The sequence below is a fragment of the Lactuca virosa genome, chromosome 9 (genome assembly GCF_052849685.1).
Source record: "Lactuca virosa cultivar CGN04683 chromosome 9, Lactuca_virosa_CGN04683_v6, whole genome shotgun sequence".
Classification (NCBI taxonomy): Eukaryota; Viridiplantae; Streptophyta; class Magnoliopsida; order Asterales; family Asteraceae; genus Lactuca; species Lactuca virosa.
The window spans coordinates 107571851-107643939 of NC_136434.1; the positions used below are offsets into that span (position 1 = coordinate 107571851).

The following is a 72089-nucleotide window of genomic DNA, read 5'->3' on the forward strand; positions in this document are numbered from 1 at the left end:
AGACCATGGTGAAACTTGATGATGATGAGAGGGATAAGGGAAGTGAGTTCCATTACACACCTGCAAACCCATAGATGAATCTGCTTTTCTGTTTTAATGGTGGATTTTGATTTCACAACACCGACCTTCAACCTCAATTCAAGAGCTACTTGGAGCAGTTATCTATATTTTCTACCCTTCATCATCGTCTTCTTCTCCGGTGGTCCAACAAAATTGGAACTTTTTACAGAAATTTGCATTAACGACATTAGACACACTTGAAGATGGATTGAAATCAAGAGAAAGGTTATAGGCTTTGCCAAAAACAACATACCAAAATCTTCAAATAGTTGGAAATTTCAATCCGATACCAGTACCAGAACATCATGTACGCCACTCGTCGACTTGCAATTATGGAAGTATGAAACACAAATTCAAAAATCAGACCATCATCGATGTGGTAACCTAATCATGACGCCTCTGGTTCCTTCATGCTCTCACTCAAATTTTCTTTCTGCAGATGTCGGCGATGCTCCGACCACCCAACGCAACCAACTGTGGATCTGGTTAGTGAGTGATTGCATAGCCGCCGTCAACTATTTTTTTTTCCGGCGAGACCATTGGGGGGATGGGAGTAGGAAAGGGATAAGGGCTAGGGTTCGGCTACCTGGTAAAGATGTATTAATTTTAACTCCGACGATGGGTAGGGTGGTGGTGCAGGACACCGGCGATGGTTTTTAGGGAGGAGGGAACATAGATATGGAAAAGATAAAAAGGAGGGTATGGGGGTGGTGTCTAATTAGGGGTGGGTAAGTTTGTCTAATGTTTTTTATGTTATATAATAATTAAATTTGAATTTTTAATAAATTAAAAAATATCATTAACGTAAAATAGTCATTTTAAGTTAGAGACCAAACGCGAAACAAAAACAAAAGATAAGGATAGTCCGAGTTAAAAAAAAGCTTTTAGGGACCAAAAATACAGATTACACTAACCACAAGGACCATTCTTGTAATTTACCCTTTATTATTTCTCAAACCACGTCATGCATATAATATTATATTAGGTTTTCCAACTATAATTTTATTTTTAAATAGGGAATTCTCACTTTTTGTAGTTTATCATTAATTATATACTATGACTTTTATATATTATTTTTATTAATATTAACTAACAAAAATCCATTATATATATATATATATATATATATATATATATTAAATCACAAGGAGCTTATGAACAGTAAATTTTCAGGTATAAGAATTTGGCCACCAAAGTTTTTGGGTTTCATTGTTAGCCACAATACTTTGAAGGATTTGCAATTTAGGTCCCGTTTGATAGTTTCTGTCTGGGAAAGTGCTGTCTGTTAAAGTGCTGTCTGGGAAAATTTTCTGATTGGGAAAGAAACCATGTTGTTTGATTGTACATCTGATTGACTGTGAGGAATGATAAAAAAAAAAGTAATAATTCAATAAAAAATATAATTAAAAAAAGTTATTTAAAAAAATTAATAATCCAATAAAGAAAAAAAGAGGCGGGATTTGGTGTATAATTGTCTTTCCAGCCCATTCAGCCAGAAAGATATGATTTTGGGGCTTTCTGGGAAAGACATATCTTACCGGGAAAGACCCCTTCTTTTGTGCAAATCAAACAGTCTTTCCGGTCCATTCAGCTATAAAGATCTGTTTGGACCTGGAAAGATGCGTATCAAACTGGGCCTTAGTCTAATGTCTTTGACTCCACCGCCTTTGCCTGCTTTGAAAGTTTGAGAGCACATTCTCGATTCTTCTTCACTTCTTCTGGCCGTACCCTCTGTGATAAACATCCACATTTTCTTCCCTCTTTTATCTAAACCTTCTCATATTTTGGGGGTATTGTTGCTCTGTGAGAGTCCTCCTCAAATTCTTGTCGGTGTGGAGAAATAATCCTCTTTCCTTCCCTGTTTTCAATCCATCAGAAGGAAGACGAGTCGGAGGCCGCTTCCTCGCCGCCGATTATGTCTGCGTACCCTACTAGGATGCTACGGCTCCAACTGCTCTCTCTTTTGCTTTCTTCCTTCCCCTTCTACTTCTACAGGTAAAAAACAAGCCTTCTTTCTTTTTTAAGTTTCTGTATGATTCGGGTAAAAAAAACAAGCCCTCTTTAAGTTTCAGTATTGCTTGGCTCGACAATTGTATTTTACATCCTCGCTGTCTTCATTGTCGTAATCACTTTCACCCGTCTCAGTTTTTTTATTCTTTCTGGACCAACACAAAAAGGCTACGTAACACATATAATAATGCAAGAGCATATGGCTTTGTTGTAAATATAAAGTTATTTCACAACGCCTGCCAGGTGTTCGATGAATTGCTTAAACGGAACTTAGATCACAAAAAATGAACTAACGATCTATTTTCTCTTTTCACCTTTCTAATGTATATGTATTTCATTGAAATTCACTAATGGGGACTTGAATAAAAAATAAATTTTATATAAAAATAATTCCAAACGGTGAGCGTCTCCTCCGAACATCACGAACAAGGTTGCTGTGTTTTTAGGTTAATTGAGAAATCTACATTTATAGAATTGTAGAAATTGCAGTGGGGGAGAGGGGACACAATTGGGGTTTTAATGGTCGGAATATGGATGATATACTGTTTATATAATGCCATGTTCATAGACCTAAATTGCAGATATTGTGTTAAATTTTCTTGTACTCACGAGGAAAAAAGATTGCTTTTTTAAATCTTATTTCAAACTTATGTTAGAATTAATGCCTTCATTAAGGTTTAACATGGTTATGAAACTCCTTATCAAGAAGATTTAGAATAGTATTCTGACCAACTGTATAGTTTATGTCATGAATGGATGATGAAAGCATTGTTCATGTTGCTTGATCCCTATACTATGAGTCTATGAAAATCTAATTCTAAGGATCCTTTATGCTTGCAGGTAGTTTCTGCAAAAGTCATATATAACAAGCATTTTGGTCAATTTGAGGGTTATGGTTTCATTGAGTTTGTAAACTAAGCTGGTGCTGAAAGGCATCTACAACTTTTCAGATGTAAGATGCGGATTGTGGTATCTGGTGTTCAGATTATTTGCATACATTCTGCAATGAGGTATATATATGTGTGTATCTAAATTCATTAAAAAAAATAATAAAAAAAAAATAAAAACTCATATCTTTACAATTTTTGATTTTAGGTTTTCACTGTTTTTCTTGTCTCCTGGAGGGCACAATATTGTTTATAATTTATTAAATTTGGTTTGACAATACATTCATGGGATGAGTTTTTTACATTGTTAAGTTGTTACCCCTCTAATTAAATCATAAGTATGTACAGGAAGATGAAACGGAAGATTGAGTCACAAAGATAAGTGGAAGAGAAGAAAAGGCAGTAGCATTATGTGATCCACTTGCACAAGTCAGAAGTTGTATCTGGTGTTGGCAGTTTTGATAATGACAATTGTACTTCTGCAAGAGAATGTTGCCACCGGATCAGCAACAACCGAATTTGATGGGAAGTGCAGCTTCTGTAAATTTTACAAGTTCCTGATGAGCATGTGAGTTTTGTTTCTTTCTCTTTTTCTTTTTAGGGAGAGAAATAGCAACATGCTTTTATTGAAATGTCTATTATAGCAGCCTACTTTCAATTTGTAATGGCTAACAAATATAATTAGATATTTGTCATCTATTATCAACAAATTATATATTTTTTTTCTTTGCTTGCCAATAACTTATATTTACACCATAAACAAACTTCAAATTGGAAATTTACACCATAATTTTTTTTTATTTTCTTTGCTTGCTAATAACTTATTTTCTTTGCTTGCCAATAACTTATATTTACACCATGAACAAACGCATTACGATCTAAAAAAAATAACTTCTACGACATAGTCCAAAAGCGGCGGAGCCGCGCACCCTTTTCTAGTTTTTATTGTTTCTCAAAGCGACATCATGCCTTACGTATATTATATGGTTGATATCGATTTTGCAACTGTCATCCATCAAGATTCAACCTCGACCAACGGTTGAAGTCTCACTCACTTAGTTCCTCTGATTTTGTTTCTTTAAATCCTTTGCGCCAATCACCAGTAATCGCTCAAACCCCAGTGAGTAGTTATTCAAGTTCTCGGGTGAGTTTTCTTACGAGATTTTTCTTCGGTTCTTCCATTCTCAGTAATGAATACAAGACAACAATTCAAGGGGTTAAGGTATATTTGACTTTTCACTTGGTTTCTTTCTCATTTATATGGTTGGCAGCTTAATTATGGGTTGATTAATTGGTTAGTTTTTGATTTAAGTAATTAGTGTTATAGCAGTTATTTCTGTTCTACACATTATTTTCTTGTTTGAAAAAATGATAGATTGAATGTTTGTTTTCTCAAAATGATCATCCCCTTCGCTACAAGTAGGTTGTTTTCTCTTAAAAACCTATAGTCTTCACTATTAGGATACTTTATTATTAATTAACTGTTTCGGGTACTCTACATATTATAATAATGGTATTATTATAATATTAACTGTATCTTGTTTATACTACTTCCGTGGTTAATGACATGTTTTTTTCAAGGGTCATAGTGAACTTGAAACTGAGTCTGAATCTCCTAGAACTTCTCTTATGCATTTTTGGGATTATGAAAGTAGTATAAAGTCATTTCGGGTGCCTAGAATTATTATAAAGTTTGATGAGTTTATGTTAGAAGGGAAGTATAAGTACGGTATTGAAAAGGTTGTAACCTATTCTTTGTTGGAATTTTTTTCTAATAGTTTTGTGTCTAACCGGAAGAAAAGAGTTGAACCCAACATTTATAATGAAGCTTGCTTCAATCCTAATTAGATTCGAGAAATGAATGAAGAAATGGAAGTCTTATATATAAATCAAACTTAGGTGTTAACTACACTCTATGTTGGTCGCAAACCAATAGGGTATTGTTAGGTATACGAGATAAAATATACGACTAATGGTGAGGTTGATAGGGAGAAGGCTAGGTTAATAGCTAAATGGTACAATCACCAAAGTTTGTAAGTTATTGATAGGGTGCTGCTATTAAGACACCATATAACATAGAGCGTCTTTTTAGCCGACCCTTATTAATATCATAATTGTATCATCTTAAACAGACTCCACGAATGGAATGAGAAATTAATCTCTTTTTAATTATTTATGGTTTTCAACAAAGCATGAATAATTATTCTTTATATACCTTGTTATAAAATGAGTCTTTTACTACTTTGCTTGAGAAGATATAATCTTGACTGCTAATTCTTTGTTAGAAATAAAAAAGTTATATATATTATCTAAATACAAAAGGTTTTATTTAGGAATTTGAGTGTGTTAGAGTTTTTTCTTAGTATTGAAATATTAATTAATATTCCTAGAATTGTATGTTAATGCACCTTTAGGGCCTGTTTGATATTCGTCTGACCCAGTCGGGTCAGACATTTTTGGCTGACTCGGTAAGCTAAAGCTGTTTGGTAAATCAATTTTTGCCATCCGACTCGGAAAGAAAAGGTCGGACTCGGTAAGAAGAAAACAACGGACTGACTGAGAAAGGGAGAAACGTTTCCGGTTGTGCCCTTCCCTACGTTCCTCTTTCACGCCTCTGCCCCTACCGATCGAACTCCTCTCCTCTTCTCATCAGGTACGCCTTCTCCTATTCTCCTCATGAAATTGATTTCATGCCTCTGCACTATGCTTCTTCTTGTCGGGGATTTCTTCCGTCGTCTTCATTCTTCTTCTTTAATCGATTCATGAAATCGTTTTTGAAATTGATTCATGAATCCGTTTTTGAAATTGGTTGATATCAAACCATCTCCTACAGGTTCACCATCTCGTCTTCATGTTCATCCTTGAAATCGATTCTTGAAATTAATTCTTTGATTCGATGGACATGAGTTTCCATCACAAAACGCCTCCTGCTGCTCTCTTAAATACTTGATACCTCTCATCTTGTCGTTGCTCTGCGTTGGAGTCTAGAAGTCTAGACTTTCAGCCGACCACAATCTCAAGGTTTTTCTTTTCTATTTCATCTTTGTTGCCTGTGGTTGAGATAGTATATGAGCTATTTCAAAAGTTCTTGTTTTCCTTTTTTTCTGAAAAAGCATTGTTTCCCTTGGGGCATGAATGAGCTTACTGAAAAAGCTTTGAGCTTGTGATGCTCAAGTTAGCTTTTTTGCTTTTAGTACTGTATATGGGTGAAAGTTGTCTTTATAACTTGATTGCTTTTAAACTCATTTTTGCTCCATAGGAATTAGTTGATCTATACCAGTTCATTCATTTTTATGTCTTTGTTGTTTTGTTTATTTCATACTTCACATAAACAAAATGTAGTTCATTCATTTTTATGTCTTTGTTGTTTTGTTTATTTCATACTTCACATAAACAAAATGTTTTTCTGTTTTTAGACTTGTAGTTTACTGACATATGATTTTGCTTTATTTGGTTGATTAGTTCTATTGCTACTCATCCACTTCAGCCTAGTCTGTTTGTTAGGGGTAAAAATGGAAAATAGTTAATTAAATTGAGCTAAATATAGTTGGAAAATCTTTGGTAGTGGAAGGGTATTTTGGGTAATTTAGGTTTTATCTATGTTAAAAGGTTTAGCCTAATGAGGGGGGTATCATCTTTTTTTTTGAAATCTGCACTTGTACCTTGTGAATAAGAACAATATTGTTGCTATATATTATTGATAAGTATATATTATGTTTGTTGGACATTTGTTGCTCTATTGTATTTTTCTTTATGTGTTTGGATTGAAATCAAATGTCCGAGTGTGATCAGATGTACAATTAAGAAGCAGGGTAAAATGGTCATTTTTGATCAGTCAGCACATTCAGTCAGATGTACAATCAAACAGAATGGTTTCTTACCCAGTCAGGAATTCTTACCCAGACAGACCTTTTTCAATCAGCTCTTTCTCAGTCAACAACTATCAAACGGGACCTTAGACTTGTTTACCGTTGTTAATGGAGAAGGTGTTAACTCTAATGATGTGTAACTAATAATTTATACTAATTATCAAAAAATCATTGGAATACTTACAGAGTTAACTATAACTTGTCCTAATATTTCGTTTATAATTCACATATTGAGTCACTTTATGCATTATGCTAGAAAATCACATTTAAACTTAGCTATAAGAACTCTAAGATACTAAAGAAGCAAACAAGTAAGGGAATTACATTGAGTAAATCGTTGAATTCTAAGATGGTTGCTCATGTGGATGCTGATAGGAGAAAAAGTATTATTACTATAAAATTTGTTCTTTTGCTAAAAACTATCTTTAATTTCTTGGAAAAGTACAAAACAACAAACAGTTTTTGAATCTCCAACAAAATTTGAGTGTAGAGCCTTGGCTTTTATTACTTGTGAAGTTATGTTGTTTATTAAATTGTTGAAAAAATTGAATATAAAGTGTGATTCCGAATTGAAATATCATGTCGTGACAGTTCTGTCGTTCAATTATAACTTAACCATGTTTTCCTGAAAAAATAAAACACAATGAAATGGCTATGCATTTTGTTTGAAAAAGGTTTTAGATTGAATAATAAAATTAGTCAAAACATCTTCTCAAGAATGAGTGACACATTTTCACAAAATCTTTAAATGAAGTTCAAACATACTTCTTAGTGTAAAAAACTATTATAAACAAATCTTTTCAAAGTTAAGATTGAAGGAGGTATAAAAAGATATTGATATGTCACAATCTTAAGTTATGAAAATAATAGAATACAATTTTATTTTATGCAAGGGTCTAATATGAAAAGTTGCTAGAAGTTGAGGATTGTATAACTAGAAGAACTTAGGGACTATAACAGACAGAAGATATAACCAATATGTTGAGGAAAACTACTCGGAGTATTTATTGAAGACATAGAGACGAAAGCGGGTAATTCATTCAGTTCTTCATCTCTCTTCGTCTGTCACACACTCTCATCCTCTCGACACGCAATATAAATTAGGGTTCATAAGCTAGGGTTTCATCTCAATTCAATAGACGTGTTAATCTTTCAATTAGTTTAGTTCTTTTAGTTGGTGTATCTTTAAAGTTGTTACTAGGTTTGTTGTTGGGATATATACAGTAAAGTCTCAATATTTTCATCGATTTGACAAGAAAGTCCTAAACTTTATTTTTTTTGACAGTAAAGTCTAAATTACCAGCAGTTTTTGACACTTTTACCCTTTTTTCTCGGTTAGCCGGTAATTAGGACTTTTTTGTCAAAAAAAATAAAGTTTAGGACTTTTTTGTCAAATCGTTAAAAATATTTGGACTTTAGTATATATATATATTTTTTTTGGTTAGAAATTTAATGGTATGATACTCTTTAAGCATAAGAGTTATTGAAACCTTCTCTAATCAGCTAGATCATATTGAAATCCTTAACGTTTGCTTCTTGTTAAATCGTTTTTTTAATCTTAACAAACCGACATTGAAAAAAATTGAGATAATCAAGAAAGAAAGAAAGAAAGAACCAGGGTTGTTTGGCTTTTTGCAGTCCAAAAAATGGAGAAATAAGAAACCGAAAAAAACGAAATTGCTCTTCTTTCCCTTCTCTACATTCACACCCTTTTGACTAGACATGTGTTGTTTGTGTTTGTATAAAGCCAGGGCAATTTCATTTTTTTCGGTTTCTTATTTCTCCATTTTTGGGACTGCAAAAAGCCAACACAACCCTGGTTCTTTCTTTCTTTCTTGATTATCTCCATTTTTTTCAATGTCGGTTTGTTGAGATTAAAAAAACGATTTAACAAGAAGCAAATATTAAAGATTTCAATAGGATCTAGCTGACTAGAGAAGGTTTTAATAACTCTTATGCTTAAAAAGTATCATACCATTAAATTTCTAACAAAAAAAATGAGATATACACTAAAGTCTTAATATTTTCAACGATTTAACAAGAAAGTCCTCAACTTCATTTTTTTGACAATAAAGTCCTAATTGACGATTTGACAAGAAAGTCCTAAACTTATTTTGTTTTGACAAAAAAGTCCTAATTACCGGTTAACCGAGAAAAAATGGTAAAAGTGTCAAAAACTGCCGGTAATTTGGATTTTACTGTCAAAAAAATAAAGTTTAGGACTTTCTTGTCAAGTCGATGAAAATATTGGGACTTTACTGTATATATCCCTTTGTTGTTTGTAAAAATTTGAAGAATTAAAATGTTTTTTTATTTATATTTTGTTTTCGTAAAACTGAACACAATTATTAACATATTTGAAACTGGTTTTACTTTTCCTACAAGTATAAAAAAGTTATGGAAGAAGTATTTTATTTCGTATCTAATTAATTCGAATTGATGTATTTTACAACGCAAGTGTTGCATATTACGTATCCATTGGCCTGTCTACAAAAAAGATTAAGCCATAAATGAAAAAACAGAATCGACCTATACATGGTCATTGTAAACAAATTTTTGGTCCGGTGCCAAGTGGAAATAAAAATGACCCTTAAAGCGACATTTTTCTACCTTTTAAAAAAAAAAAATTTAAAGTCATTAATAATATTACCAAATACACAAATATAGTCAAACCGTTTATAAAAATTCATTTAAAGAAAAATATTTTTTTTATATATTTTTAGATACAAAGTCATTAATAATAATATTAAGTCATTAATAATAATATTAAGATCAATATTATCTATATACCTTTATATATTTTTAGATACAAAGTTATTAATAATAATATCATTAAGATCAATATTGTCAAACTCTTTAATTTCATCTACCATCGATGATTTTATGTAATTTTTTAATATCTTCAACTTTGAATTTTTTTTATTTACTGATGCTATAATAAAAAAAAATTAATAAGATTGTATATGCAATTAGATTTTAACCATAAAGACTTAGGAGTTGATATTACCTAAAGAACTTAATCTATTTTATCATTACTTGATTGCGGCATAATTTATTGGTTTTCTAATTTGTCGATATATCGTCTAGTTATTGTTTCACCTACTCATCTTTTCTACGGAAAACAATAATTATATTTATGATGTTTCTTCCCGACCCTAGTAATGTATCAAATTTGGGCATTTGAATTTCGCAATTCCGAGTTTCTGTAATTTTTTATTTTTAATTCAACTATTGATTATAGGGTGACAACTCTTGACCCAACCCGTAACACGACACTGACCGAACCTGAAAATAAATGAGTTTTGGTTGAGATTTTTGACCTGCCAACCTGTAAATCCGTTTATTTCATGGGTTGTGTTGGGTTACCCGTTTGGGTTTATGGGTCAACCCGTCAACCCGCCTATCTTTATATATATATATATATATATATATATATATATATATATATATATATATATATATATATATATATATATATATACACATTACATTTTAAAAATAGATATATTTAATTATTAATAAAATCTGATTACATTTCGTATTCTTAATATTTCGTATCATTGTATTCCAACATACTACAAGAAACGGGACCTATAGGGACGAAAAATGTCGTCTCTATAGGTTAGAAAGTTGTCCCTATAGGTTGCTGTGACGACAAGTCGTTCCTATAGCCTTTGTCGCTATAGCCCCGTCGCAACAGATCGTTTTTGGCGTCGCAATAGATATCGTCGCCATAGGTACCTTTTAGGGACGACATATCGTTGTTGTTGGTCCTTGGTTGTCGTCTCCATTGCAAGATCTACAGGGACTACATGTCGTCCCCATAGGTAGATCTATAGAAACAAAATTTCGTCTCCATAGATATTGTACAAAATTTACATTTAGCTGCTATTTTTTGTTTATTTTTCCAGTTTTCTCAAACACAAAAGAGCAAAAACAGTATATTTAACTAAAAAAAACGTTAAAATATCATAAAATAATATCAAAACATTTGAATATCTTATACAATTGTTTACCAAAACATACAACATAATTTGAAATTGTTTAAAAGTTTCATACAATTTGATAAGTGCACTAGTCTCTTAAAGTATCCAAAGGGTGTGGTGTGTTCAAGAAAACTAAATTGCATCACCACATTCACACCTGAAACATACAAAGCATAATAAACTATTTCTATCAGATTATACTTTCTAATGACCATGAAATGTAAACCAAGTACACATGTATAGAAAAATGATTTATGAAACTGAAACTCCAAGTTTCAAACAACAAATAGGCGACATGATGTATACAAACATGATTCATTTAGTTTGGTAGTTTACCTTGCTGAACCTGTTAATTACATACATGCTCTTTTATTATGTTTGTTGTCCACATGCTTCACAAGTAGACCCAAATACCCTCTCAACCTGTGTTGCACGCACATGACATGAATGTTAAAATTCCTTTCTTGTAAATAGAATACAATGAGTTATCTGCAATTTACCTCTTTTATTAGAGTATTAGTGTAAAGTTAACTTAATATTGTCTAGGCCTTTCTTTCCATTGCCATTCTGTGATGGTGGAAAATCTTTTCTTGCTGCTGTTGCTGCTTGATTTTTGGGCAACCCTCCACCTCCACCTGGACCATTATCACATCCAACAGGTCTACTCATTCCATTATCCTCTGGTGATATCTGCATCAAGTATCAATTATCTCTGTAAGATTAACCCACTCCCATGTCTCATTTGTTGTACTAATATCATAAACTAGTGCATGTCGACCCTGAAAGCCATATCAAGATTGTTTTTTTAGCATAAAATTTGGAGGTGGAGTTGCAAGCAAGATCAAATTACCTCAACGGGGTTGTAATCTGTTATAACATCTTCATAAAAATTGTTCCAATCAATGGGGAGAATGATGATGTTTCAGCAGACTCATTTGCAAGTGGCCCAGAATGTGAAAAAGTTGTTTGCAAAAGAAAGGAACAGATGAAAAAAAAATCTGAGTCCATACCTTCATGTGAAAAGCAACAGTTTGTTCCACAAATTCTGTCAAATCATCTACTGATGCCTCCTCATTTTGAATTGCACAAAAAAAGTCGAAATCAAGATTAGCGAAACAATTACACTTTGGAGTGGCATGCTTATCAACTGATATGAGAAGGTACTCGATTTATGCTATTTAATAGTGCTTTCTAATGATCAAAACATAAAAAAAAATATGAAGATAATGATGAATTATACCACTCTTTTCGCATACTCTTGCAAGCAATTTCCCAGTTAAATTCATACAAAGATGAAAGCAGGGTCATTGGACATCTGTTTTCATGCTTATGGATGTACCTTTTGGTACATGAACACCCTAGCCCTACCTCCCTGCAGACAAAATAAAAAGCATCCAAAATTTTCTATAAGCAAACACGAACAGAATGCTCAATTAAAAATTTCTTGTGCTAAATTCATCCGGCTTAACTTTCTCTTCTAGTGAAGATGTAACTTATCATAAGTTCTACATACAATAAATCCACATGAATTCAGCTCAATTTGTTTAGATCACAGAGTCATTGAAATAAGCCATTTGAAAATACAATAACCTTGCTTCCGCCAAAGAAAACGTACAGAGCAATATTGAAAACAAATCTGCATTGAATTTGAGTTTGTTCGTTGTCATCATCGTTTACCTATATCCCAATTCCAGTTTCAAACACAAAATTGCTAACATACACCTCAATTACAATTTCAAACAGAGACTTACTAACCTGGTAGCCGGATTAGGGCTTGTATTCGATAGAATTTGTAACCGGATGTGAAAAGGAAGCCGATAGTCAGAATCGGTTGAAACTAATCGTAGTTATTGATCCCGACGGTGGTGTTCGACAATTAGCATGAGAATCTACGGAGAGAGGATGAAGATTCGCAGGGAGTGGGAGGTGAGGAAGTTGCCAGAGGAGAAGATCATGGTCGAAATTAGGGAGGGGAGAATCTCCGATCTAGAGTGAGAGAGAGATATATATATACTGATAATTGAGTGTGTGTGAATGAAACGAAGGAGATTGTCTGATGATTTAAGGCATATAAAGCTATGGGGACGACAAGTCGTCCCTATACCCTTCCCTAAAACGCGCCTTTTTTTACCCGCTTTACATGTTGAGACCGATGTAGTAGCAAACGACAAAAAAAAATTCTAAAACTCTATGGAGACGACATGTCGTCTCTTTAGGGTGTCTATAACGACGACATTTGTCGTCCCTATAGATCTCGTCTCTATAGTTCCCTATTCTTGTAGTGATACTTTAAGTTATCATTTGATGAGTTCTTTTTGGTACAAATAGCAGAAGGCACAAAATTACTTATGTAGCTTTTAATAGATCATAAATTTAATTTTATATATTGTTTCTATTTGAAGGTTATCATGAAGAAGTTAGTGTTGGAGGAAGAAATATGAATTCTAACAATGAATTATCGAATTGGTTGTTGGATGATTTTAAACAATTGTATTTTGTATGAATGTATTTATTTTTCAATTTTATTTGGATGTTAATGACTTTATGACTTTATGTTGAAAACCTTTTTTTTCTATGTTAATAACTTTAATCACTTTATGATTTTATATTGAAAAAACATAATTTTTTTTAAATGTGTTGTATTTATTAGATGTGTTATAAAGGTTGGGTTCCACCCACTAACCTGTGAACCCGTATATATATATATATATATATATATATATATATATATATATATATATATATATATATATATATATATAGACACACACACTTAAACGAGTTATATAAGTTGGGTTGGATTTAGGTTTCCAATCCGCCAACTCATATATTACATGGGTTGAATTGAGTTTATGTTGTTTAACCCGTCAACCCAAAACCCGTCAATCTGAAACCAACCCAATTCTCTAATTGAATATATATTAACATTATATTTTTTTTTAAACGACAAATATACTAAACTACTCCTAAATCATTTCACCTATGTCCATTGCGGGATTTGAACCCTCGACTTCAAGAAGGAAGAGGAATACCGGATACCGCTGGGTAGAAGTCCATTATATATTAACATTACATAACCAATGAAAATTTTAATTAGGCCCTTATGGGATGGGCCCCAAAGGTACGATGGGCAATGAAAGTTCGCCTCTATCGCATCTTATTCATTAAGAAGGATATGTAAATTGTAAATCACAGACTCTAAAAACTCCATAAAGACCCATCAGCACAAAAGTCCATGTTATCTCCATAGTTGCCATACCCCATCGTGTGAGGAGGTGGTACCATCAGTCCCTCGGCCATGCTGGCAAAAAAACCGGAACTCTCAAAAATCTCCTCTTCATCCACGTAAGACTGAACTTCCGGCAACTCATTTGTTTCCACATTCTCCACTGCATCCTCCGTGTCCATGTATCTAAAAGCCTCCGCCGCTTCTGCTGCCGCCTTTTGTATATCCTCTATTTTGTTAGACTTCGGGACAGGCAGCCGCCACACAGAGTCAGCAAAATTCAAACACGCCGATCGCCCCCTGAAGGCCAAAGCAGCCACGTCATGTGCCCTAGCTGCCATTACAGCAGTGGGATGCGTCCCTAGCCACACCCTAAACTTCGTGTTGGGCTCTCTCACCTCACAAACCCACTTCCCGTTATCCCTCATTCTCACTCCCCGGTACACCGGATGTCGAGTTTCCCTAAACTTCTTCCTTCCGGCTTTCTTCTTCGGAGTTTGTGAAGCCAGCTTCACTTCTGTGTCAGCAACCGCATCCCCACCGGTGCTTCTGGTGTTGTTTGAGTTTGAAGAGGATGCTAGCGGAGGATTTTCAGATGAGAGAGCTGGAAATGAGTTTTGGTATTCAGTGAAGGCTTCCATACGTTGCTTGTTCTTATAGTCTTTGCAAGTAAAGAGTGACGTTATGGTCAAGTTATCAGTGAAGTTATGGACTGTTGGTGGGCTTTTTAAAAAAAAATGAGCGACGTTAAGTGAGTGATATGCAAATCGAGATGTATATATACCGATTTGGGGGCGTGTGGATTAGTCGGTTGGAGAAAGTAAAAAAAAACAGCTGGGGCTTTGTGTGGAGGAGGAAGGAAGGAGCCTGAACCAGTTATTTTATTTCTTAACCGCGTGATATTTAGTATTTTACAAATTTGGTCCTTATAGTAATCCATGATATAAGTATTTGGTCCAATATTTATTTGTTGCAAATGAAGTAGAATAAAACCATTTCCTAGTTTATAGAGGCTATTAGGTTATAGCACGTGGAACAACGAATACAAAATTAATTAAAATTTATAATAAAAACTCTTATTATTAATCAATTATTTTTAATAAATTATTAATTAAAACATTTATGTTTTTTTAATTATATAAAATTATAATCGTTGATTTACGATTAATTAATAAAAATATTAAATAGGAATATAAAAACTAAAAAAAATAGAAAATGAGGAAGATAGCATCATGGTTGGTCCTCTTTACCGTTACTGAATTGTACTTAATTATTACCTCTAATAGCAAAGTATATATAATAAAATTTAACTTTATCCTAAGAAAATTGAGAAAACAAACTTTAATTATATATAAAAGATGGAAATGTTATTGTCACTGTAGCCCAATACTATTTAGTATATTGTTTTAAAAGGTCATTCACGATTTTTTTATAATTTTTGTCATGAACTCACGTTACGTTTTTTTAATAGGTAAGGGGTAAATGAAATCCCAAAAAATTAAAAACCCCGCCTTATTCTATCTCCCATTTTACCTTATGGAAGCAACCCCTCAACCCACTACCAAGGTGTTTAGTCTTCCCCCACCTCCAACCCTCAGAAACCTTAAAAAAACATCATCAGATGTTTCACAAATCATTCCACACGAGCTCCACCCTAATGCTTTGCATCGTTGGTAACCTAAGACTCATAAACACTCTCAAGTTACCGTCACCGACGATTAAGGGTTCTGCAAATTTGATGTCAGTGATTGAGGGTTCCAAATCTCTCTCCACCACCCGTCTACCCTATTTTGAAGTAAACTATCACTAGTCTACCTTCCAGTTAGAAATTTGAGCCGATGATTTAGATTTCTTAAATCTGACCCTAATTTTTTTCTTCTCCCTTCTATTTGCTTTCTTGCGAATCTAATCGTTCTCTCGATACCAAAGCATGGAGAAGTAGACAAAATATCTATATTTTATGTTCATGTTCTTCTACTTTCTGTTCAATCCACCTTCAAGTATGCTCTCATTTCTATTTTTTTTTCAACTTCATTATATACCAAATCTAAACAAAACCCGTGTGCATATGTTCATATTTAACCACAATGGTAGATAAAGATGCCGCTTCTTGTTCCTAGGCTTTGTGATCTTGCCTTTTCTGATAATATACAATATACTTTATGCATTATATATAAATTTATATTGATTAGTTATGGTGGTGAATGAGTGAATGAATAATCTTTGATTGTAGGATGTCAAGTTAAGAGGAAAATTCTGGAGGATTGTCTGAAGGTCTTTGGAGACGAGCAAGATCTGTAAGGGCATTTAGTGCTACGGAGAAGAGGGCTTTTGGAATAGCAGATGATATGTAACACTCTACTACCTTAAAATAATTTAAGCATCTTAATGTTACTTTTGGTTTTGATTTCATACCTATTCCATCCATCATTGTACTTTTACAGTTATGGAGTCGGTCTTTTTTTTGCGTACTTGGCTTTTATTCCATTTTTTGAAGTTGGGATCATGGATAACCTTTCACTACAATTAAGTTTCATTTTATTCAAAACCTTTCTAGGGATAATTTTAATGATGAGGTTGTGGAGGGCATTCACGTCCTTTCACAAACGAGAAGTTGCAATTTTCGCGATCTTGCCTTTTCTAATGATATACAATATGCTTTATGCTTTTTATATAAATTTATATTGATTATTTATGGTGGTGAATGATTGAATGAATAATATTTGATTGTAGGATGTCAAGTTAAGAGGAAATTCTGTAGGATTGTCTGAAGGTCTTTGGAGACGAGCAAGATTTGAAGGGGCATTTAGTCCTATGGAGAAAAGGGCTTTTGGAATAACAGATGATATGTAACACTCTACTACCTTAAAATAATCTAGTCATCTTAATCTTACATTTGGTCTTGATTTTATACATATTCCATCCATTATTGTACTTTTTACAGTTATGGAGTCGGTCTTCTTTTTGCCTACTTGGCTTTTATTCCATTTGTGAAGCCGGGATCATGGATAGCCTTTCACTACAAGTAAGTTTCATTCTGTTCAAAACCTTTCTAGGGATAATTTTAATGATGAGGTTGTGGAGGGCATTCATGTCCTTTCACAAACGAGAAGTTGCAATTTCCATCCTATTCACATCAGTCGGGCTTTGTAGTTCTTGAGCCTTGAAGCTTTCATGTTTTTTCCTAAATTTGTATATCTTTAATCCTATTTTAGCATTAAATTTTAATAATATAAAAATGTTTTGAACTTGTAGAGACTTCTAGAGAGTACTTTCATACTTGATCTTGGAGCTGCTAGAGAGTAAAAATCCTTTCTTTGTTGTATTATTTCACAATTTTATTAAACCTAGTCAGCTACTACATTTTGGTTATGTTTTGAGTTTTGATAGGTATTGCTTATCAAATGATCGGGTTTTTGGAGGTTGTTAAGTTTTTGGATGTGGGTGATGGTGTTGGCTGGGAACTAGTGCATGTTAGGTTACTACTGTTATATATTTATATGTTTCTTTAATAAAATCAAAATGTATGATAATCTTTTTGTATTAGCTGTTAGATATATGCTATTTTTAATAAAATGAAATGTATGATAATGCTCTACTTTATAGTTTAAATGCATGCAATGCTAAATCCCGACTTCAAGAATAGGCCAATTGCTGAAGTTGTAGTGAACCACAAGTTCTTGACGGGTGCTCTGCTATAGCTTTTAAAACACATATAATATGATTGTGATGAGTTAGTATGAATTATAAAATGACAATAATAATAGTTATGTAGTTATTACAGGAGCTATGATTTTGTATACAAGTATTCTTCTATATGTTAGAATAACTTTTACTTTTTTTTTTTATCAATTTATATGGATTAATGTTATTAAATTTAAAATGAAGGATAGAAATTTGGGAAAATAACACAAAAGTCACTAAGTTGATTAGTAACTTATTTTTATATGTTTTTACTTAAGATTGTCATATAATGTTTCATTTTGGGGCTAATTGTATTTGCCGAAATTAGCGAACGAGATTGGTTGAATGTAGTTACATGTCATATGGATACTCCATATGCATATCTTTCAAGGCTACAAAATTTTGTTCTTGGTGAGCATATCCTGACACCTACCACATATATTCAAGCTCCAGTGAAGGTAATTATTCTATGCCACTTGTCATTATCATTATTTTATTTACTACACTAATCTACAACAATATATTTTAACTTAATGTATTGTTAGTAAAATAGTCTTGAGCCATATTATATCTTAATGTTTCTTTTTTCATTAGCAGGCTTGCATCAAGTGATTATGAAATTATGTTACTATAAGTGTTCCTGAGTTATCCTTGTCTGCTTTTTCAAATATAGCTGATATATCCTCTTGATTATTAAGTATCACATCAACTTCTTTTTTTAATGAATAATTCAAGCGTATAGTGGACACTTCACCAGTTTTAATTACTTTTGTTGAAATTTCTTTTTCTAAGACTTTTGTAACCATTTCCACTGTTTTCATTACTTCGGTTCAGGCTCAACCAAAAATGGCAAGTCACAAGTGAGCCACCTCTATTGTTATGTTTTCACGAAAATTTCAATTCCTATTTTCTTTTCAACTCCCTTGCTAGATAAATACTTTAATCATACATTTGATTTGAATTCTTGTAGTCTTGAGTCTCACTTGAGCATTACACTTCATTACAAGTTACAAAAAAGTTTTTGGCCATCAATAAGTAGAATTTTATCCTTCCAGATTTGTTATGTTGACCATATAAGTCTAGGATGGTTTCTATTTAACTATACTAAAAAAACTATACTCATTTAAGCTTCTTTTACCACAAATAAGTTGAAGTAAGTTGTTATTTCATGCATTTAGTTTTTTTTGGTTAAATTTCGAGAAATGGCAGCATACTTTAATTGATTTGACTTGAAAAAAAGCATAATTTACTCTTTTTACTATACAAGTCATTGTATGTCCCCAAGTGTAGGAAATAGCAATGTACTTTGCTATTTTTTTCATTTAAGCTTCTTTTTATCACAAATATGTTGAAGTAAGTTGTTGTTTTTTATGCATTTACTTATTTTTTGGTTAAAATGAAAGAATTAGAAACATACTTAATTTATTTAACTTGAAAAAGACATAATTTACTCTTTTTACTACATAAGTCATTTTATGTCCCCAAGTGAAGAAAACTTGTAGAAAAAGAGTCACCACTGGTTGAATTGATGCATATTCAAGTGTTATGTTGACCATATAAGTATAGGATGGTTTCAATTTAACTATACTAAAAAACTATAGTCATTTAAGCATCTTTACCACGAATAAGTTGAAGTAAGTTGTTATTTCATGCATTTAGGTATTTTTTTGGCTAAAATGCGAGAAATGGCAGCATACTTTAATTGGTTTGACTTGAAAAAAGCATAATTTACTCTTTTTACTACACAAGTCATTGTATGTCCCCAAGTTCAGGAAATAGCAATGTACTTTTCAATTTCTTTCATTTAAGCTTCTATTTATGTAAGGGTCAAAAATGTTGTAATTAGTCGAAGTATATTTTGCACTCTTCGAATGTTTTGTAATCTATTTTACTAAGGCGCTTTTATTCGAAGCTTAAGTGTCTATGCCTTAGTATATTTTTTGTACGCTTTCTGATTCCTATAAATAGGGAAATTTACTAGAGTTAGATAAGAGTTTTTTTTACAGACCTGTCTTTGTACTCTATAAACATTCGAAAGCGTAATAGAGCTGAAACAAGATCATATTTACATCCGTTGTTCAATCTCGCATTCTTACTTCAATTTTAACTCTGATTCATTTTATACTCGATTCATTGATTCTTCAGTTGGTATCAGAGCAGGAATCACATCTGCGATCTGATTTTCACCTATTCAAAAAGTTTTTGAATCAACTTTTTGGTTCAAAAGTTTCCGCACTTTTTGATAGTGAAAAATTTGTCTAGATTTTAGTTTGTGATTCGATTCTGCATTTGAATTGTTGAATCGAGTGTTCTTCTTGTAATTCCGATTTGATTCACCTAGTTTGTTTTTAAATTTCCAAATTTTCTTCAAAATTTTCAAAATCATATTCCGTACAACAATAGCGAGCTTCAATCTCAATTCGATGACCTCGTTTTCTCATCTGTTAGGATCATCGACCAAAATTCCAATGCTAATCCCTGAATACTATGATCAGTGGGCTGATCGTATGAAGGATTATCTGAATGGTCTTGATGAAGAATTATGGTCATGTATCATTGGAAATGTCAATGCTCCGGTGAATGTTCAAGCAATTGGATCATCTTCTGCAAGTTCTGGTGTTGAAAATCAAACTGATCGTCTGAAGAAACTGGAGAAGAGATGTATGAGGGAATTGCGAGGAGCTTTACCTCCAGTTGTGTACAATTACGTAAGAAGTTGTACAACTGCTAAGGAGATCTGGAACAATCTGAAAGAAAATTTTCAAGGAAGCGAAAAGACGAAAATCAATTCAGTCAAATAGTGCTTGGTTGAGCTGAAAGATTTCAGACAAAAAGAAGGTGAAACAATTGAAGTGTACTATGATCGTCTGAATGAGTTAATCTACCGTTGCAATCGCTATGGAATCACCAGGACTTCAATGGAATTCAATCTCATCTTTGTGATGGGTCTTCGAAAAGAATGAAGAAGCGTGAGTATGATGTTGAAGAATCAGCAAAGTTTTGATACATCATCTCTCAATGATCTGTACAATCAGTTGAAGACACATGAAAGTGTGGTTAATGAAATGGTTGAGGAATCGAAGCTGAATTTGGGAGGTCCATTGGCACTTGTCTCCAAGATATCTGTGAAAGAAGCCGAAAAAGGTGATTCAGAGGAAGAAGAGGGATTCATCATGAATTCGGATGATGAGGCAATATCATTTTACTCGAATAATCGTGTTAAGAAGTTTTTCAAAAAGCCATTCAATCCGAAGGCTAAGCTAGCTGACGTGAAATGAAGTGCTGTGAGTAAAGCTGTTGTTGAGGAGAAAAAGAAGGTTGAGAAGAAAGATTCGAAGGTGACTGAAGGGAAGAGTGAGAAGAAACTGAAAGGTGATGCTGGAATAGATTGTCATTATTGCAATGGAGCCAATCATATTGCGAATGATTGTATGCTTCGGAAGAAGGATGAGAGGAAGAATAAAGTAAAAGATGAGGCTTATTACGCAGAGAGGATTGAGGAGGTTCGTGCGAAAGCTAAGAATTTGTCGCTGGTCGCAAGGGGTGAACAGGAGGAAGATGGAACTTATCAAATCTGGTCATCTGGATCAGACGATGAAGAAATGAGGAATCCAACACATGGAGCAATGTATGCGAAGATGGAGAAGGACTCAGATGAGGAGGAATTCGAAGTGAAAGGTAGATGCTTCGTATCCAAGGCAGCAGACAAATCTCCAATGACAACAAAGGTACGTAATATTCTCGAATCTTTTAATATTCCTACACATGCTTATGACTCTGAACTAATATCTTTTGATGAGACTGTTACTTATTTTGATTCAATTGTTGTGTCTGCTAGCAATGAGGCCAACAAGTTGTCCATGGATTTATTAGAGACCAAAAAGCGATTAGACATGAAAATAAGTAAAGTTGATTGTTTAGAATTACAGATAACGAATATTATGTGTGATAGGGATACTTTATCAAATGAAGTCAAACTTTTGCTAGCACAAAGAAACATATACTGTAATTCTGCTAAGAGACTATATGGTAAATTAACTGATTTACATCATTCATGTGAAATAAGTAAAGAGCAACATAGAAAATTACTGCCTTTTCTAGCATACGAAAGAGCTAAGGTAGATAATGTTTCGTATGATTGTGAGAAGATAATAGCTGAATTTGACAAAGTTCCTGCTGATAGATATAAATATGGAATTGTCAAAATTGATGAATGTCTTGATGCGAATGAATTAGTTAACATAGTGAATGATACTTTGACTAAATCTGAACAAATCCAAATTTTGAAAAAGACTGAGAATTCAACATCTGATTCTCAATCTAATTTTGTGGATATTGAAGATAATTCCGACAATATTAGTGAAATTAGTGATCTTGAGGATGTTGATTGTTCCCAGTTGTCTATTGTTAATGTTGCATCAACATCTAAAGGGAAAGAAAAAGTTAAGGACTTGATGGTTAAGATAGAAACTGATAAACCCTCAACTTCGAAAGTTTGTGATTTGGACTTCGTGGACATCAGAGATAGTCAAACTGATGATAGCGATGATGAAAATGAAGAGAAAATTTCGAAGAAAAAGAAATCTTCAAAGGAAGACGAAATTCCTCGAATTGTGGTTGATCAAGTGTATGGTGATACACAAAAGTTCGAAAAAGTGATGAATGAACAAGGCGCTCACTTTCTTGAAACGAATACTGTGGTTTATCCAAATTTCAAGTGTACAGATGATGTCATTTTTCCAAATCAAGTATTCGTAACTACTGGAAATGTTGAGAATATCAAACCAGCATTAAAGAAGTTAGTTGAAGAAGATAATTTGAAAACAACTGATGAAGGTTTCTTCGCAAATCAAAGCACAGTTGAAAACAACCTAACAAAGAATTCGTACGTTTTTCAACGTCAAAAAGCACAAAGAAAATGGGTTGAAAAATCAAAAATTGAAAAAGAGATTTCAAAAGCAGTTATAGTGGAAAATGAAAATGTTGTCAAACTAAACTCCAAGGATTTCAAAGATCAAATTGACAAATTTTCGAAAGAAAATAACATTTCAAAAAGACAAGCAAGGAAGAAAATATTTTGGAAGACTATTGAGTCTCAAAAGATGTCAGATGAAACAACAAAACTGTTAAGCCTATAAATTTACAATCACCTAAAAATGTTTTCAAAGCTAAAAATTCATCTTTTTCAAATAAACAACCTTCATCTCAATCAAATCATTCAAGGTCTGAAGTGAATAAACAACCAAAGTTTTCGAAAGTTTCAAAAACTAATATTCCAAGGAAATTTTCAAATGAATCAAATCCACCACAAATATTCTCTCAACATCAACATTTTAAATCGACTGTTGATACATCTTATGCTCAATCTTTTCTAACGAAACCAAAAGTTGATTTCATTCCTCAAAAGCCAAATTTTCCTAATCACACGAAGAAACAAAATTTGAAAATTTCACATGAAAAAGGGATAACTTCAAGGAAGAATATTGATCATTGGCTTGAAGGCAAAGGAAAAATGTATCAGTCAAGTACATTTTCAAAGGAGCAAATTCACGAAGCCTATGAGAAGTATGTGAATACTTCATCAAACGGAAGTTCATCTTCTCAGGATTTGAACATATCAGTCAAAGCATGGAAAACCAGTAGTGAAAGCAAAGAATGTACAATCACAAACTCAGAATACGAAGGGTAATGTCAGTGAACATCCGAAACCATCAAAATCTTATGTTTCGGTTCCTTTAAATGATGATGTGAACTTAATTGATAGTCTCAAAACCAAAGTTTGTGATTGGGTTAAAAGTTCTTCATTACATTCAACATTGAAATCTAATTTCCAAGGACCCAAAAAGTCTTGGGTACCTAAATTTTTTCACTGATTGCAGGTACTATGTGACGAGCAATACGATAACAAGTGGTATATTGATAGTGGTTGCTCTCGTCACATGACTGGGAAAAAGGAGAATTTACGAGATTTTCGAAGCCTAAAGAATGCTGGAGTTGTGAAATTTGGTAACAATCAAAAATACCAAGTCAAAGGATATGGGAAGATCACGAACGGACAATTCACAGTGAATCATGTTGCTTATGTTGAAGGTCTTCAACATAACTTGATAAGTGTTTCACAACTTGTTGTGGGCACTGGCAATCAAGTTCTTTTCAACGAAGAGGGAAACATCATTTCGCATGTCAACACAAAAGAAGTTTTGCTGAAATCAAAAAGGAAAGGTGACATGTTCACTTTGGACATCAATCCGATAATAGGCAAACCTGCTGTATGTCTTATTTCGAAAGCTTCATCAGACATAAGTTGGCTTTGGCATCGAAGACTTTCACATCTCAACTTTCGAAACATCAACAAACTTGTTGTACAAGATCTGGTAAGAGGTTTACCTGTACTTAAATTTGATAATGATTCTTTATGTGCAGCGTGTGAAGTTGGCAAGCAACATAAACAAGGTCATCCGATTACGATAGATTCGAAAATTGTCGAACCACTGGAGCTCTTACATATTGATTTGTGTGGTCCATCGACAGTTTCAACACTTAACAAGAAACGGTACATTTTAGTAATTGTTGATGATTTTTCAAGATTCACGTGGGTTTATTTTCTCAGGATTAAATCTGAAGTAGCACAAATCATGATTGACTTTATCAAAAAGATGGAAACAACGTTGAAGAAGATTGTTCGAAAAATTAAGAGTGATCATGGAACTGAATTTAAGAACAATGTTCTTGATTCATTTTTGGTGGACAAAGGAATTTCGCATAATTTTTCGTCTCCATACACACCACAACAAAATGGTGTCGTTGAACGAAGAAATAGATCTTTATGCGAAGCAGCAAGGACTATACTGGCATATGCGAATCTTCCACAATACCTTTGGGCTGAAGCAGTATCCACCGCATGTTTTACTCAAAACAAATCTTTCATCCATAGGCGTTTTAACATTACTTCATACGAAATTCTCTACAATCGAAAACCTAATGTGAAATTTTTCCATGTTTTCGGATGCAGGTGCTTCAATATGAATCTCAAGGATAATCTTATGAAATTTCAAGCGAAAGCAGATGAAGGAATTTTCTTGGGATATTCGCATAATTCAGTCGCATATCGTGTGTTAGGCAAAAGAACACGAAAAGTGGAAGAAACTTATAATCTTACTTTTGATGATTATACTATGTTAAACAAACTGAAACGCATTTTGAAAATTATCCTATTCTAAAAGAAATACAAGATGAATCTGAACCTTCGCACTTGTTGGATATTGATTATGATTTAATTTTTGGTATTTCAGATCATGCTGTTGATGCTAAAATTAATGCAAATGATAATCATCTTCCTGAATTAACGAAGCTTACTGATGATTCAAAATCAACTTCTCAAGAGATAGGCGAAAGTATGCAAAATAATCAAGTGGAGGGGGAGCACTTGGATTCGAACACTCTTGTTGAGGGGGAGCATTCTTTCGAGAGGAAGAATGAGTGATTGGATGCTGATGTTGAGGGGGAGCATAATGTTAAGGGGGACCATTTAGAAAACAATGAAAATAATAATGATTTTGATGATGTTTGTTCGATTGCAGGTTCAGAGAATGATGATTTATATGAAGATGCACCTTTGGACTTTGATCCAGCTTATCCGCCAATGGAAAAGTGGACAAGAGATCATCTGAAGGATCAAGTAATTGGGAATCCGCAAGAGGGTGTTTTAACAAGAGCTCAAATTCGTGCAAAGAATGAGGTATTGAATACTCATCAAGAATTTTGCATGTTCAATGTTTTCATCTATAAAATTGAACCAAAGACAGTTAAGGTTGCAATGGAACACTCAGATTGGGTTGTTGCGATGCAATCTGAATTGTCTGAATTTATACGATGTTGCAGATGTTCGAAGCCAAGGTTGTGAGTAAAGTCTCTGGGATGCTTAGAGACTCGGAGTCGAGAATTTTGGAGAAGTTTGATCATATTGATCAAAACAATGAGCTACGCATAAATTCTTAAAATTCGAAGTTTGCAGGAGGCTTGAAAGAATTGAAGACAGTTGCCAAGGAAAGACATGTTCTCTATGTTCAGGAAGTTAAGAAAGTCAGGGAGGATGTTAATTTCCAGATTTGTGAACTTCGCGAAGATATGCAAAAAGAGATTGCTAGTGTCCAACAGGATTATGCGTCTCTGAATCAGAAGATTGACATTATTTGTGATGCAGTCACGAAATTTGTCAAGTTGTACGAAAGGTTGAGTCCTCAACTTACTCAACTTTCTACAATGGAAAGTAAAAACTTTGTGGAAGTGATTACGTTGCTGAAGGAGTTAAAAGATCTATCTCTTAAGCCAGTTTCGTCTTCTCTGATTACTCCAGAATTCTTATCCCAGAAGTTCACACAATTCGAAGCTATTCTCCTCAAGCAACTGGCCCCTCTTTCTCGTATTTCAAGCCTTCTACCAACAGCAGATGCCCCACCTGTTTTCACAGGGGTGCAAGGGGGAGAAAGAAAAATTGAAGTTACGAAGGCTGGTGGTGAAGATGCGAAGGTTGTGGGAAAGGTGTTTTCTTCGAAGATCCCAACAACAAAGCCAATCGTAGCATCTGCTGGGCCAGTTACATCAACAGTTGTAACAACTATGCCAATTACAAGACCAATTTCGAAAGGAATTGTGATTGGTAAATCTGTTGATACTAGTGGGAGTGGTTCAAAAACAAAAGAAGTAATATATGATTCAGCTTTGAAAGATAAAGGGAAAATGATAGTTGTGGAAAAGTCGAAGTAAGAAAAGAAAGCTGAAGCAGAAGCTGAAATTGAAAAGCTAAGGCTGATTCAAAGCATAATGACTCAACGTGCGAGTGATCCTAAGGGTATGGACAAAGGTGATCCTTCCAAACACTACAATTACGAAACAACTGAATCCAAGGTTGCATATAATCATATGTATTCGTTTGAGAAGAAACCAAAGCAGAGTTACATGGTTACGAATACTGATACAAGTCAGCTTGACTTTCCAGTGAATGGGATGATGTTCATCATGCCACAATTTAAAGCAGAAGGAAATTTCAAAGAAAAGCATGATGGTACTCACATAAAATTAGATTTCATGTTGTTCTTGCGAAAGCCCCTGAGGAAGTTTGGTCTTTGGTGAAGATCAAGAAAGTTATCAGTATGAAAAAGGATGTGGTGTTCGAAAACAAAGTCCAAAATATCAAGTACGTGGTGGCCAGGGCAAATGGAAGTATTTGTGAATTTACAATTGCAGATTTTCCATTAATGAACTTGTATGATCTTATACAAGTTGCATTGATTCTGAAAGACAAATCTTTTTCATATCTTCAAAACACTGAACCTGATGAATTTAAGCTTAGGGTTGCTCACATCAAGATTTTCATCGAAAATTATTATGAGTGCTTGGCTCTAACTGATGTGGAGTTAGCTACAACTAAAGGTATGGAAATAAAAGCTCCAATGGCACCTACGAAGACTCAAGCAGAATTGAAAAAGTATGCTGATGGTGAAATCTGCTTGAAGCCTTTTGGGTTAGTCTTTGCAGGAAAGGACAAGGCTGGAAAAGCAAAACGTTTCTTATTTCAGGTATGCGAAGTGGAGAGATATTCAACGTCTCAATATACAAACTTAATTGTTCGTATGAATCATTGTAAGAAGAAAAATGAAAGAGATAAGAAAGAGCTAAAGAATATAATTTCCTGGTACACGGAAATTCGAAGAGTGATGTTGTATTCCATCCAGCTTCTTACAAATTAAGAAGTTTGACTATGATTACAAATGGGGAGATTGTAAGGGTCAAAAATGTTGTAATTAGTCGAAGTATATTTTGCACTCTTCGAATGTTTTGTAATCTATTTTACTAAGGCGCTTTTATTCGAAGCTTAAGTGTCTATGCCTTAGTATATTTTTTGTATGCTTTCTGATTCCTATAAATAGGGATATTTACTAGAGTTAAATAAGAGTTTTTTTACAGACCTGTCTCTATACTCTGTAAACATTCGAAAGCGTAATAGAGCTGAAACAAGATCATATTTACATCCGTTGTTCAATCTCGCATTCTTACTTCAATTTTAACTCTGATTCATTTTATACTCGATTCATTGATTCTTCAATTTATCACAAATAAGTTGTTATTTCATGCATTTAGTTGTTTTTTGGTTAAAATGCAAGAAATAGGAACATACTTCATTAATTTGACTTGAAAAAGACATAATTTACTCTTTTTACTACATAAGTCATTTTATGTCCCAGAGTGAAGGAAACTTGTAGAAAAAGAGTCAACATTGGTTCAGTTGATGCATCTTCAAGTGGTGAAGTTGCAAGGATTAAAGTTACCATGTAGACTATCAAAGGAGAACTTAGTCATGAGTTCCTTTTAATGTTGTGTTTTGTTTTTCTATAATAAATATTATGCAATGAATATTAGCAATTTATTACATTCAGTTACTATTGGAATGATTATTTGTATTTGACATATGATATTTTGTGAAATGAATTATCTTTCTTGTGTATGGTATTTTATTTTGTATTATGAGAATTTTAAATATATTATTTAATTTGAAAATTAGTAAATCTATCTAAATAATATAACTTTTTAAAATATTTAAAATTATGACAAGAAAAAATGTGTGTCGTCTTTCTTTATGACAGGGGCTTTAATGATACACATTGTGTGTCGTAAATGCGTGTTGTAAATGCACGACGTAAGGTTACAACACACAAATGTGTGTCGTCTTCTTTTATGACATGGACTTCCTTGATACACATTTGCGTGTCATTTGTCCCTCTTATGACACGCATTGCGTGTCATTAAAAGCAATTTTTCGAGTACTAAAATCTATTGATATACTTCTACAACATGTAATTATGAAAATATATAGAGTGGTTAAGAAGTCACTAAAACAGAGTAAATCATATACATTTCTTTCATAAATATATTTGGTCCCTTAAAATTGTGCATTCTACATTGTTTAATGAAAAAACTTAAACTCATATAAGAGAAACTTATGGACACAATATGAACTTCAATGCAATTATTCATAAGAATATTTTATATATGGTATTAGAAATTGATATTGCTATTTTAACTCTTGTTTTTTGTAATCTTCAAACCTAAATCCCAAGAAAAGTTTGTATATAACTTCTTATAAACTATTAATTGTCATGAAAGGCAATCTAAAACAATATTAACTAAAGAAAATAAATCCATAAAAATGAGTATCATGTATAAAATATTAAGCAATCATAAATGAGTTAAAATCAAAAAATTTAAAAACATCAAACCAAAATAGAACTACAAACATATTCCCAGTCGCTAGTTGAAATCAGAAACTCAAAACATTTAAAAAAAATTAAACATTGGACATGAAACACAAAACTCACCTAGGATGTAAGAAAACCAAGAGCGTGGCAATGATGTGTGTGTGTGATAGAGAGAAAGGGATGGAGAGAGAACATACATATGAATAATATTCCGCCTTGTAAATGTTCATCCATTTTGTTGTTCAAAAGGTAAGTCTTGAAGACCAATGTGTTAAACTGGACTTTAAATAATGCTACTTCTAAAATGATCCCAGAAACCACCCTTCAATAAACTAAACCTTCAAGAGCATAAACAAACAAAAAATGGATGATAAAAACATAAATTCAATTACAAGATCCATTGAAATAGAGATGCATTACAAAAAAAAACCTACTAACATGGAAACTTCACTGAAATAAAGATACAATACATCTCAGAATGTAACACTTGGAAATTCGGGATAGGCAAATAAGTTATTATAAGCCATAATAATGAATTTTTGGTAGACGATTATTTAGGGTAAATAATCTTAAACAAGTTATAGTATGTGTGACAAGGATTCCACACATATAAAGAACGCTAAAATCCGACTTCATATGAAAAAGTTATGCATTTTCGAAGTTTCACGATTAAACCAGCACGACTCTACGTATCAAAAAAAGTGAAATTTTAATAATTTCTTTTTAGCCTAAGAGTTCTAAACGAAATTGTAGTAGCCGCTAAACCGAGAGCGTGCATATAGGGAACGTCCAAATCTGACTTCGTGAGAGCGAGTTATGATTTTTTGAAGTTTCAGCACACTTGTATACAACTCAGAAACCAAAGTAGAGATCGGTTGGTTGTTAGGAAAAACAATCTAAACGAAAGTTTAAGATCTCGTCCATATGATTTCGTCGATATAAAGACAATCGAGAACAAATATCGTATGAGAAAGTTACGAATTTTTAAACTAACTTTAACAGTTTAAACGTGTTTAAAATATAGCTTTAAAAATAAAGTCAAAATTAGCCGATGGATTCTAAATGAAAGTTGTAGACCTCTTCAAGAGCTTTCCGGGGATATAAGGAACGTCGAAAATGGAGCTCGTATGAAGAAGTTACACCATTTTGAAAATCTAAAAATTTGTGCGCGTGCGGCGCCCGACGCGCACTGATGACGTGGCAAGGCTAGAGAGTGCCATGTGGCAAGTTGGCCCTTCCTTTCCTCCAATAGACGTGATGATGTGGCATGATACAGGCGTAACATGTGGCTCCATAGGATCGCGACACGTGGCATGTTCTAGAAGGCGGAGAGGTGGACCAAAGGAAATTCGACATGTGACAGGAAGCTGGAGGAGCCAACAAGGCCGATGTGCGCGGCGCGCCCTCCTTTATTCTCTATATATAGCTGCGAAAATCACTCATTTTCTCTCACAATTCTTCCCAAACACTCTCTATCCTTTCTTCTGTTCCTAAGTCCGAATTTTGTAGTTTCCTAGAGTATTTTAACAAGGTTTTGAGGAGTCTAGGGGTACGACAAATAGAAGGTTTCAGTTTCTGAGTTCAGTCCACGTAGTTTCCCGGTTTTCGCTAAAATCTCTGTAAGTTAAGCTACACTATTTTGTTTTGAGTGTAACTTATATTTATAGTCACAAGTCGTTATTATGAACCTATAAATAAGATTTATCAGTGATTCCAAGTCATTATACTGATTGATCTACTTACGGGGATGATGTCTAGGCTGTATTTAGTGAGGTGTTTAAAGTGGGATTTCCAAACAATATACTCTGTATACCAAGCGGACCCTGTCTCTGATATGATCCTACCTGGTTATTCCTTATCAGCTATAGATCAGTAGACAATGAGATTATTGCAAAATCTAGACTATAACTAGTAGAGTCGCCAAGATCATAAAAACTACTCTAAGACTTAGCATTATGTACATTTAGGTCCTTTAGAAAAGTATTAAGGCAAAGCACTGCCCTAACCTCGAGTCATCTACTGTCATCAAGTGAGTGCATAGTTACTTTCAAATTTACACACATATACAAGTATTCTAATGGCTTAAATGTTATGTGCGCTTATTTTGCCGTGTTTAACATATTTGTACAATATGATATGATTGTTACTTGATCTAATCATATACTTAATAACATAATTAGGTAGTAAAGGGTTGTGCGTAATAATAAATGAGAGGTTGTGCTAGGGCCGTGTAAGTTAGTGGTTGTGACAGGTTAAGTGAGAGTTGTGCAAATTAGTAAGTCGTGACCTGTCGTGCTTATCCAAAGTATTATTATGTCGTGCCTATCCAAGTACTTTTGTACTGTCGTGCCTATCCAAGTACTCTAATGTTTGAAAAATATATTTTTACTTTGTTGGTTTTGGAATATATGGTTGTATGACCTGATGGTTTAACAATGAAAATGTTTACTACTATTTTTGGGACGTTACAAGTTGGTATCAGAGTCTTGGTTTGAGGGATTTAGGCACACTCTCGGGTATGTACGAACTCAAACTGAGGAATTGGTAATCTTTTTGAAAGAAAATAAAATTTTCCAAAAAAAGACTTTTACAAAGAAAGGGGTGTGATGCGTGCAATCAACCGAGCTCAAGTAAGTGATTCCCAGAATACCCATATATGTTGTTATGTTATATGTTTTGCATGTTAGAAGTTAGCATAAGGATATGTTAAGGGTTGCATTCAAGAATGCCTATTAAGAGAGATGTTTATTAGGTAGGATGCATGTTGATGTTTTGTGGCCTGTAAACAACTTATAAATTGGCCCTATTGCGCAGCTCTTGTCTGAGTCCAACCGTTGTAGGGTTGAGTCGTTTAGGTCGAAGGATTATTTAAGCTTTGTTGCATATAATTGTATTCATGAAGTAGTTAACTGACATTAGTAGGAGTTTTTCAACAACTGATGGCATGGTGAGGTGGAGAGTCCTAAGATAGCCTAGGAAGTGTTTTGGTGTGAGTGGTGCGTTGTTTAGCGGGTATGAGGAGTATCAATATGAGAATGTGACTTAGAGGATTCAGGATGATTCTTAAGGAAAGTAAGGATATGTGTGGAATGTAGTATTAGGTTCGTACTACTAAAAGCACAAGATCCGTACTCGAAATAAGGAAAGTCGCGAGGATTTTAAGAAGCATATAGAATTCGGATTCTTTGGGTATGTTCTGATCATTGTATGGTTATTTTTTTTAGTATGGTGATGAGCACTCGTGGAGAAGGTTTTGGTTTTGGTTCAGGTTCAGGCTCTGGTGCTGAGCTGATTGATGAGAGGATTCGTGAGTTCGTTTCGTCTGAGATCACTCGCGATATTTTGGATGCAACTCCTATGATGCTTGGTACCATCAAGGAGGGGATCATGGAGTTGTTGGCTGAGCGGGATGGGGCTTTCCATGGTGAGATTGTGATGAAACCTTTTTGTTGGTTGCTAAACTAGTTACTATTAAATGTTTAATTTTATTGGATTAATTTTGGTTTAACTTATATCATTTAGATGTTAATAATAGTTTCTTATATGGAACTTTCGATGAATTTGTATATATGTCCTTGCCTTTAGGATATTTTTCAAAAATAAAACCATAATTTATAAGTTGTTAAACTTATTATGTGGTCTTAAACAAGCCCTATAAATATGGAATGAGAAATTAACCTATTTTTTAATTGATTATGATTTTCAACATAACAGAACAATTATTCTTTATATACTTTGCTAAAAGTTGATTCTTTTATAGATTATATAATCTTGAGTGGTAATTAATTCCTTATAAGAAATAAAAAGTTAAAGATTTTCTGAATACAAAACTTCTGCTTGAGGATTTATAGTTGTGTTAAAGATTTTGTCTTGCTATTAAAATAATTAATATTCCAAGTGGTATTTGTTGTGTGCGATAAAGTATACTATTAAGTCGCTATATGAATATGAGCTGTTAAGATGTAAAAATGTTGATACACCTTTAGATGTGTCTATCATTGTTACTAGAGAACACATAGACTCTAATTTTGTTAAGAGCGATTCAACCTTATATTTTGCTAAATTAGGGGTTTAGGGTCCCCGATTCTAAAAGACTTCATATTCTCCAAACTTAACCCAATATTAATATAACTAAAATTTTAATTAGTCAATTACTAATTGTCGGATATGTCACATCACAGTGAGCGATCTTGATTCTTGAAGACGAAACACATGCGATACATCAGTGTGATCTTGAAAACTGAAACACCGCATTATCTTCAATTCTTCTATCTCGACTCTCAATTGCTCAAATCCTCAATGTTAAACGATATGTGTTTCACTTCTTTTCGGTTTTTTTATTATCTATTAGGGTTAATTATTTTCATTTATCCATTGATTACAGTATAAAAAATTTTAATTGTCAAGTACTGAATACTTCTTTGTGGAGTTTTTCCTTTGGAAATTCTGAATTTAGGTTAAAACAAACTCAAGGAAGAAGTCATCAAGTCAAGGCTATCAAACAACATGTATTTCTATTACTCAATTACTTTCAGTATTCTGATTTGTTCATTTATAGTTGTCTTGGTTATTCACAAAAAACATATACATAATAAAAAAAATTAACTCTTCAATTAATGAATTTTTTTGTTTATTAAAGAGTCTCATATTTTTGGTTCGCTTAAAGTCCCAAACTGGTTGAGCCGCCCCAGAATTTTGTATAATTAATATGTTATATATACTTGTTATCAAAAAACTCACGAGGAAACTTATGGACGTACCTAAAACTCAGCTTGATATTTTATTTGCAATACAAACATTGAGTCACTTTATGCATTCTTCAAGAAAATTACATTTGAACTTAGTTATAAGAATTCTAAAATACTTAAAAGGCAAATTCGGATAAAGGAAGCGCATTGAATAGATCTTTAAATTCTAAGTCAGTTTGTTCATGTAGATGCTGACTTGTGAAAATGTACTAGTTAATTATAGGAGATCCATAACTCGATTGCCTTTTCTTTGGAAAGTCTATAATTTTATTGGAAGTTTAATAAAAACAACAAACTCTTTCCAAATCCTCAACTGATTTCAGTATAAAGCCTTTACTTGATTGTGAATTTGTATGGGTTATTAATATGTTAAAAGATTGGAATACAAAGTTTGATTTACCAATTGTAATATTGTGTATTTTGTTAGAGAAAATGTTTGAGATTGAGGAAAAAAATGGTTAAAACTTCTTCTAAAGAACAAATGGTAGATATGTTTATAAAATCTTTAAACGGAGTTCAACACAGTTGTTTGTGTAAAAAATTGTTATTAACATATCCTTTTTAAAGTTATGATTGATAGATGGTATTAAAAGATATTAATATCCCTCAATCTTAACTTTTGAAAATAATAGAGACAAGTTTCAACTTTTGTGCTTTGTTATTGTTTTATGCAAGGGTCTAATATGAAATGTTGATTAAAGTTGAGGAATATTAGATGGCTAGAATAGACAGAAGATGGTACCAGTGTGATGACGAATGAGGATATGTAGCTAAAAGAAAGTGCAAGGACTAAATGCAAACTACTGGGAGTACTATATATTAAAGACATAGAGACGATGAGGGTTAATTCATTCACTTCTTCATCTCTCTTCGTTTCTCTCACACACTCTCTCGTTCTCTTGACACGCAGAAAAAATTAGGGTTTATAAGCTATGGGTTTAATCTCAATTCAATGGACGTGTTAATCTTTCAATTAGTTTAGTTCTGTGTCCGTTGTAGTGTATTTTAGAGATGTTATTAGATTTGTTGTTTGTAAAAGTTTGAAGAATTAGAAGAGTTTTTCCATTGATAGTTCTTTGATGAGTTTTACAGAAACTGGTTTTGTTAAACTTAAGACAATTATAAACATATTTGAAACTAATTTTACTTTTCCTACAAGTGTAAACAGGTTATGGAAGAAGTGTTTTATTTCGAAATGATGTATTTTACAATGCAAATTTTGCATATAACGAATCCTCTGGTCTGGCTAAAAAAAAGGTTTAAGCCATAAACGGAAAAACACAATCAACCTGGCTACATAGTACATATCTTAATTAAGAAAAAGGATATGTAAAGCACTCAATGGAACTCTAAAAACTCCATAAAGACCCGTAATCACAAAAGTCCATGTTATCTCCGTAGTTGCCATACCCCACCATCGGAGGAGGTGGTACCATCAGTCCCTCGGCCATGCTGGCATAAAATCCGGAACTCTCAAAAATCTCCTCTTCATCCACGTAAGACTGAACTTCCGGCAACTCATTTGTTTCCACATTCTCCACTGCATCCTCCGTGTCCATGTATCTAAAAGCCTCCGCCGCTTCTGCAGCCGCCTTTTGTATATCCTCTATTTTGTTAGACTGCGGGACAGGCAGCCGCCACACAGAGTCAGCAAAGTTCAAACACGCCGATCGCCCCCTGAAGGCCAAAGCAGCCACGTCATGTGCCCTGGCTGCCATTACAGCAGTGGGATGCGTCCCTAACCACACCCTGAACTGCGTGTTGGGCTCTCTCACCTCACAAACCCACTTACCGTTATCCCGCATTCTCACTCCTCGGTAAACCGGGTGTCGAGTCTCTCGAAACTTTTTCCTTCCAGCTCTCTTCTTCGGGGTTTGTGAAGCCAGCTTTACTTCTGTGTCAGCGACCGCATCCCCACCGGTGCTTCTGGTGTCGTTTGAGTTCGAAGAGGATCCCAGCGGAGGATTTTCAGATGAGTGTGCTAGAAAGGAGTTTTGGTAGTCAATGAAGGCATCCATACGTAGCTTGTGCTTGTAGTGTTTGGAAGTAAGGAGTGACAGTTATGGTCTGTTGGTAGTTATTTCAAGTTATCAGTGAAGTTGTGGATTGTTGGTAGCGTTTCCTAAAAAAATGAGCGACTTTAAGTGAGTGATTCGCAAATGGCGATGTATATATACCCATCTGGGGCGTGTGCGGGTGGATTAGTCAGTTGGAGAAACAGCTGGGGGGCTATGTCCTTTGTGAATGGTTGGATAAAACGCGTGATATTTGGTATATTACAAATTTGGTCCCTATAGTAATCCAAGATAGAGGGATTTGGTCGAATATATTCATTTATTGTAACTGAAGTAGAATAAATCATTTCCAATTTTATACGCGTCACATATTTTCCCTTCAAAATGAAAATTTGGTTAGGTGTATAGTGGGATGAGTATGTCATAAATTAGAGATAGAGTATGTCATGGTATTGGTGATCACAAACTATAGCGTGTTAAAAAGTTTTATCTTTAATTCGTTTTCATCTTATTGGATAACATTGTAAAAAAATGTTAATCGGATTATTTACATGTATACCCATAGGTATCGAGTATTTCATTAAGAGAAATTAAATATCCTCCTACTTTTTGTTCCTACAAATCCTCCTATCCAATTAAATAGTGACATGTGTAACATTTAATGTTCATTTAATGATATTTTTGTAAACTAATATGACATATGTCATCATTTAATTGGGTATGAGGATTTGTAGAAAGAAAAGTAGAAGGATATTTAATTTCTCTTTCATTTAAGATTTTAATAAGTTAAAATTTACTTGTTGAAAATTTCATTACCTAAATCTCAATTACAATCACATGCAAACAAAATTTATAACATATCTAATCAATATCTTAACTTAAATATTAGAAATTACATCAATACTTTTCATTCTTAAAATAATTAGTAGTAAATACATATTGAAACGTTCATAGGTATCGAGTATCTCATTTAAAATTTTAATAGGTTAAAATTTACTTGTTGAAATTTTCATTACCTAAATCTCAATTACAATCACATCCAAACAAAACAACTTAATTTTTCATAATTCTAATTTCTATATAACAACATCAACAAGTTTAATTTCTGATAAATGAAACATTAGTATGGTTATCATTATACAAAATTTATAACATGCAAATCTCATGATAAACTAATCAATATCTTCAACTTAAATATTTGAAATTACATCAATACTTTTTATTCTCAAAAGTAATTAGTAGTAAATACATATTGAAACGTTCATAGGTATCGAGTACCTCATTTAACATTTTAATAGATTAAAATTTGCTTGTTGAAATTTTCATTACCTAAATCTCACAATCACATCCAAACAAAACAACTTAATTTTTCATAAATTGAATTTTAAACAACATCAACAAGCTTAATTTATGATAAATGAACCATTAGTATGATTATCATTATACAAAATTTATAACATGCAAATCTCACGATAAACTAATCAATATCTTAACTTAAATATTAGAAATTACATCAATACTTTTCATTCTTAAAAGTAATTAGCAGTAAATACATATTGAAACGTTCTTTTTTATAATATCATATAATATTATATATAAAAATCATATATAATATTATAATATAATTTAAAATCATATATTTTAATAATGAAAGTATAAATATTCAAAAAATAAAAAAGTTTCGGAAATGGTTAATTAGGATTGGATAATTGAGAGTATAACCCTAATATACCATAATCATTCTTAACTTGCAAACGTTATTAGAAAACATCGTATACCATGTCCAATAATCATTTAACCGGCCAAAAACATATCACAAAAGTTTCGAGTTCAACTTTTAGTGTTGGATTCGAGTATTTCCGTCCTTTCTAATTGTGATGTACATCAGATAAATCTTTACATTAGTGATACATATCAGATTAAGCTTTGAAGTTTCTTTATATCGAATAAAGTTTTATTGTTTCAGTTATATCAAATGCAACTTTAAACTTTTAAATGAATATCTAACAACGTTTCAAACTAGGGGTGAGCATTTGGACCGAACCGGACCGGACCGGTTATGGAGAATATTGTGGACCATGGACCGGACCGGATGAGTCGTGTCCGTGTCTGTGTCCGGGTCCGGGTCCAGGCCCGGGTTTTCCGGTTCTTGGACCCGTTTGGACGGGTACAAATTTAATTGCATAGAGTACAAGTCGTTAAAATAAGTTTTTAGGTTTGATACGATACAACTTGTAAAAATGATTATGTTTCCGTTTCATGCATAACTAATCTACCTTGATGTTATAATATTATAAGTTGCAAAATTAATTTTCCAAATAAAATCAACTAACATATAAATCAAGTTCACCAAGATCCCTTTCATATGATTTATCTATCAAAGATACATAAAATTCAGAATTATAGTATAAAATGATAGTTAAAAAGTTGAAATATTTTAGCTTTGATAGCTCAACTTTGAAGGATTGTAACTCATTGAATATAATACAAAAATCAACAAAATTATAGTCTAAATTTATCTACAAACTGTAAACTAAATGTTGGAAAAAACCTCAGGTCAATCCGACTTAAAACGATTGAGTTATGGTTGTTTAAAAAATTTCACAGATTACAAAATTTAAAAAAACTTGCTGAAAAGCTGAAAATTTTCAGCTTTGATAGCTCAACTTTGAAAGACTATAACTCATTGAATATATAATATCAAAATCAACAAAATTATAGTCTAAATTCATCTACAAACTGTAAATTAAACGTTGGAAAAAACCGCGTGTCAATCCGACTTAAAATGAATGAGTTATGGTTGTTTAAAAATTTTCACAGATTACAAAATTTTAAAAATGTTGCTGAAAAGCTGAAATTTTTCAGCTTTGATAGCTCAACTTTGAAAGTTTGTAACTCATTGAATACTATACCAAAATAAACAAAACTATAGTCTAAATTCATCTACAAACTGTAAGTTAAACGTTGGAAAAACCGCGTGTCAATCTGATTTAAAACGAATGAGTTATGGTTGTTTAAAAATTTTCACAGATTACAATTTTTTTTAAAAAAATCGGGTCCAACCGGTTCTAAACCCGGTAAAAACCGGACCGGACCGGGATGGATTCCTAGAACCGAGAACTGGCCCGGGGGTCCAAAAAAACGGTCCGGTCCAGTCCGGTCCACCGGTCCAAATGCTCACCCCTATTTCAAACTATCTAATGCATATTGAGCCGAACTTTAAACTCTCTCTATCTCATTCTTAATATATATATATATATATATATATATATATATATATATATATATATATATATATATATATAGTTAGGTTCATTTATTCTAACTATCTATTGTGTGGATGTAGGAATCAATATAGGTCAATCATTTCAAAAACCTAAATAAGGGTTAAGTGGTAATTTTAGCCATTAATTAATTTTAGTAATTACTTATTAAATAATTAATACCTTTAATGTAGGCAAATTAATGGAAATTCGTTTAAATATTTTATTATCACTTAAACCGTAGACTATTTGTACGCTTTCTCCATCTCTTTCTCTAAAATTGTCGGCCGACGATCACCCACCAATTCCTTTGAACAGACACCACCACCCATGACGCCGTCGTTAACCTCTGCCACACCTATGGCCCGCCTTATCTGTCTTCCCGATCGATCATCAGAATCATCATCGACGTCATCTTTTGGGTGTTTATCAGCCTCTCTAGTGGAATCAACGCTCCTACACACTAGTGGTCTTCTATCAGTTTGTTCTTGAACTGGCGTGAATGGAATGGGTCTCGATTTTAAGACCTACGACTTGATTTCAAGCTGAAGAATCCAGACCTGCAACTCGATCTTGTTCATCGATTTTAGGAAGAATATTCAATTGATCGGTTTCAAGAATAAGCTAAGACCTCTTATTTTTTTAATTTTTGTGTTGTGGCAATGGAGAAGCTTTGGTTCTTGTTATGGATTCTAAATATGCTTAGTTGTAAACTTCAAAATTGAAAAAAAAGGGTTCTTATGTTGTATAAAATTGTTAAACTTTTTGGATTTGTGAATAAACACTGACACAATTAATCCAAACCCGTTTATTATTATATTTTTCATATTTTTGCATGATCTATGTTCATTTTATCGAGTCTTCAGAAAATTTCTTTTGTACATTATGACAAACACCTGATATGTGTTTAAATTACAATTGATATGGTTCAAATGCATTAGAGTACCTATTATATTTAATAATAAATGATTATCTGATTAATCACTTAGTCGAGATATCTGTGGAATCATACGGCTCCGCCTTCTCCTTTAAAATCATGTACTAAATTATCAATCCAGTTATAAATTATAGTGAATATGTTTTTTTAAGGTTTTTCAATTGTCAATATTGTAATGGTGTTTGGGTTCTTGTAGTTAGATTCTCTTTTCTTCAGAGGATTTCATGTCTCCTCTACATGTATGTGTGTTTGTGCTTTAGTCTTGCAATTATTGTAATATTGATGCAGGTATTGAGGAGTAATCTTTTTGTCGAGAAATTCTATAAAAGTGTTCATCATTCGTTCGTCGATTACTTCTCTCCGGGATGTGAATAGAACTTCATGGTGGCCATATGTTTCACATGTATCTTCTTTATTTTAATTCTAATATCTTGGCTTCAAATTTTGTTTCTCTAATTGTACTGTCTTGATTCTTAACTTTAAGTTATTTTAACTTATGAAACAAACTTTATCTACTTAATTCATCTATATCATAGTCAGATCAACTTGATTTGTTACAAGCTCAAATATTTCCTTCCAAATTGTTCTTCTTCTACGAGGTAGAAACAAAAAGTGGAGGAGAAACTTTTATAACTCTAAGTCATGTCATATACGAGAAGATGAAACAAAAACACCTAAATTCGTTCAAGAAATGGAAAAAAAGGGTTGATTTACACACGGCTTCTAGGAGAAGAGTCTGATCCATCATCACCATTTGGTGAGTTCATCTTCTTCATGGTAATAGTGACTCCTGAGACCGGGTTTCAATTCTGCCAGAATTGAATCATGAATTCAAATTCTGTCGGAATCTAATCTTGAATTCCAATTCAGTTCAAAAAGGTAACTTACTTTTATAAAAAAACTCAAGTCTTTTTATGCATTTTTAGAGACTAATTAATGATTCAAAGTAAATAATGCGTGTTACTTATCTTTTAGGAAATAAGAAGTTCAACCCCACCTCCTTAGTTGAAGATCCAAAGTCAAAGGAAAAAATTCCCTTCTAGGAAGCAAGAAGTTCAGGTAACAAATAACAATGTCATTCAAACTTTTAAATTATGCCAGAATTGAATCTTGAATTTCTATCATGTCAGAATGGAATCTCGAATTTCGATTTTGTCGGAATGAAATCTTGATATTTCCTTTATCAATTATACATTTTCTATAATTCTTGGTTATGAGTTTTGGTGAAATTCACAAGTCTGCAGATTTGTACAAAGGACTTTAGTTGTTTCTTTTTCATTTGGTAATAAATTATTCTTTCATAATGGATTGAAGAAGGAATCAAGGATTGATCATACAAAAGAAAGACTTGGAAATGAGTTCAATAACAAGTTACATTGAAGAAGATGAAGTGTAAACAAGTCGATTATTTGGACAATTGAAGAAGATTAAGTGTACTTGTTCAATAATTGTATATTTGAGAATGATATTCTTAAGAATTTTACTCATTTTGATGACATTCTGTTAGAATATGTACAATTATATTAAAATCTATCTGTCTTTATTTATGAATTTGTATTTAAGTTTGGATGTGTATGAGTATATTAGAATGTTGTTATTATTCAATTTAGGTTCAAAAATTTTATTATTCTTCATTAATATTATAATAGAATAACATTCTAACAAAACAATATCATAGAACATCATTCTAACATAATAACATTCTGTCAAAATTAAAATTAAATTAATTAAAAAAACCAGAATTCAAAATTAAGATAATCAAAAATCCCTTAAAATCCAAAAAAATCATTTTTAAGTTTGTGTTTACTAATTTGAAAGCAATGAAAATGTACATTTTTACCATTCTTTTAATTAAATGGTATATATATATATATATATATATATATATATATATATATATATATATATATATATATATATATATATATATATATATATATATATATATATATATATATTGTCACACCTCGAAACCGATGGCGAAAACGTTCCAGGGTGGAGGACGTCATGTATAGCATCACAACCAATGAATAACAACAATCATAGCAACACAACCATTACAGTGAATACTTAAGTAAAAATGTTTACATCAATTCTGAAACTTGTTTGAATTTCATCATATAACTGGTATAAATATAACATTAAACTCTTATTGCTTCAACTCTTCAAAAACCCAGCAGGCACCTGTCTACTGATTTCTTGAGAATACAAGCAGTTTAAAAGAGTATCAGTATAAAGCTGGTGAGTTCATAAGCGGTGGTTTGTAGTGAAAATCGTTGATGAGTTCGAAAAATATTTGAATAGTTTCAAGAAAATCCGATATTTTCCTTAGTGAAAACGTAGTGTTATCAGTTCTGTAATAAACCATGAATATCTGTATGTTTCCAAGAAAATCCGATATTTTCTTTAGTGAAAAGGGTAGCGTTATCGATTTCGTATAAAACCATGAATGTTCGTTACTGAAAACTGTAGTGATATGCGAGAATACTACCTCATGTGACTAGCTAAAACTAATCATGAAGTGAAAGTATTTTATATGTGAAACCATTGCATCATCGATTCTGTTTGAAAAACCCTGGCCTTAGCCAGAATACGTAGTGTGTATCAGTTCTATTTAGTAAAAATAGTAATGTTGAAGAGTGTTAAGTTGTAAACTAAAGGTGATTTATACATATTGTGAGTCGTATAACCATGCTTGATATGACTAGAGACCTTTCCAACGTTCTTCAGGCGTCGAGTTAAATGACATTTGTACATCTCAGGCGTGCCCGCCTAACTGTAGCTAGCAGTCCAGATGTGGGATTGTCAGTCCCGAATAGATCTATTCACAAATCTCACGCTCTCCCTCCAAAAGACTCTGGTTATACAGTGGTAGGATTTATCCATGTACACCTAAGGGTACAGTAGCGAAGTAGCGCCTCACAGTATCGTACAATCTAGTTTACATGTAGTGTAGTAGCATTCTACCGTAGTGAAAATCCGTATGTATACCGTATATAATGATAATTACAGTTATGAAAAACCATGATAAAGTGGTGATGTAACTGTAAACTATTTCTGTCTTCGTGCATATGTTTAATAGTGAAAGTTTCTGTACTCGTGATGTTTAGAAAATCCCAAACTATACCGATTTTAGTTTGCATGTATAGTGAATAGCGTGTCCGGAAAACTATGCTAATTTTTGTGAAAACGTCCCTTATGCTCAACACAGTACAAAAGGGTTAAAGTATGAGATTTGCATAAGTTTTGAAAACATTTATGACTAGCTTGTATCCCCCCCCCCTGAAAACATTGAAAATATGGAAAAATGTAGGGGTATGAACTCACAGTTGTTGCGTGAAATCGTTGACTGAAAATGAAGATCCTCGAGTTGCTGCACGGCACTTAACGAAATCCTATTATTAAATATATATATATATATATATATATATATATATATATATATATATATATATATATATATATATATCTAAATTAGCGATTTCGTTAGATAACGTGTTAGAGGTACACTTGAATTCGGTTGAGGAATGTTACCGGGACTTGATCGAATCGAAGAAGGTGGGTTTTTAGTCAAAAACACCACTAAAAAGGTGTTTACGGTTCTTGAAGGCTTGGACCGTAAACTCAAGAACAGAGTTTAAGGTTTCTGAAGTTTGGACGGTAAACTCAAGAACAGAGTTTACGGTTTCTGAAGGTGGACCGTAAACTCAAGAAAAATGGTTCTGCTTGCTGATTTCGAAGAGATAATCGTTTCCAGGCGTTCCCAAGTGACTCCAAACGTGGTTTATCGATGTTTTCCGAAGCTTGAAGGCGTTTTGAGTGTTTACGGTTAAGATTCTTAGAGAGAAAAGGAGAGAGTTTTTGGCCAGAAATGTTCTAATGAAGGTGGAGGCATCGTATTTATAGGGGTGTAGTGGGGGTCCACTCTTCACTGACCGTAAACAGGTTGACGGTCGTAAACGAGTTTACGGTCGTAAACGAGTTTACGGCCGTAAACACATTTACGGTCGTAATCTCATTTAGACCGCAAATGCTTGATTTTTCGAGATATTTGGGTTTCTGCGCGATTTTTGGTTCCAACTCGTAAATAGTTTAATTAAATATAACTAGATTATCTTCTAAACCAAAAAGTTTGACGGAAAAGTTAACAAATTCGAAATTTTATTAACGAAACTCGCGTAACGGAAACGGGCAAAGTTTCGGGTTGTCACATCATCCCCCCGTTAGGGGGAATTTCGTCCCGAAATTCGAACATAGAATACAAATCATGGATTAGGAAAGAGATGCGGATATTTCTGTTTCATCTGATCTTCGCGCTCCCAAGTGAATTCAGGTCCCCGTTTGGCATCCCAGCGAACCTTCACTATCGGGATGCGACTTTGTTTCGTTCGTTTGACTTCCCGATCCATGATTTCGACAGGTTCTTCCACGAAGTTGAGGTTCTCGTTGATTTCAACCTCGTCGAGAGGCATCACAAGTGTCTCATCGGACAGACACTTCTTTAGGTTCGACACGTGGAAGACAGGATGGATGTTGCTGAGCTCTCGGGGTAACTGAAGTTTGTATGCCACGGGACCGATCCTAGCAAGGATTTCAAACGGTCCAATGTACCTTGGGTTTAGCTTTCCACGTTTCCCAAAACGTATCATGCCTTTCCAGGGTGAGACCTTCAGAAGGACGCGGTCACCAACCTGGAACTCCAAGGGTTTTCGTCTCTTATCGGCGTAGCTCTTTTGCCTATCTCGAGAGGCTTTCATTCGTTCTCGGATTTGCACAATCTTTTCGGTTGTCTCTCGGATAATTTCAGGACCAGTGAGAGTGCTGTCGGGGGCTTGACCCCTGGCTAGCTGCGTGTCACCCACCTCAGCCCAGCATAGAGGGGATCTGCACTTACTGCCATAGAGGGCTTCAAACGGCGCAACCTTGATGCTGGTATGGTAGCTGTTGTTGTAGGAAAATTCAACCAAAGGAAGATGAGTGTCCCATGACGCACCGAAATCGATGACGCAGGCTCTCAACATGTCTTCCAAGGTCTGAATTGTCCTCTTACTCTGTCCATCAGTCTGCGGATGATAAGTCGTGCTCATATCCAATTTAGTTCCAAGAGCCTTCTGTAGTGATTGCCAGAATCTCGAGGTAAACCTGCTATCTCGGTCGGAGATAATAGATGCAGGTACCCCATGAAGGCGAACTATCTCTTGAATGTAGATTCGGGTGAGTCTCTCCATCTTGAAGTTTTCTTTGATTGGCAGGAAGTGGGCGGACTTTGTTAATCGATCGACAATTACCCAGATGACATCGTGCCCACTCGGAGATTTGGGTAACTTGGTGATAAAATCCATGGTTATCCTTTCCCACTTCCACTCAGGTATTTCCGGTTGTTGAAGTAGACCTGAGGGCTTCTAATATTCGACCTTCACCTTGGCGCAAGTCAGGCACTTGCCCACGAAGGTAGCGATCTCTGCTTTCATGTTTGGCCACCAATAGAGCTGTTTGAGATCCAAGTACATCTTATCCGAACCTGGATGAACGGAGTATTTCATCTTGTGAGCCTCATTCATGACAATCTCTCTGTACACGCCGAACTTTGGGGTCCAGATCCGGTTCAGGAAATAGTACACTCCGTCTCCTTTGACCTCCAAGTTCTTGTCCATTCCTCGCAGTGACTCACTTGCCACGTTCTCGGGTTTTAAGGCTTCCAGCTGAGCCTCTCTGATTTGTGCGGTTAAATGGGAATGGATGGTCATTGTTAGTGCCTTCACCTTACGTCCTGAATACTCCTTTCGACTGAGGGCATCTGCTACCACATTGGCCTTTCCGTGATGATAGCGAATTTCGCATTCGTAATCACTGAGTAACTCTACCCATCGCCGTTGTCTCATGTTTAACTCCTTTTGATCGAAAATATGTTGCAAGCTCTTATGGTCGGTGAAGATAGTGCACTTGGTTCCATAGAGATAGTGTCTCCAGATCTTTAACGCAAAGACCACTGCTCCCAACTCTAAATCGTGAGTAGTGTAATTGACTTCGTGTGTTTTCAACTGCCTCGAGGCATAGACGATGACCTTTCCTCTCTGCATGAGCACACACCCTAGGCCCTGATTGGATGCATCACAGTAGACAACGAAGTCTTCTGTCCCTTCGGGCAAGGACAAGATAGGTGCGCTGCATAGGGCCTGCTTCAATGTTTGAAACGCAGTGTCTTGCTTGACTCCCCAACTAAATGTTACCCCTTTTTGCGTCAGGGTAGTTAAGGGCTTAGCGATTCTGGAGAAGTTCTGGATGAACCTGCGATAATAGCCCGCGAGACCCAAGAATTGCCGGATTTCTGTGGGTGTCTTCGGTGCAGACCAATTCTCAATCGCTTTGATCTTGGAAGGGTCCACGTGTATTCCTTCCTTGCTAATCACGTGTCCTAGGAAATTTACCTTCCTGATCCAGAATTCGCACTTCGAGAATTTCGCGTATAGTTTTTCTGCCCTTAATGTTTCCAACACCTGCCTTAAGTGTTGTTTATGGTCATCCTCACTCCGCGAATAAACAAGTATATCGTCGATGAACACAATCACGAACTTGTCTAAGAAAGGACGGCACACCCGATTCATCAGGTCCATGAATACTGCCGGTGCGTTGGTTAGACCAAAGGGCATTACTACAAACTTGTAGTGTCCATAGCGAGTTCAGAATGCTGTTTTGGGCACATCATTCTCATGAACTCGCAACTGATGGTATCCTGATCTTAGATCTATCTTTGAGAAATAACTGGCTCCCTGAAGTTGGTCGAAGAGATCGTCGATTCTGGGTAAGGTATATTGGTTCTTGATGGTAAGCTTATTCAGCTCTCGGTAGTCAATGCACATCCGAAAGGATCCATCTTTCTTTTTCACAAATAAGATCGGAGCTCCCCAGGGTGAGGAACTCGGCCTTATGAATCCCTTACTGATCAGCTCATTGAGCTGACTGGATAATTCTTGCATTTCCGCTGGTGCTAAACGGTAAGGAGACTTAGCTACGGGAGTAGCTCCGGGGATCAAGTCGATACGAAACTCGACTTGGCGTTCGGGAGGGATTCCTGGAAGATCTTCAGGGAAGACATCAGGGAAGTTGCAGACTTCGGGAAGACTCTCGAGGTCTTTAACTTTTTGCGTCACGTCTATAACGTGAGCTAGAAATGCATGGCACTCCTTCCGCAGATACTTCCGAGCTTTGATGCATGAAATGATACGGAGGTTCGAGCTAGGCTTATCTCTATAAATCATGAGAGCTTCGCCAGAGGGAAGATTGAGACGGATAGCCTTCTCGAAGCAAAGAATATCAGCACGATTGGAGCTTAGCCAGTCCATGCCTATAATGACGTCGAAACTCTTGATGGACACGGGCATAAGATTGATAGAAAAAGATTAATTGTCTAGGGTAAGAGTACAGCCTATGAATATGTCGTTAGTGCTCTCCTTCTTTCCGTTAGCCATCTCGACGGTAAATGTTTCGGTTAGAGGTTGGGATTTACATTTGATTAGATGTTTGAATGTATGACTAACAAAACTCCTTTCTACACCAGAATCGAAGAGAATGCATGCATAAGAGTTGTCAAGGAGGAACGTACCCATAACAACGGTAGGATCAGTAACTGCTTCCTCCTGGCCCATCACTAGAACTCTCCCTGCATTGCCACCAGTTGTTGCCTTGGGGCAGTTTCTCCTGAAGTGCCCAGCCTCTCCACATCCATAACAAGTTTGACCAGCGCCCGCTCCCGGAGCCTGGTTGGTTGGTTGAGCTGGTGTCTTGCAGTATCGAGCTGTGTGTTCTTTCTTTCCACAGCTGTTGCAACTCAGCTCACGGCAGGGTCCGTGATGATGGAAGTTACACTTGTTCCACAGAGGTAGTTTTCCAGCATAACCACCGGTAGGGGATTGGGTGGTTGGAACAGTAGTGGGAGCAGCAGCAGGAGCAGTAACAGCATGAACTGCCACTATTTGTTGTTTCTTGGAGGGCTCCTGCGAAGACTGACCCTTTCGTTTGTTACCAAACTTCTTCTTCTTCCCACCGCTTTCCTTTTGTGGTTCAGAGACAGCTGCCACTTCATCCAGATCGATTCCATGATCGATCAGAGTCTGTTCCAGATCCTTGGCGCTTTCAAATGTGGTCGGCCTCGCAGCCAAGACATTTCCTTTTGTTGGTTGTGTCAGCCCCCAGATGTACCTCTCGATTTTCTTGCTTTCTGGGGTGACCATTCCCAGACAGAGAAGTGCCAGATCACAGAATCTAGCAGTGTAAGCAGCAATGTCAGAACCCTTCATCTTCAAGTTCCAAAGTTCGTGCTCCAACTTTTGCACTTCGCCCCTCGGGCAGTACTCAGCGAGCATGAGCTCCTTCAATCTTTCCCAACCCATGGCATTAGCCACTGGCAGGGTTAGGGTTTTGACCCGACCATTCCACCAGGTCAAGGCTCTGTCGGTGAAGGTGCAGGCGGCGAACTTCACCTTGTTTGCTTCAGAGCAAACGCAAATTTCGAAGATGGATTCGATCTTCTCGAACCATCGAGTCAGGGCGATGACACCTCCATTTCCGTCGAAGGACTTGGGTTTCGCAGTCATGAAGTCCTTGTAGGAACACTCTTTTTGATGTACCTGACTTCCATCTTGTCTCTGGGGGGTCGGTTCCACCTCCAGTTCCACCAGCGTTCACTTGTGCCATTGTTGCGGTCACGGCGACGGTAACTGCAGCCTGAAACATGACAGGGTCGAACTGAGGAGGTGGTGGTGGTGGCGGAGTGTTGTCGTTCCTTCTGATGGGTCTTGGTCGAGGAGGCATCTTGTTCTAGAAACAATCAGGGAGAAGCGGATGGTAAGTCCTCGAGATATAAAACAAAATATATCTCATCCTGATATTGAAAGTATTCTACCGAGCGATAAACACAGAAAGGTTACTAATACAAGTAAGTTATCGCTTAAGGAACAAGAGGTAGCAACACTTAGAGTGAATCTGTATACTGAGTTTGGTCCTAGCGAAAATACTCCTATAGTATTTTATGGAGATGATGTTTGGTAAGTTTTAGGCCTGCTGTAACACCACAGTCACTCCCAAGCACATGTTGGTCATGTCTCGACTGAATATAGTTGATCAGGCTATATTCACCCTAGACATGATTACATAACTGCCCAAGTTGAACCGCAACGTTCCAGCATCTAAATACTTTTGTTCTTTTCTACTAGCGACACGAATTTTGTTATGTATGCATGCTCGTATACTTTTTATAAAAATACTTTATATTTTGAAAGTATACTTTTAGAGTAGAGCACTTAGGCCCCTTAGTGTTTATAGTTGTATACCACGTAAGGTTCGGTACACTAGTTCGCTATAAACAAGGGCTCTGATACCAATCTGTCACACCCCGAAACCGATGGCGGAAACGTTTCGGGGTGGAGGACGTCATGTATAGCATCACAACCAATGAATAACAACAATCATAGCAACACAACCATTACAGTGAATACTTAAGTAAAAATGTTTACATCAATTCTGAAACTTGTTTGAATTTCATCATATAACTGGTATAAATATAACATTAAACTCTTATTGCTTCAACTCTTCAAAAATCCAGCAGGCACCTGTCTACTGATTTCCTGAGAATACAAGCAGTTTAAAAGAGTATCAGCATAAAGCTGGTGAGTTCATAAGCGGTGGTTTGTAGTGAAAATCGTTGATGAGTTCGGAAAATATTTGAATAGTTTCAAGAAAATCCGATATTTTCCTTAGTGAAAACGTAGTGTTATCAGTTCTGTAATAAACCATGAATATCTGTATGTTTCCAAGAAAATCCGATATTTTCTTTAGTGAAAAGGGTAGCGTTATCGATTTCGTATAAAACCATGAATGTTCGTTACTGAAAACTGTAGTGATATGCGAGAATACTACCTCATGTGACTAGCTAAAACTAATCATGAAGTGAAAGTATTTTATATGTGAAACCATTGCATCATCGGTTCTGTTTGAAAAACCCTCGCCTTAGCCAGAATACGTAGTGTGTATCAGTTCTATTTAGTAAAAATAGAACTGTTGAAGAGTGTTAAGTTGTAAACTAAAGGTGATTTATACATATTGTGAGTCGTATAACCATTCTTGATATGACTAGAGACCTTTCCAACGTTCTTCAGGCGTCGAGTTAAATGACATTTGTACATCTCAGGCGTGCCCGCCTAACTGTAGCTACCAGTCCAGATGTGGGATTGTCAGTCCCGAATAGATCTATTCACAAATCTCACGCTCTCCCTCCAAAAGACTCTGGTTATACAGTGGTAGGATTTATCCCTGTACACCTAAGGGTACAGTAGCGAAGTAGCGCCTCACAATATCGTACAATCTAGTTTACATGTAGTGTAGTAGCGTTCTACCGTAGTGAAAATCTGTATGTATACCGTATATAATGATAATTACAGTTATGAAAAACCATGATAAAGTGGTGATGTAACTGTAAACTATTTCTGTCTTCGTGCATATGTTTAATAGTGAAAGTTTCTGTACTCGTGATGTTTAGAAAATCCCAAACTATACCGATTTTAGTTTGCATGTATAGTGAATAGCGTGTCCGGAAAACTATGCTAATTTTTGTGAAAACGTCCCTTATGCTCAACACAGTACAAAAGGGTTAAAGTTTGAGATTTGCATAAGTTTTGAAAACGTTTATGATTAGCTTGTATCCCCCCCTGAAAACATTGAAACTATGGAAAAATGTAGGGGTATGAACTCACAGTTGTTGCGTGAAATCGTTGACGGAAAATGAAGATCCTCGAGTTGCTGCACGGCACTTAACGAAATCCTATTATTAAATAAATATATATGTATCTAAATTAGCGATTTCGTTAGATAACGTGTTAGAGGTACACTTGAATTCGGTTGAGGAATGTTACCGGGACTTGATCGAATCGAAGAAGGTGAGTTTTCAGTCAAAAACACCACTAAAAAGGTGTTTACGGTCGAAGAGGAGTTTACGGTTCTTGAAGGCTTGGACCGTAAACTCAAGAACAGAGTTTACGGTTTCTGAAGTTTGGACCGTAAACTCAAGAACAGAGTTTACAGTTTCTGAAGGTGGACCGTAAACTCAAGAAAAATGGTTCTGCTTGCTGATTTCGAAGAGATAATCGTTTCCAGGCGTTCCCAAGTGACTCCAAACGTGGTTTGTCGATGTTTTCCAAAGCTTGAAGGCGTTTTGAGTGTTTACGGTTAAGATTTTTAGAGAGAGAAGGAGAGAGTTTTTGGCCAGAAATGTTCTAATGAAGGTGGAGGCATCGTATTTATAGGGGTGTAGTGGGGGGTCCACTCTTCACTGACCGTAAACAGGTTTACGGTCGTAAACGAGTTTACGGCCGTAAACACGTTTACGGTCGTAATCTCATTTAGATCGCAAATGCTTGATTTTTCGAGATATTCGGGTTTCTGCGTGATTTTTGGTTCCAACTCGTAAATAGTTTAATTAAATATAACTATATTATTTTGTAAACCAAAAAGTTTGACGGAAAAGTTAACAAATTCGAAATTTTATTAACGAAACTCGCGTAACGGAAACGGACAAAGTTTCGGGTTGTCACACATATATATATATATATATATATATATATATATATATATATATATATATATATATATATATATATATGGGAAAATGACACATACGCCCTATGAACTTTCTAGGGTTGTTTCATTTAATCCCTAAAAGTTTTTTCGTGCTTTATAATAAGGGAAATTTTTTTTGACCTGCTTATTTAGTCCCCCCTTACCTACAATAACCTGTAAACTATCCCACACAATCATTGGAGAATGACGTGGCTGAATCCACATAATAATTTGACTTTTAAAGTCAAAATTGTATAAATTCGTACTATGAAGAATGAGGTCCAATCTTCTATTGCTTCCAATTGTCTCCTCAAATCTTCAAGCATGTAATGCTACTTCTTTTCATAGTGAATGACCGCCATGTAAATTTGGAGTTGTTTTGAAGTGAATGGCCGCTTTGACAAATTCAACACATTTCAAATTTTGGGTGTATATATAAGTAGTATGATTACAGTGCGAATCATTATTTCAGAAAGAAATTAACCGTAAACATATGTAATTGTGATCCAATGGTTAGATTTTTGTGTACCTTTATCCAACATACATCAAAGATAGTACTCTCATGAGCAAGCCAAACCACTTACATAGTCTTGCTTTATCTGCTAAAAAAATCAAAACTTCTAAACTTCAGTACATTGGAAGAGGTATCTACTTTGAAATATGTTTGGTAAATGGATATGAATTGTGCATTTTCAAGCGACTATAGCACATATCCATCAATTCGATTTGATTAGATTCATCACCATAAATAACAAGTATAATTTTGGAAAATCAAGGTTTCAAAATCGGCTCTTTTTAGAATCAGATGTATATACAGCCAAACACGTCAATATACATTCTTGTATATACAAACAAACACGTCAACATACATTCTTGTGAGTTACATTAGGTAAACCTAATGTTAAAATTGACTTCAAATCGACATAAATGAAAGACCAAGAGGTCTCATCTTAGCCTTACGAGGCCACTTCAAAGTCGCTTTAAACATACAGGGAAGAATCACAATAGCAGTGATTCTAATTTTTGATGACTAGGCGTTTTTGTCGCTTCCTCACGAAATTGAATCGAAGTTGCGTGGGAGGGTAGGATTAGATGGTTAATGCACTGGTTTGTCTAAGCGGCTTGCTTGATGTTTCATCTCCGTCTTCAGGCCGAGTGAATGGCTGACGCGGTCTATTTGCTCGTTGCCACCTGAGACCACGATGAGCCACCTGATTGGTGATCGGAAAACATCAGATTCAGATTCGCAAAGCCGGTCGAGAAGAGATGAAATAGATTTCAGATTTGAAAAGCGAGGATGAATCTGAGACGAGATGAAATAGATTTCAGAAATAGCTTCCACTTAGTTGCAAAAAATCTAATTTGACGATTTTTCTCTTCTTCATCAACAAGAACTATGGGGTTAACATTGTAGAGAAAGAAAGGTTAGGGGAAATTATGAATGGGCCCACTTAAACGAGGTGTCACAAATATGATTACCCCTTTAAAACTTCAAAAATGACGTAATCAACCCGACAAAAACGAGTTTGTTCCCTCATAAAGCCACAAAAATAGTTTAGGGATTAAATGGAACAACCCTAGAAACTTCGTAGGGCATTTGTGTCATATATATATATATATATATATATATATATATATATATATATATATATATATATATATATATATATATATATATATATATATATATAGAGAGAGAGAGAGAGAGAGAGAGAGAGAGAGAGAAAGAGAGAGACGCGAGGGGGGTTCAATTGAGAAAAAAATGTTGAGAACATGAGAATGAATCAAGGCCACATATTTCTTCATCTTCCTCTTATGTGCTCTAACGTACAGGGATGTTGGAAAATATAATATTTATATATGAATAAATATATTCATAGATAAATATAGCATAGTATATTCACATATGATTATTCATATATGCCTATTCACAAGTGATTATTCGTATATGATTATGACGGTTGGTGGCGGAGGTGGTGGTAATGATAGGGGTAGCAATGGTGGTGGTAGTGGTGGTGGCTGCAATGGTGGTGGAGGTGGTGGTGGTAGTGTCGGTTGGTATAGGAGGTGTTAGTGTCAATAATGGTGGCGATGACAATGGTGGAGGTGGTGGTGGTCTAGTTTGGTGGAGGTGGTGGCATTGGCATTGGTGGTGGTGGTTGGTGTCGAAGGTGGTGTTGTCATAGCAAAAGTGGTGGTAAAGGTAGTGGAGGTTGTGTTGGCGCTGGTACGTAATATTCATATATTCATATACTAAATTATATATATATATATATATATATATATATATATATATATATATATAGTTGAGAAAAAAATGAAGAAATCATTCTCACCCAATTATAAATGACGTGTTATTTTTAATTCATTAAGGGTATGTGTAATTTTGCCAATTTTCAGAAATCATTTCTTTATTTAATTATTTTTTAGCAATTAGATGTACTGATAGATTCCTCAACGGTACTTGTTCTTCATCCAAATCACATATTCTTCGTCGGAAAAAAAAAACATCCACACTTCCAAGAAAAACATCATTTCTTCATGAAAAATCCCCGATTCTTCATCTAAATGCGGTGATTCATCATCAAAAACATTTATTCTAACTATTAGGTGTAAGTTGTGGTTCGATCTTGTCCAGTTTATTTGACATTAAGGAAAATCCTTAAAAATAATTCATATTTATCGACTTCATCAATGGAATCTTCACCAATATGAAACAACATGTAGCAACTGGAAGTTCATCAACATAACCAAACAATTGAAGAATTTTGGTAAACTTGTTTTTCAGGTTTGCAAAAACATCGTTTTTCATACAATTTTTCACATTTCTTGATCTCAACCTACTGATTATTGATCGATTTTGATACGATTTTATCTGAGTTGTAATTATCGGCTTCAAGTGTTAATGTTTTACCATAATTATATAAGTTACTTTATTTGCACACCAACTGTTCGATGAAATGCATAAAAAAACTATATCATGTAATATTCACAAGTGAATATTCGTTTACACGAGAATCAATATATGTTTGTTAAAGACACAGAGCAAATATGTAATTTATATGTTTATAACACATAAAAATTATATTTACATGTGAATATATGTAATATTCACAAACAAATAAACATAATATCACGAGTAAGTATACGTAGTAGACATTATTCATGAAGTCATGCTATAAAAATGGTATAAGGAAACAACCTATAAAATGACTATTTAATGAGTGTCTTTTTCACCCACCACTCTCATGTGTGGTGGAGGGTCGTTAGCTAAACGGGTTTGATAGCACATAATCAGACTAAAAGTATAATGTATAAAGTACTAGAACCTTCTTTTAAAAATCACTCTAGTTACTTTAGCAAAAATGTGAAATTGTATGTTAATCCATAAAAATGCACATCGTTTCTTTATGAGTCGTTAGTGGAGCGTGTGTGGTTAACCGACACACTAATGTGGGACTATAAAGTTGAAATGATGGCACAACTCGAAAATTATTTTTGTTGATGGAGCTTGTGTGGTTTACCGGCACGTCAATGTGAGATTATAAATGACCTCAAGGTTGTCAAACGGGTTTGCATGGTTATTCACATCTCGTTTGTGATCCTCGGCATCCCCGTCACAAAAGTGAGAGCATAATCTGAGGTTTAATATGTCATTGCTAATATTCAATGCATCTCAAAAGATATAGGAGTTTCATAAGATTGAAATTGGTAAAAGCCTTACCTACCTAAAATAGATTTGAATTTGATTACGACATCCCTCTTCAAAGTTCAAATTGAAAATATGGATCCTAGCTTTAGTTTAACTTTTGGGTTAATAATTAAGGATTAAAATTAACTAACTTAAATTCTTTCTTTTCCCACTTTTAAGATGTCTTATGAAGATAGAAATGGTATTCCTCATTCTTATGGAAACGATTTTCCTCAATCTTTTGCAAATGGTCTTCCACATTCAAGTAAAGGTGAAATTGTCTTCCCTTCCTTAGGTAATGGTCGAATTAGACATCATCTCTCTTCAACTCTTCCATCTCCTCTTCCTGTGACTCTCCCAACGTCACGTTTTCCTCAAGTAGAAAGATATGAAACTATTCAATCATTATTGGCATGTAAACACAAATATGGAAATTTTGTGTTCGCATTTTTTGAAAATGAAATCGTATCTTGACAGAATGGGAAGAATGGGTGTCGTATTTCTAACGGAGCATGCAATTTATTTGGTTCTTATCTCACTTCCTAAGTCATATGATGAGTTGGTTAAAAACTTTCATATGAGGAATCTCGGTGTGACCCTAAGTGATCTGACCGAGATGTTGATAACTGTAGAAGCAGAAATGATTAAGAGTACAACTAAAGCAGCAATGCTTGAAGGATCTATTCCCAAAAGTTCATTAGACGTTGACAACGGTAATCAACCAAAGGTTTCTCTTCCCAATGGAGAGGTATCGCCCAAGGTCAAACAGTTTGATCGTATGGTAAAGAGAAAGGCTTGTTCTAAGATCATTCCATGTGTTGACCCCAATGAGTCCATTTGTTTCTACTGTCAATTCAAGGGAAATTGGAAACGAAGCTGCCCAAAATACCTGAAAGATCTTAGAGGTAGTAAAGTCAAGTTGTGTGACTCTACTTCAGGTACATCCATTATCTAACTCCATTGTTTTATAAGTTCCTATTCATAGACTCTTAATATATGATGTGATGATCACATTTTTATGGTATTACAAGATCTAAGAGAAACAAGGAAGCTTGAGCAAAGCAAGCAAGATCTGATCATAAGAAATGGAATTTTGTCGCATGGTTCGATGGTCAGAATTTGGAGCTACTACTAGGTAGTTAGGATAATTTAATAAATTGCTATTACTCTTTGAAGATGTCTAGAAATATAGTTTTTTATTTCATGCATTGTAAGGACAAGTTCCAATTTTCATTTTATTTCAATAAAAGCAAAGTTTTCGTTTATGTAGTTGCCTTATCTTATTTCCTTGCAATGACATCAATGAAAGTGTTGGTTATGTGTGAAGACCCAAAAGATTTGGATCAAGCAAGGTCTACATTGTAACCCTATTACAATAAAACCTTGAAAACCAAAAGAGCATAAGTGTATGTATATGGGTGTATACACTTTGGAAATCATATGTAAGATAACCTCTTGAAAGTAAACAAGTTTATCAAGGTTTTAAAATATTGTTTATTAGTAATTAGCCTAGTATCCCACCCACCCTAGAACATTGAAAGCCATAAGGGCATTGTTTTATAAGTTGACATGTATATATATGTATATATACTTTGAGATACCATGTCGTAATTAACATTGACAACTCAACAAGACAAAACCAAGCACAAATCAAACAATTGTTTATGATTTATAGCATATTACGCCACTAAGGCCGAAAACCCTTCCATGGGGGACCCAAAACAGAAAACAAAACCAATACAAAGCACCTAGGACCGAAAACTACTTTAATGAATCAATGTTGGCCGTAAACTACCCTAGTTAATCAATGTTTGGCCGTAAACTACATTAGTGGACAACACTTTGGCTGAAAACACATTTAATGGGAGATATATGTACCGTAAACCCTTCCATGGACCACACCTAAACCGAAAAAAACTTCATACTAAGATATTTTAAGGTGTTTGCAGTCATAGGTGAGAATACGACAAGAAAGGTTGACTTTAGGATGTGATGTCCATTCCTATTTCCCCATGCAATTCACAGATTCCTACGCAATTAACCAACATGTATCCATGAATTATCCCACGAATGACCAAGTTAATATTCCCCCATATAATCTAGTGAACATCCTAACACTCTTCCATCTTTTTGCTCACGGCAGTAAACCCATTCCAGAACCTCACCTTTTCTCTCCTTTAACCATCATTCTAAACCCTCTCAAAAAGAAAGTTACAATCTTCCAAGTTCAACCATTCTCTAAGCTTAGTCCCTAGATCCTTGTAAGTATTTTCGACGATTACTAGTGAATCTACACATTATTATGTTGATTCCATCCTATTTACACATAATATTATGTGTTGACATCCTTAGGGTATCATAAGCTTCAAAGAGTTCATCAAACACTTCAAGTGTTTTAGGTTTGAAATCTTCTCTTCATCACTTCAAATCATCCACCAAACCAAACCAAGGTGAGTTCATACCCCCATATTTTCAAGCTTTTCTTCCATGTTTTAGGGGGGGGGGGGAATACAAGTAAAACTCTGATTATCCCACAAATGATTACATGTTTTCACCTTTATGTTAAAGATAAAATATATTATCTACGCAAGTTATGGTTTATACTAGTTTTGGTGTAAATATTTGTGATATACATATTGTCAAATCATAAGAAAATTTATGGTTGTAAAACTACATGGTTTTTGGAAACTTTTACTAAAAGATAGCTTGACTAGCAAAAATGGTTACATTATAGTCATTTATTAATCTAGTGGGTTTTAACTCCAAAATATTATGTTTTGATTTCATATTGTCATGCTAGAATACATATTTATATTTATATAAAAGATTATATAAATAGTTTCAAATCAACAAGATAAACTATAATTGGTATAGTTGGAAGTCACAAACCACACCTTTCAAAGATACATATAATTATTTAAAGGTATAATTATCTTATTTTGCAAGAAAAATGAGTCATAGTTCACGTAAATATGTTAATGCTCTTGTGAGACTTTCCTTCACCGTACCTACCTAGCGTACACCTTAAGTCATGCATTACAACTAGAGTCTCCTGGAGGGAGAGCGAGACCGTTGTGTATAGATCTATACGAGATTGACAACCCCACACCTCAGTTGTTCGCTACAGTTAGACCGGCAAGTCTAGGGTGACAAATGTCTTACCGACTCCGACGCCTGAAGGACGTCGTTTCAGGCATATCAATCATTTTAGCATGGTTATAATAACTCACATAGGGATTAGCAAAACTAATTGGTTTACGGGAAGCTTATACTTCATTAGTTTTATAAAAAGAAATGAAACTATATACTATTTTCTGTATAATATTCTCTTACATCTTGGTCTTAGGGTTTAAGACTACAGTTCACCTTTAAGAAAATATTGGATTTTCTGGAAATATACATTATTACTTGACAAGGAAAAATATACAAAGGAATTACTTACAATTACCGTTCATATTAAAGAAAATATCGGATTTTCTAGAAATATACGAAACCATTTTTCGCAAAGCAGTTACAAACCCTTTTTATGCAAAATGCTTATGAAATCACCAACTTAATTGTTGACACTTTTCAAAATCACTTGTATTCTCAGGAAACCAGTAGACAGGTACTCAACCCTTCTTAAGGGTCGGCGTCGTTGTCTCATGTTTTCTTATTTTTCAGTTATTTGTATTCAACTTTTGATCAACAGATTTTTGTAAACAGTGTAATACTTGAAATCTCAATGTATGAATGTTTGTGTTGCTATGTTTCATTACTATTCAATTGTTATGATACTGTACATGAAGTCACTCCATCCGCCCCCAGACGTTTCTGCCGTTCTGGTTTGGGGGTGTGACAGATTGGTATCAGAGCATTGTTTATAGTGAACTAGTATATCAAACCATACAAGATATACAACTATAAATACAATGAGACTAAAACACTCTGACTAAAAGTATACTTTAAAAATATAAGTATTTTATAAAAGTATACATACATACTAGAACAATGTCGTAATAAGAACAAAACAAAAGTATTTAGATGTTGGACACTACAGTCAAACCTAGACAATTATATAATCATATCTGGGATAAATATAGCCCGATAAACTATATTTATTTAAGATACGACAAGTCTAAAACTTACCAAATCTACATGCAAAGGAGCATTAGAATCAAACATAAAGTTTAAAAATAATATAGGAGTATTTTAGGCACTATAACTAACTTATGTGAAAACTAAAAGACCCTTACTGGTAGGTCTATAATTACTGAGTGTATATGTTAAGGTTATATATATAATTGAGATTTTATAGACTTAGAATTTATGATTTTCGCTCTACTTCCTGATCCTTGTTTGGTTGTGGTCTTAGAGTAGGATTACTTATTCGAAGGTCTATTTGATCTTGGTTATATATAACCTGGATACACTACATGATTATAGGAGGACCCGGTAAGGATCATCATAAAAATTTCAATAGAGATACTTTTATTAATCTCATAGATTCTTTAGACATTCCCATTCTCGCACGAACAACATAGGTAGATGTAGCCACTCCCCTACTACAGACAACAGAGGAGTCGAGTAAGAAGCAGAAGGGTTTCATGAGGAGGATTTCGAGAAGGGATCAGACGAAGAGTAAGGAGCTGGAGAAATCATTAAGGAACCTTACCCTATCAAGAGCAGACATAAGAGACTCGCTCGAACATCCGGAGTTGGGATCTCCATTATGAAGTAATGGAGATCAGTGATAAAACTCAAAGCATGATGGAGCGAAGATTCAACATATTTACGAGGAACAAGAACACCATACGGATGCCCGGAGACCACGAAACTTTACAGCTGAAACTAGGACAATCATAACAAGGATAGAGATGCTGAGGAAACCACTCACGAGGCGTGCGAGGTGGCAGATCACCTTGTGCGTCACTCTAATAATTAATAAATTAATATATAACCTAGCAAGTTAGCGATTACACTACTCACACTATGTGTTAGGCTTATCGTCTCTCTCATCGCAACTAGTAATAATAAATCAAGCGAGATACGCCATCCCAAAACCAATAATATCCGAGCCAACTTAAGGTTTTGATATCTATAATCTATTTGAGTAACTTAACATTTGTACAATACCTATTTCTACTCTCTACCATAAATACATCATAGCAATGTAGGTCGAAACATTGAGAATCGTACAACAAAACGTGAAATTTATATGTAAATATAAATAGATAGAATACAACTAGAAATGACCATAGTTACTTACGAGATCGCTTCTCATCATGCAACAGAATCATGTCTTCCCATGGAAATAACCAGCACACCGGCGAAACACCAATTCTGCAGATAGACTTCCCTACATTCCAAGCCGCCATAACAGCTGCCGTGATAGCTGTCATGGCGCAACTCAACGCTAACAACACAAACGAAAATGGAAACAGTGTCGACAATTCCAACCGTAGTAACAACCAAGGAAACCAAGGAGCGACTACTTACAAGGACACCCAAACCCCAAACCTAAGAACATGAAACGAAAATTCGGGAACGAGAAAGGGGGCAGTTCGACTCAAGGGCCTACCAAAAGGCAACAAGCTGTAGCAGTCCATACCCCCACTGGCCTTACTACCTCAGCACCGACAACACCATATTATGGGAACCTCCCACACTGTAGCAAGTTCAACTAACATCATTATGGAGTCTGCCGGGAGTTGTATTACGATAGGTGCAACAAGAAAGGGGCACACCGCCCGTTTCTGTTGGACCCCGGCCCAATGCATCACTCCAATCCCCGATGCTGGAATACGTCCAGTATGCCACACATGCGGTGAAACGATACATTTCAAGAGAGATTGTCTAACGGAGAGGAATGACGGAGGAGCGGAAGGAGTTTAACAACAGGACATGATGAAGCAATAAGGAACCCTACTGGAATTTTCGGTACGTTTCCAAACAACAATAATTAAGCATCGAATTTTCACTAAAATTTTTGCCAATTAAGAACAGAATCATAAATTGCCCCCTCATCCGAACAAATCATATCATTCATAGAAAAACTAAAGATCCTTGCAGGTAAGCTACGATGGCTTAGTGTAAACGCAGGGTCATATATGATTAAGATTCTACAGACTTAGAGTGCGTGATTCTGCCTTAATTCATGTTCATTGTCTGTTTGTGGACTTAGGGCATGGACACCCAGTCGAATGTCTTTTCAATCTTAATTATATACGACTAGGTTACACCAAAATATCATAGAGATACCTAGTAGAAATCAAACTACGAAATTTCATCATTATATATCAAAGTACTCGTACTACTAGAACACCCTAAATCCGGTACAAAATATTCACGGTAGTAATAACAAGGATGAAACTGGTAGTGTTAAAAACATGTACATATAAGACACTATCATTCTAAACAATCATCCTTTCCAAATTGACTTAACATTTGTTACAATAAGAAGTCCAACGTCGTCATTTGACATAGACTGGCTCGATCCTCACCATACCAATTTCAGGCGATGCGAAGAGACCCTTCGCCTTACCCGACCGATTAACGAGACTTTTTCAATCTATAACGACAAACCTCCGAATCATCTCTTGCATCCGGACTCATAAGTACCTATGTAAGAGGTACCACACTCTTTCCTAGCCCACAATAGAAATAGGAAACAAGAAGCAAAAGACATTAAGGGTAACCCAGAGATTTATAACCTTTCCGAAGTAGTTCCCAGAAGGTCTTTCAGAAATATCACCCATGTGCCAAGTTGAGTTCGGAATCGACTCGACTATTGGAGCCATTACCATAGCCAAATACCTAAATGCCACTTAGCACCAACATAAACACAGAAAGTGTCCGGTCGATGGAACGATCTAATAAATAAGGAAATTATAAGACGAAGACTCTAACCTCAGAGAGCACCCATCCGACTCATAAGGAGGAAAGGCGAATTGTACATAGGACCACTGACGACTAAGAGTCAAACAAACCCATCATCAAGGATCGATATCCCCTATTCCGAATCGACGACCTATTCAACCAACTTTAAGAAACAAGCAAAGGTCGACATCCCACTAGCTCAGAATTCTGTAGGAAGAAACTCCCAAGATAGCCTAGGATTCATAAGGCCAACTGCACCACACGCAACCTTAAACTTGGTAACAATAGTGCCATCCTTAAGGTCTAGGAACACTACCTCTAGGACATCAGGAACACAATCTTCATTAGACCATTCTAGATCCTCGCCAGGGTAGGTCTTGTAGCCTATAGACTTCGGTTACCAAAAGAACTCAGCATCTTACATCCCACATTCCACATAACCAACTCTAATAAGTGTCTGACTGGCGAAGCTCTTGTAGTCCCACTCGAAGAAATCAAGGTAAACAAGAACCTACACTCTGAAGAGGAACATATGAGGATCATGGACAGGGAGAACGAAAGAACGAAAACAAAGCCAGATACCAATAGCGAAGGTCCGCTGGAAAGCAAGGACCAAAAGTTTCCTATGAACGAAGAGACTAGACAAAACAGAGATACCCGCAACCTTCCTCCTAGTTGCAAGAGCCGTCCAAGATGCTAATTTCGGGACGAAATTCCCTCTAACGGGGGGATGATGTGACAACCCGAAAGATTTGGATCAAGCAAGGTCTAAATTGTAACCCTATTACAATAAAACCTTGAAAACCAAAAGGGCATAAGTGCATGTATATGGGTGTATACTTTGGAAATCATATGTAAGATAACCTCTTGAAAGTAAACAATTTTATCAAGGCAAAACTATACAAATAAATTGGAATAGGAATCATGGATTTAAAATATTGTTTATTAGTATTTAGCCTAGTATCCCACCCACCCTAAAACATTGAAAGCCATAAGGGCATTGTTTTATAAGTTGACATGTATATATATATAGTTTGAGATACCATGTCGTAATTAACATTGACAACTCAACAAGACAAAACCAAGCATAAATCAAACAATTGTTTATGATTTATAGCATATTACCCCACTAAGGCCGAAAAACCTTCCATGGGAGACCCAAAACTGAAAACAAAACCAAAACAAATCACCTAGGACCAAAAACTACTTTAATGAATCAATGTTGGCCGTAAACTACCCTAGTGAATCAATGTTTGGCCGTAAACTACATTAGTGGACCACACTTTAGCCGAAAACACATTTAATGGGAGATATATGTGTTGGATATAGTGTCTAAGTCCATAACTATATTTGGTATGTACTTGACCCGACCCGGCATGGTCCATTTGGGTTGCACTTCACCCGAACAATTTATGGATAATCGTTTGAGAATAGTATAAGTTATGATTTATTAATATATTATAAGTCCTAATATATTAATATAAAATCATATTATTTAATTAGTATTGATCTGTAATTAATTTAGAATTAATTTAGAGATCAAAAGTATGACTAATTAAATATGGGCTCTTGTATTTATATAGTGTGGGCTAATGCTTATTTGGAATGGGCTAGGCTTGCATGGAAAGTCCATGGATACTCCATGGAGCTTTAACCCATGGATCTCATGGAAATGAAAAGACATGGGTATTAGGGTTTACATGGATGTAACCCTAATCCACCACACTATATAAAGGAGGCTTTGGTTCTTGAAATTGGACTAGTTGATGTGTGTAAACTAAGAGGGCCGATTTCAAGAAGTTTGTGACTATTCTCTCAAGTTTCCAAGTTTGTGGTGATTTGTGACTTCCATTTGAGGCATCCACATTATTGGTGCTAGGCTCTCAAACTCCAAGCAATCAACTACTACTACAAGGTAAGTAATTCTACTAGTTTTATTTGATTCAAGTACCCCCATGCCATGCTAGTTAGGATAAGAACCTTGGAAAAATAATTATTTGCATGTATCTTAGTCAAACATAGATCCAAGGTTTCTAGGGTTGCATGTACACCATAGGAGTGTTAGAATGCTCAAAACCCATCAGTGGTATCAGAGACCAGGTTTGTTTATTTGATACTTGATGCAAAAAAAAAAACTTGAAAATCGAAGTTTTGTTCAAAAGCTCGTATCAAAATTTCAAGTTTTGTATATGTACTTACGATTCTTGAAATTTTTGATATGAACATTCATAAACATATGAGTTTAGAAGATCATAGAAATTATGTGCTAATAATTGATTAGATTGATTCTTGATCTTTATGTGTTTTAATGGAGTCCATAACTAGTTCTTAAGTTATGGATAACCAAAAGTCACATTTATAAATAACCATTAAAAGAACACATAAGTTACAAAAAATAAAGAGTCTTCATTTTTAATAACCATTAACTCATAAGTTATGAGAAATGAAAAGTTTTGAAAGTTTACAAAACTTGCGCTCAAGTTTTAGAACATGTAAAGTCATATTAAAAACTTTAGTTCCAACCCCTAGAATTTTAAAAGTTAAAATTCAACCCTTATACTTTATAATATTATAAGTTTAATAATATTTATATATGTATAAGATCAAGTCGTCTTACCGCTAGTACGCCTCATTCACGAAGCCGGTCTATAAGGGGGGTATAAGGTTGTTGCCTATAAAATGGAAACTTAATGGGTGTCCACTCTCACCCACCGCTTCCTTGATCGGTGGAGGGTCGTTAGCCGAACGGGTAGGACAAGGACTTATAAATTCTCATTAAAAGTATAATGATAATACTAAAGTAACTAAACTTTATTGAATTCCCAATCTTAGTTATTTTAGGAAAATGTGAATAAGGTGCTAATCCATGAAATTACACTTTACACTTTGTTTAAGTCGTTAGTGGAGCGTGTGTGGTTAACCGACACACTAACTTGAACTTAACAAGGTAGGTAAAGGGTGACTTAATGTTTATCATAGTATCGATGGAGCGTGTGTGGTTAACCGGCACATCGATTGAGGGGTAATACATTAAGGGTACCAAGTAATTTGCATGGTTACTTCACACCTTGTTTTGTGATCCTCGGCATCCCAGTCACAAAACTTGAAGGGCACACTCGAGATTGAAACATGCCATTGAAGAAAGTTCAATGAATCTCAAAGAATCTAGGAGTTTCTAAACCAATTAAAACCTAACTAAATATTTCATTTTTCATGGTGGAAATTGGTGAATCGTCATTCACCTACCTTCAAATATCTTATAGCTTAGATTACGACATCCCTCTTCTAAGTTATAAAATATTGTGTTGGGTCCTAGCCTTAATATTATATTTGGGTGTTTTGTGAAGGACTATCTCTATATCTAATCTAATCTATTCCCTCTTCTTTTCAGATGTCTTCCAATAACAATGCTTCTGGCTCAAACCCTACTAGCTCCTTCTCTCTCATGAATCTTTGTGGGAGAGTCATCTTTGATGGGTCCAACTTTACAGATTGGATCAGAAACATCAGGATGGTCACTCGGTATGAGAACAAAGAATATGTTCTCGACAAGGAGCTGAAGGTACCCCAGCCAAATGCTACTCCTGAAGAGCTTGCTGAATATGAGGTACATGAAAGAGATGCTACAAAAGTGGCATGCATCATGATGGCCACCATGACAACCGAGCTCCAAAAGTCCTATGAGGACTATTATCCTTTTGAGATGCAGCAGGACTTGATGGACCGCTACCATCAAAGTGCTCGTCAAGAGCGATATGAAATAATCTCCTCCATGATAACAACCCGAATGAAGGATGGTGAACCCATCACGGGCCACATGCAGAAAATGCAAAGGTATATGGACCGTTTACTGAAGCTGAATGTGAACTTCCCTGAGGAGTTAGCAATAGACATCATTTTGCACTCCTTGCCATCGTGTTATGATCAATTCTGCATGACATATCACATGAACAAGGAAGAAGTCACCCTCAGCAAACTTCAAGGACTCTTGAAGACCGCCGAAAGTGGTCTAAAGGGTAAGTCGGTTGTTACTACTCCTACTCCTACTCCAACTGCGGCCAATGTCTTGGCAATCGGGCATGGCAAAGGGAAGAAGAGAAAGAACCCTTCTAAGGGTACCAAGGGTAAGACCCTTGAAGGCTCCTCTTCAAGCAAAACCAAGAAAGGTTTTGTCACTCCTTCTGCTAACCCTAATGAGGCTGAATGCTTCTATTGCCATGAAAAGTCGCACTGGAAGCGAAACTGCCCAAAGTACCAACAATATTTGAAGGATGGGAAAGTAAAACCCAACCATGCAGGTATATACACTATATTGTCTAATAACTCACCTCATTCTAAGTCTTGGGTCCTTGATACATGTTGTGGTATTTACATATGTTGTGATTTGCAGGGACTAAAAAGAAGTGAGAATGTGGAGCAGGGAAAGATAAACTTGATCATGGGAAACAGGAAAGCTTCACCTGTCACCAAGATAGGAGTTTATTCCTTAGTGCTAAATAGTGGGTTTACATTAGATTTGAATAAATGTTATTATTCGCCAGAAATGGCAAGAAATGTTATTTCCTTTCATGCATTGTATAAACAAGGTTTTACCTTTTATTTTGATAATAATAATGGTAATATTGATGCTTTCTTTAATAATGTTCTTTATTTTAAAGCATTACCTTGTGATGGCGTGTATGAAACTGTATCTGTTGTAGATAATCTAGGAAATAATGTATTGTGTATTAACTCTTCCACTAGCTTAGATAAAGCATCCTTATGGCATTGTCGTCTTGGACATGTAAGCAAGAAACGCATAGGCCAACTCCAAAAGGATGGAGTCTTGGAGTCATTTGACCTAAAGTCAGATGATAGTTGTGAATTTTGTTTGCTTGGTAAAATGACAAAGTCACCTTTTATTGGCACTTGTGCTAGGGGTGAAGGTTTGTTGGACCTCATACACACGGATGTGTGTGGACCCTTCAGAACCGCCACAAGAGATGCTAATCGGTTCTATGTGACTTTTACTGATGATTTTAGTAGATATGGATATGTCTACCTAATCAAGCATAAGTCAGAAACCTTTGAGAAATTCAAAGCGTTTAAGCAAGAAGTGGAGAATCAGTTGGGCAGGAACATTAAGATGCTTCGATCTGATCGTGGTGGTGAGTATCTTAGTACTGAGTTCCTTAACTATCTTAAGGAATGTGGGATTGTCTCACAATTGACACCTCCTAGGACACCACAGTTGAATGGTGTAGCTGAGAGGCGCAATCGGACCTTGTTGGACATGGTTCGTTCCATGATGAGTCGAGCTTCGCTACCAATCTCATTTTGGGGGTATGCCTTAGAGACTGCCGCCCATATCCTTAATCTAGTCCCTACAAAGAAGGTTGCCAAAACACCTCACGAGGTGTGGACTGGAAAAGTTCCCAATCTAGACCACATCAAGATTTGGGGTTGCGAGACTTTCGTGAGACGCGAGACTCACGATAAGCTCGAACCCCGAAGCGAAAGGTGTATTTTCATCGGCTACCCACAGAAATCCTTTGGTTACATCTTCTACAGACCCAGTGATAATGTGGTCTTTGTAGCAAGAAGAGGATTCTTTCGAGAGAGAGAATTCATGAGCCAAGGAGACAGTGGGAGGCAAATTGACCTTGAGGAAATTCAAGAGTCAAGTGGTGAAGGAACCTCAAACCCTAGCCCTCAACCTGAGGAGGAAACTCCTGTTGAACCGACTGAAGAATCTATACCTCTGAGGCGTTCCACCAGAGTTAGGAATGCACCTGAGCATTATTATGGTTTTCATATTACTGCAGAAGGTGAGACACTTATCAGTGATAACACACTGGTAAATCTGGATGAGCCCAACAGCTACACGGAAGCCATGGCAGGCCCTGAGGCTGCTAAATGGAAAGAGGCTATGGATAGCGAGATACAGTCCATGTATGACAATCAAGTTTGGAACTTGGTTGACAATGTACCTGATCGTGAGATAGTTGGGTGCAAATGGATCTTCAAGAAGAAGACCGACATGGATGGTAATGTACACACTTATAAGGCACGACTGGTTGCAAAGGGTTATTATCAAACTTCGGGAGTTGAGTATGATGATACCTTTTCACCAGTGGCCAAGATTAAGTCTATTAGGGTTCTGTTAGCCATTGCTGCATTTCATGATTATGAAATATGGCAAATGGATGTCAAAATCGCTTTCCTTAATGGAAAGTTGGCTGAAGATGTTTATATGGTTCAGCCAGAGGGTTTTGTCAGTACAGAGTACCCCAGTAGAGTGTGTAAGCTCGAGAAATCCATTTATGGATTAAAACAGGCACCTCGCAGATGGAATCTTTGCTTTGATGAGAAAGTCAAAGAATTTGGCTTTTCAAGGAGTGAAGATGAATCTTGTGTCTATATCAAGGCTAGTGGGAGTATAGTCAGCTTTTTGGTACTGTATGTGGATGACATACTACTCATAGGAAATGACATCCCAACCCTACAGGAAGTAAAGTCCTGGCTTGGGAAGTGTTTCGCTATGAAGGACCTTGGAGAAGCTGCCTATATCCTAGGGATAAGGATTTTGAGAAACAGGAGTAAAAGACTAATTGGACTTAGTCAAAGCACCTATGTGGACAAAGTGTTGAAAAGGTTCAACATGCATAACTCCAAGAAAGGAGAGTTACCCATCCAGAGTAACGCCAGATTGAGTAAGACACAAAGCCCTAGTATTGAGGCTGAGACACAAAGCCCTAGACCGACATCGATCATGTATGCTATGACGTGTACTCGACCTGATGTAGCCTTTGCTTTGAGCATGGTTAGCAGGTATCAGGGGAACCCTGGCAAGGCACACTGGACTGCGGTAAAGAATATCCTCAAGTACCTACGGAGGACTAAGGACTGGGTCCTTACCCTCGGTGGCAGTGAGGACTTGAGAGTTGTAGGGTACAAAGATGCTAGCTTTCAGACTGACAGGGATAATTTCCGCTCTCAGTCGGGCTGGGTCTTTACTCTAAACGGAGGGGCAATTACTTGGAAAAGTTCCAAGCAGGAGACAGTGGCTGATTCCACTTGTGAATCAGAGTATATAGCAGCAAGCGAGGCAGCAAAGGAGGGTATATGGCTAAAGAACTTCATCGGAGACCTTGGAGTTGTACCAGCTATAAAGGAGCCAATGGAGATTTTCTGTGACAGCAATAGTGCGGTTGGCTTAGCCAAGGAACCAAGAGATCATGGGAGATCCAGACACATTGACAGAAAATATCACTTCATCAGACATCGAATAGAAGAAGGAATCCTCGTGGCAAAGAGGGTAACATCGGATGAGAACCCAGCAGATCCCCTCACGAAGGGACTGACTCAGGCTAAGCATCTCCAGCATGCTCGGAGCATAGGGCTGAAGGATGATATTAGTTTTAGTAGTTAGATAATCTTGAAATTTGTAAAATGTAATTGACATTTGATGATAAATAAAAGCTGTTATTTATGAGTAAAGTGTTGCTATCTCTTGTCAATCGTTTATATTATTTCTTTTTGCATGTTTTGTCTTCCAGAATAATTATGTTATGGTTTATATCATATTATTCAAACTCTCCACAGTCGGTCATATGTTGGAAGTAGATATGAATCAAGACTGTCATGGGTTGGCTTGTAGAGGTCTAAGATGTTAGACAAAGCGGGGCTACAACACTCATGAGTGCTCATAAGTTCTAAGTATTGGATTCAACCCACACTCACTTGTATCACTTCATGGAATTTATCTCGAGTGATCGTGAGACGGTAATATCATATAAGTCTTCAAACCTAGAGATATGATTTGTTGCCTATGAGTTGGTTATGCATTGATTGCACGAAAAAGCATTGGTAACTCGATGTTATAAACCGTGCATTTGTGTGTAATTCAACAAGTAGTAGAGCAAACATATGAGTCGAAGTTTATCTGTTCCTTCTAGGATTAGAAGCGATATTTGGGCCCCTTGATGATTTTGTTTTGACCTATGTACCGGGCCCGGTCAGAACTAAATTGATGTGTTCAGTTAAGTTCTATGTCAAACAAATCGGAAATCGGGAAACAAATGCTGGACAATAAGCAAGACCATGTTCCATGTATTTGTCCGGCTGATATCTAGAACAGAGGATTATATGATCACTTATCTAAAATGGCGCTTCATAGTTCAACAGAGTTTAAAGAGCTACGATTGCTGATCGGTTCCTGAAGTCATACTTGCAACTATAGTTATTAGACTTATCCAAGTGGGAGACTGTTGGATATAGTGTCTAAGTCCATAACTATATTTGGTATGTACTTGACCCGACCCGGCATGGTCCATTTGGGTTGCACTTCACCCGAACAATTTATGGATAATCGTTTGAGAATAGTATAAGTTATGATTTATTAATATATTATAAGTCCTAATATACTAATATAAAATCATATTATTTAATTAGTATTGATCTGTAATTAATTTAGAATTAATTTAGAGATCAAAAGTATGACTAATTAAATATGGGCTCTTGTATTTATATAGTGTGGGCTAATGCTTATTTGGAATGGGCTAGGCTTGCATGGAAAGTCCATGGATACTCCATGGAGCTTTAACCCATGGATCTCATGGAAATGAAAAGACATGGGTATTAGGGTTTACATGGATGTAACCCTAATCCACCACACTATATAAAGGAGGCTTTGGTTCTTGAAATTGGACTAGTTGATGTGTGTAAACTAAGAGGGCCGATTTCAAGAAGTTTGTGACTATTCTCTCAAGTTTCCAAGTTTGTGGTGATTTGTGACTTCCATTTGAGGCATCCACATTATTGGTGCTAGGCTCTCAAACTCCAAGCAATCAACTACTACTACAAGGTAAGTAATTCTACTAGTTTTATTTGATTCAAGTACCCCCATGCCATGCTAGTTAGGATAAGAACCTTGGAAAAATAATTATTTGCATGTATCTTAGTCAAACATAGATCCAAGGTTTCTAGGGTTGCATGTACACCATAGGAGTGTTAGAATGCTCAAAACCCATCAATATGAACAGTAAACCCTTCCATGGACCACACCTAAACCGAAAACAACTTCATACTAAGATATTTTAAGGTGTTTGCGGTCATAGGTGAGAATAAGACAAGAAAGGTTGACTTTAGGATGTGATGTCCATTCCTATTTCCCCATGCAATTTACAGGTTCCTACGTAATTAACCAACATGTATCCATGAAATATCCCACGAATAACCAAGTTAATATTCTTCCATATAATCTAGTGAACATCCTGACACTCTTCCATCTTTTTGCTCACGACATTAAATCCATTCCAGAACCTTACCTTTTCTCTCCTTTAACCATCATTCTAAACCCTCTCAAAAAGAAAGTTACAATCTTCCAAGTTCAACCATTCTCTAAGTTTGGTCCCTAGATCCTTGTAAGTATTTCCGACATTTACTAGTGAATCTACACATTATTATGTTGATTCCGTCCTATTTACACATAATATTATGTGTTGACATCCTTAGGGTATCATAAGCTTCAAAGAGTTCATCAAACACTTCAAATGTTTTAGGTTTGAAGTCTTCTCTTCATCACTTCAAATCATCCACCAAACAAAACCAATGTGAGTTCATACCACCATATTTTCAATCTTTTCTTCCATGTTTTAGGGGGGGGGGGATACAAGTAAAACTCTGGTTATCCCACAAATGATTACATGTTTTCACCTTTATGTTAAAGATAAAATATATTATCTACGCAAGTTATGGTTTATACTAGTTTTGGTGTAAATATTTGTGATATACATATTGTCAAATCATAAGAAAATTTATGGTTGTAAAACTACATGGTTTTTGGAAACTTTTACTAAAAGATAGCTTGAGTAGCAAAAATGGTTACATTATAGTCATTTATTAATCTATTGGGTTGGAACTCCAAAATATTATGTTTTGATTTCATATTGTCATGCTAGAATACATATTTATATTTATATAAAAGATTATATAAATAGTTTCAAATCA

The 72089-nt window shown here is 35.2% G+C and overlaps 1 long non-coding RNA gene and 2 pseudogenes across 4 annotated transcripts in view; 1 reads left to right on the forward strand and 2 right to left on the reverse strand.

Annotated features, from left to right (window-relative positions):
- LOC145141106 (uncharacterized) overlaps positions 1–3698 on the forward strand; it is a 4106-nt gene extending 408 nt beyond the window's left edge. The window contains exons 1-4 of one of the 4 annotated variants that reach the window (XR_013722448.1): positions 1–398; positions 500–784; positions 2911–3080; positions 3306–3698. The exon at positions 1–398 is cut by the window's left edge and continues 408 nt beyond it. This is a non-coding gene — a long non-coding RNA (uncharacterized LOC145141106). Of the gene's footprint in view, positions 789–2910; positions 3081–3305 lie in introns of all 4 variants that reach the window. The other 3 variants (XR_013722446.1, XR_013722445.1, XR_013722447.1) reach the window with 3 other exon arrangements.
- A 10156-nt stretch (positions 3699–13854) lies between these two features.
- Positions 13855–14797, reverse strand: LOC145137319 (dehydration-responsive element-binding protein 1A pseudogene; annotated as a pseudogene).
- A 20114-nt stretch (positions 14798–34911) lies between these two features.
- Positions 34912–35852, reverse strand: LOC145136643 (dehydration-responsive element-binding protein 1A pseudogene; annotated as a pseudogene).
- Between the last annotated feature and the right edge of the window lie 36237 nt (positions 35853–72089).